At 35.3% G+C, this 60248-nt stretch overlaps 2 protein-coding genes across 2 annotated transcripts; both read left to right on the top strand.

The window, feature by feature from the left end:
• Positions 1–14260: 14260 nt before the first annotated feature.
• On the top strand, positions 14261–15223 carry LOC110109137. The gene has a single exon (XM_020840073.1). It carries the CDS (start codon positions 14261–14263, stop codon positions 15221–15223), a length of 963 nt encoding a protein of 320 aa, XP_020695732.1.
• Positions 15224–17777: 2554 nt separating this feature from the next.
• Positions 17778–55291, top strand: LOC110109141 (single-stranded DNA-binding protein WHY2, mitochondrial). The gene is made up of 8 exons (XM_020840079.2): positions 17778–17932; positions 19157–19263; positions 19360–19457; positions 19533–19625; positions 20456–20550; positions 20641–20714; positions 54128–54216; positions 54765–55291. Exons 1-8 carry the CDS (start codon positions 17904–17906, stop codon positions 54885–54887), a joined length of 708 nt encoding a protein of 235 aa, XP_020695738.1. The 5' UTR covers positions 17778–17903; the 3' UTR covers positions 54888–55291.
• The last annotated feature ends 4957 nt before the right edge of the window (positions 55292–60248 follow it).

Below are 60248 nucleotides of genomic sequence, written 5' to 3' on the forward strand. Positions count from 1 at the left end.
AAAACCTTTAAAAATTTATGAGAAAATTCATTTTCACCCGATTTTCGCTTGCTGAATACCTTGTTTCGTTCTATTTCATTTATCTAACACTAGAAATTTTTTATTTATAAAAATAATGGTATCTAGTTTTAAATATTACTAAAACAGTAAAATAACTACTAATTATTATTTAAATTATTTTTTTATGTATTATATTATATTACCTATTTATTATATTATTTAGCATTATTATTATTATTTTAGACTATTACGCACTGTTTTATTTATTATGATTATCATATTATTTATTAGTATAATACATATATAATATATATATATATATATATATATTATATATATATATATATATATATATATATTATATATAATATTTATACATATATATATATATACTTTTATAGTAATTACTTTAAGTTATTTTTGAAAGTTATTATAATTATTATCTTAATAGTCTATTTGCTATTTAGGATTATTCTTATTATTATATTATTAATTTAATTATTTTGGAGATTATTTTAATTATTTTTCCTATTCCTATAATTATCTTTTAACTACCCTTTAATAATATTAATTAATAAACTTAATGTTGACTATGTGAATATTTTTAATGAATAATCATTATTTTTATCTTATGATTTCAAGAAGTTTCATTATTTTAATTAAGCTTATTTATAATTATGGTTAAATACTAACTATTTCCTTTAAAAACATTTCAAATTTACCTTTATTGATCTTACACTTCCAAGAAAATCCATAACTTCTTCGTTTTAGTGTCGACGCCACAGCAACTTGATTTGAACAGTATGAATTCTGCACTTTAAAGTTAGTTTTGCTCAAAAATGTCGATATGTCTGCGAGTTTATTTAAAAACAGCCAATTGCATTATTTTAAACTAATTTAATGATTGTCTTACAAACTTTGAAATTGCGTAACTTTCTTGTTTTAAGTCGGATTTTTGATATACGCACCTTGTTTTGGTTATATTTTGAATTCTGATAGTTTAAGACTATTTTTAGATTAAAAATCATGTCTGTAATTTTCTGTTATTCCAAAACAGTAAACAGCACTATTTTTAAAATATCTTTTATTATGTTTAAACTTAGGAAATCATATCTTCGCCGTTTTAAATCGGATTTTTGCGTATAACCCCTCGATCTTTCAGACAAATGTAGAATTTTATTTTTGAAAAACTATTTTCAGCCACTGATTTTATGCGTTTTTTGGCAAGATTTTTTGTTTTGGGGCATTATTTGATTATTTATTTATTTATTTACTTATTAATATAATTAATTATTTTCAAGATACAAAACTATTTTCAAATCGTTTTGAGGACATCAATTGTGGTCAATGGGTCTCCCTATATCTATGATATTTATGAATTGACTTACTTAATTACTTTATTTTCCAAAAGGTATTTTAGTAATTTATAAGTATTTTGAAACTCATTTTGAAATACTTATAATTAAATCATTTTTTGGGAGAATCGCTATTTCATAAAATTTTAAACTTGGGCTTCTATATGTGACAAGCAATCATGGGGGGAGAATATTAGTGAGGTGATTCGATCAATACATTCACTAATTCCTCCATTAGGTTTCTTTCCTTTTTATTTTTCGTAAATTGCATGTGTAAGGTCGCACCGAGCACTTAGGCTTAGGCTCTCTAGATCCAGGACATGGTGTGTTTCATTTCATTTTCGTATCCCATTGCATTTATTTACCTTGAGGTTTAGTGGGTAAACTCCATTTAAACCATTATAATGTAGTGACACCTGTAAGGAAGAATATTAAGGACCTGTCTAGCAAACTTAGAAATTTTGTAGGAGCTAGGTTAGATCCCCAGATCAGACATGAAAAATTCAAAACATAAACTTAGTTGCATCTGAAACCTCCCAGATTTTTCTAGGAATTTTTAGAGCCTTTAGACCCCTTAGTTAACTAACCCTGAATAACTGGTAAATAAGGCCTCGAGACCTTGAAAAAAATACAATAAATAATCTTAGTCAGAAAATTACCTATAATACCTCAAATGACCAAGAAGTCTGATCCTGGACTTTAGATAAATAGGTTCTAGTTTGATTCAGGTTACCATAATTTGACCATTAGGTAGAATTACCATTTTGCCCGCTAATAATTCATTAAAAATTATTAAAAATCCTAAATTTTCTCCAACATTTTGGAACACTTTCTATGGTCATTTCCTGACCTTTGGAGTACAGCCAATCAGTTCGGGAGTTGATTTGGATCAAAACAAAAGTCAGCCATTTATTAGGACTTTAGAAATCCTTATTACCCAATCTTTAGAATCATAACTAATTGTAGGAAAATTCCAATTAGGTAACCCCTTTGCAATTAGACTCCAATTAGTTCCTAGTATTTATTAAAAAATTCAGGTTCAGAAATTGGCATTAGTTAGAAAGTCAACTTTTTTGGTCAACGTAGTTATTTAGGGCCCAAAACTTAGAAAATTCATAACTTTGGCATAGGAAACTCCGATCCAGCCTACTACCTGTCTAATACTGTATATAAGGCTAGTATTTTTCTATGTGATAGGAGATCCAAATTTAGCCTTTTTCTCATTAGTAACTTTTTGGACCCTTAGTCTAGTTCCTAGGAGGACCCGGAACTTTCTTAAAATTGGCTAATATAACTTGAACTTTGAAATAACAATACCCTTGCTCTTAAACTGATCAACAAACTAAAAGTAATTAAAATGACCTAATTCATTAATATTTAAATTTCAACAAAATTCTTCTTTTCTGGCCTACAACAGACCTGAACTTTAGACAATTTTAATTAATTACCCTGCTATAGGCCTATCCAAACCACACCAACCATACACAACATCAGATGTTTGGCTATGCACCACTTCTAGATCGTTAGGTTAGGTCTCTAGTGTACTATTCTGCTGATGTGCTGGAGCTTTTCGTGGTTCATTGCATGCTGTTTGAAAAATATCGTATGTGTTTGCTTACCTTTTCTTGCACTCTGTGTGATGAGCGCTAGATGTTACCCTAGTTAGGAGCGTTGATTATATATACTGTTCTCATTACAGGTTGACCAGCTCAAGCTATTAAAAGGGGGACATTATCATGATTTTTAATGAATATTTTATGCAGGTGCTTGCTCAGCTCCCCCTAAAATGAGGCTTTAAATTAATAAATTAGATTGCACGGTGGAGTGCTTGCCCTCATATTAAGAGCATGCGCTTGGCATAGGGTCAATGGTGTGTAGTACTTTCATTTTCTATAAACTGTTGAGATTTTATTTAGGATACATGCAGGGAGGTCTAAAATTTCTTTTAAATGAATGTAATATTTATAAAATTTGTAAGAGTTGTGAAAATGGTATTTGAGTGTGGATATTCTTATCGGACTTGAATCCTAAAGAAGAATCATCCTCATAGGGGATTCTTCTTCCATTGGAGGAGTCGAGGGGATGCTTTAGATATCCAGAGAAAAGCAAATCATCCCCAAAAGGGAGAATTATCTCTTCGTTTGGATATTCAAGCCACGATGATCCAATGAGTCCAAGAGAAGATTTACAAGAGTTCAAGGAGGAAGATCAAGGAGCTCCAAGGAGGAGAGTTCAAGGAGTCCAAGGTGAAAAAGACACTAGAAGACTGAAGACCAATATCCACTCAAAGTCATTTGCGTCGCAGTAGGCTTAGAAACCGGCAGTTGTTGGCATGGTGGCCGGCCACTGTTATTTTTCTGCAAATTCTGGGGTGTTAATAGGGGAATTTGCCTATGTCCATTTAGTTAGATTATTCTGGATTTTATTGATGTGTTTACCTGAATTGCGCAGTAGAAAGCGCTGCTTTTCTTAGGTTTCTTATTCTTGGCATGCTGTGATTTTTGTTTTTTTTGCCTGGATTTTCGTTTAGGCTCTCTAAGGATTATAAAATTTGTTCTACTCATTAACCAAAATTTAATATTTACAGTTTTAAATAACATAGAACTTAACGACCTTAGGGAATTGCGAAAACCGTCCGGGGTCGCATGCATATTACTGCATTTTCTTCCTTGTTATAAGACATCTCCCTGCCTGCGGGTAGAGTCGGATAATCTTGGCCTATATGATGAAGTGCCGGACTAGGAAGACTCAGTCTTTTCTAAAAATTCTTTTTTATAAGCTGTTTTTTAAAATTCTATAGCATTCATGAGCTGACATTCAAACTAGCATGCATTGCATTAGTAACCAATTTAAATAAGATTTAATTGCATTTAAGCTAGGAGCATCTGACCCAGCATAAGTCCGAGGACCACTTAGGGAAATTCTCTAGATGTCGGTCTTATTTCAATAACTGTACTTACCACATCTTTCATTAGATTAACTTGATTCAGGGTTTTGAATGATAGGGGTTTTAGCTGGCTTCCCATCCTAGGAGATAAAGTCCAGCGTTTTGCACTTATTAGCTAGGACAGCGGTCTTGTGTTTCTAGAGCACTAAGGCCAACCCTAGATTATTAGACTTCGAGGACTTACATTCGGTCTCTGCTATGGGCCTAAAATAGTTACGGTAGGTCCCTCTTTTCGAGGATCCCTACTAGTCCTATTATCTGCACAGTAGGATGACGACCTCTCCATCTTTTCTCTCACTTATGTGATGGAGCTCGTATGATTTCTTTTCTCCAGTTTCTCTTTGTAGTACGGCAGAGCCCTCGAGTCTGCGTTTGAGCCACCATGCTGATTTCAGCCTTCGGACCTTTCCTTTTTGCGATCAGGAATTTCTGTTCTACCTGTGCCAATTCTACTTTTTTGAAGGATAAGTGATCTCCTAATCCGACGAGTTTTCTCAGGTCCGACCATGCGGAGTATTAACCACGCGGCTTGCGCGGGGCGTGGGCACAAACTCAGGCTCCCACTACTATACTAAACCCCATTCGACAATCGTTCTCGGGTGCCGGCGGAACGTGATTTGGATATGTATTACTACCATCGAGGTCGCCGTTGGCAAACAGCTCATATCCTCAATGTCTGCTCGTATGCATTATCCAATCCTGTCCCTTCCAATTCGACCGTCTCGCGCGGTGCTCGTTTCGGAGGTCCACACTACATTTCCCCACATTTGCTTTCTCCCCACGTCTGCTTTCTCACGACAATTTGCAAACTAGCGTTGGTCGCCAGGCGATTGTTCTCATCTTCATCACCATCTTATTATTTCACCGGCCTGGCATTCTGCTTCCACAGTGTTTTTTATCTAGGATTATGCTTCAATGTTCCTCATTTTCGTAGGTTAAGCCATGCTCGTTAGCAGTAAGACTGATCCGCAAATGGAGAAAGTAGCTCAAAGTCTATACTGTTATGAGCAGTTCCGTTGGAGTAAAACCATGTTTTGTTTTTTAAGATTTAGATATCTAAATATTCTAAATAATTTATATTAACACGTAATAAATCGCGATCTTCTAGGGCAAATCAGTATTCAACATCATTCAATCAGAGAATGTGTTATTATCATTCAAAAAATTATTTTAGTTTAGTAATAAAGAAGTTGTTTTTTCTTGTTTGGTTCATTGAAGTGTTATTAAGGATGAAGATCCAAAAAATTTACTATTTCTTAGAAGGATGATATCAACAACAGCGTGATAGATATTTTGTTTACAACTTTAATGAAAATTTGAATAATTTAATTGATATATGGACCTTAGCACCACATGAAATATAAGTATTTTTATTTTTCGGTTAGTAACACGAACTCTAGGAGGAGCTTTAAAGAGAAATTTAAGGGTGGAAAAGCTGTGTGACCTATGATATTCCTAGAGTGTGTGAATGCTTGCGACGATGAGGACATTTCTTGGTTACTAACTTTCCTTATACTATTTTTGAAGACTAAAAAGATGCAGCTAAGTGGAGAATGAGTGTATTATCATTGTATTTTTTAAAAACTTAAATGTGCTATGCACAAGATTGTCGCCGGAATTATAGAGTATAACATTAATGTTCATACTTTAAAACTATGGGAGCGAGTTATGAGCATAAGTTGCGATGTGATTACTAATGCTTTCTCAAACTCAATTTTGGATTATGCGGATAGGCGACTCTGGACATTCATTTATTCAAGAGGTTTGATGGAGAATTAGAGAAAATAAGGAGGATTACATATGATATTTAATTGATTTAGAAAAAAGGCATATGCTAAGTTCCAATGAAAGTCTATGGAGTTCTTAAAAAGAAGGAGTTTAATAATGCTTATATTCAAATCATTAAACGATATGTTTGAGGAGCTATTACTGTGTTCAAACCAAGTGGTCTTGACAGGTATTTCCCTATTTCGTTGGGTTACATTAAGGATCAGCCTTAAGCCCATCTTTTTGCTTTAGTCGATGGATGTTCTCAACTAGACATTTGCAAGAGGATGTACCTTGGTGTAATGCTTTTTGTGATATATCTCTTCTTGGTTATAAGACCGTAAAGAGGGAATTTGAAAGTAAACATAGAATATGGAGAGTCACATTAGAGACTAAAAGTTTTCGCTGAGTAATCTAAACAGAATATTATGGAGTGTAATTTTTAGTAGTAATAGCCTATGGGAGGGGATTGTGACTTTGACAATCAAAGCATATAAGAGTGTACGTTTTTAGAATCTTGGATCTATTGTTCAGTGATTGGTGAATAGTAATGGGATCATATATCAACAAGAATTCAAGTTGGCATGTTGAAGTGGATGTTGAAATAGATGGTTGCATTATTTGAAATGGATATATTTGAAGGAAACTCATACATTTACCGAAAGTAGTAGTTGATGTGTTCCAAGACGACCTTACGTGATGAGTCATTAATGATTGATTTAAACACTTCATAAATTTTTAAGATAAACATTTTTATCATTCGTATTGTAGGCTTATGGTGACAATATTGGAATAATCTATATAAAGAGAAGAAGATTTTATTTTATTGTATTTAAGTATGAGGAATCTGGGTTCAAACTAATGACCAATATAGAAAGAAGGTTGTGGTGGCAACAATGACTGTGAAAGTTGAGGAAGGAACAACTCACTATTTTGGCATTGGAGGAGAGTTCTGATATGTCCTTGCCTTAGGGACATCCATTATATATATTTTACTTATGAACTCACCTAAGGAATATGTGAGAAAATAATTCCTACTACCTTATTTTAAATATATAATTAATTTAATTTTAAAAAATATGACTATATTTTAATTTTAAAAAATTATCATTTTAAGTTTAAAATAATTATATATTTATATATATATATATATATATATATATATATATATATATATATACCTAATATATATATATATATATATATAATATATATATATATTATAATATATTATATAAATATATATATAAGAAAGAGGGTTATTTTTTATATTTTATAAAATAAAGAAAAGAAAGATAAAGAGAGGAGTGGACATCAATTTTTAAATTGTTTTACTTTTTTAAATAAAATATGTTTTCTATTTAAATATTGAATAGTTGCTATATTTATATTTTGAAATGTTCTCTTCAATTAAATCCGTATGTCAATATATAGGGCCGCTCCGAAGGCGGACTAATATCCTTCTATTTGAGTTATTAAAGATGAATATTTTTCATAATCAGGTATAGTATAGTTGGATATATTAATCATCCTAAAGGATGATTCGTATATTTACCTTATCAACCATAATTAGACACTGGATCTGTATCTAATTAACTTTTTCCTTAATAAAAAATATAGTGATATTTATTTCGCTGTGTCACATACCATCTATTCTTGATTATGGTATGTATTTTTAAAAAATTAGACTAAAGCAGGGATTTTTAATTATACTATATTTTATTTTTCCTCACACGATTCGCTTTATTTATATTTTAATGTTTCTTCAGTTAAATCTAATAGTCGGAACATGGTATACCGCCCCAAGGAACAGCCTAATGTCCTTACTTGTGTTTTAAGATGAAAAGAAGAACGCATTATCTTCTCTCATTATAATTGGCATAGCATAGGGAATAGTACAAATCGTCAAGATCCGAAAGAACAGACACTTGGATAATATTATATCACTATGGCGACCTGTGTAGAATATGAATTTAGATATATTTCTATTTTTCATATATAGAAGATATTTTGACCTGATTCTGTGAAAGCAATTCAATAGTCTATACGTATCCTTTGAATTATAGAATAAATCTTAAGAGTCATAAGTAAATGTACTGAATCACCGGTCACTAATCTTCCACCTACCTGTAAGAAAGGAAAACTAAGATAAAGGTTTAGAATTATCGGGGATCTAGACATCCATATAGGGCAAAAGCCCCTATAGTTAAATTTCATCTCCTAAGAGCAAAAGAGACTACTCTCAATTTAAATGAAGACTAATTAATTTCAAAAATTATATACAAATTTAATTAAATATTTGGACTAATTTAAATTTCCAAGATCAGGCTTTAAATTATAGACTCTAACACTGAATTTTGGAAGAATTAGAATTGATTAGAAGGAATGTGAAGAGAAAAGTGTATACGATCTAGACTTACCACCTGCCTAGAGTGGGCTGCCAGCTAACAATTCTAATCACAACAATTTGCAGATGATGCAAGATTTTAAGATGGCTCTATCCTAGGAATCAAGGAATTACTAAAAAATCTAAAACAAATGTAATGGAATATGCTTACAAAAAAACCAAAAATCTACTCATATGCGAATGATGTATGAAACAATTGTATAGAAAAGAGCTGATTTTATTAATATAAAATTTATAGAGTAAATCCCAGGATCTGCAGGAAAGTAAAGGTGGCCAGGCCCCACCGACAACAAACTTGGGTTCTAAGCCTATAAGAGAGTAGAATTAAATACAACTGCTTATGTTCTTCCGACTCCAAGTCTTCTATGGAATTCCAAAAAGGAACGTCCTCCTGATAGAGGATATTACTTTTTGGAGCCCCACTTGTATGTATAAGCAGTTATCTTTAATTCTTTTACAGACTCAAGACGCTTTACAGACTCAATCTATATACAATAATTCTAAGAAAATAAAGCTTTACATTTCTTTACAAGTACATCGAATCCTAAGAACATTCTACTTTACAGGTAAGTAAAAGAAGGAAATAATAGAACAATTATGTAGTTATGCATGCGATGAATGCGTTGTGTACAATTATAAATGCAGGAAAGTAAAGACAGAAAAGTAAAGTACATGGCCCTCACTTTATTCACTCTGCTCTCTAGTGTATATACAGGAAAATAAAAATGCATGCTATGCAGTACAGAAAAGTAAGCAATCACACATAGGTGCCCTCTAGGCAAGAGACCCGCAAATAAACCACAACAAACCACCGGCCTAGCCTAGGCTAAAGTTGGTATTCCTAGCAAGCATCTAAGTGTGCGAAAGAGGTCGTGTGGCTTGGATAGGTCCTATAGGAATTATTGTTCAAATTGCATGTATTATTAGAGTTTATTTATTAAAGGTCAAATGGGAATTTAATTGAAGTTTAAGTAGAGTGTATTTGAATTTTTCCAATTTTAGATGTTGAAGTTATTTGATTTAGTTATAAATAACTTATAGATTGATAATTCCCTAAGTGCAGGAAACTATCAATTTATAAGTCCTAGGACTTTCAAAATGCACACTTGTCTTATAAAGAAGATAAGTGTTCATTTTGAGAGTCCCTGAAGTTTTATTAGAAAGAGGAAAAAGGGACCTTATAAATGCAATACTACGTGCCCTCCCGAAGGAATGTAGCCCGTCGTATAAGGTTTGTGTATTATTATATTTATTTGAAGATCTCCAAATCCAAATGTATTAGTGCCTTCCTGAAAGAAGTCATGCACAATACATAGGAGATCTTTTGGTTATTTAAGTATATTAAAGACCCCTTTAAATCAAAATGCCTAAAGCCCTCCCGCAGGAAACAAACTTTAGGCATATAGGTCTTAATCCATTTAATTTAAATCAATAATCAAATTTGATTGATTAAAATAAATCTTAATAAATCAAATTCTTGTATTAATTTAATTTAAATGGATTAAAATCTAATTTAATTCTTAATGAATTTTATTTTAATATTCAGAAATTTTCTAATTAATACTTATTGAATATTTAATAAATAAATGATTTAAAATTAGAAAATATTATAAAAATTTTATTTAAATTGAAAATATTATTCTCTGAATTTTATTGATTTAATAAGGATTTTGATGAATTTTAAGATTTATTTATTATTTAGTTAACCATTTATAGAAAAATATGTTATTTAAAGAATTATTAATGAATTAATATTTAAAATTTTATTTTAGTTTCACATTATAATTCTCCAATTTTTATTTAGTTTTGTTGAATTTTCATAGATTTTTTAGAGTTTATTTAGTATATTTAATTAATCATTGAAAGAATTTAGTTAATTAGTGATTTATTAAAGAACTTGATATTAGAAAATTATTTAAAAAAATTAAAATTAATGCATTTCTGGTTTGAATTGATTTTAAATGAGTTTATTTTATATTTTTAATACTTATTGGAATTTATATGAGTTTTAATGTATTTATTCAATTAATGCTTGATAAAGGGTGATTAAGGTCTAATTTAAGTTTAAAGAGATTTTAGTCTTTGTTTTGACTTTGAATGGTTGTAAATTTGTTTAAGGTTGATTAGAGTTGATTGAAGTTGATTTAGATCTTTAGGAATTTTATTTGATTTATTTAGGTTTGTTAATGCAAAAGAAGAAGATCCTTAAAGAAGGATCACCTAAATCTACTAGTTGTTATAAGGTCGATTAATGTCCAATCAATGTGTGTTAGATCAAAGGGTATATGACACAAGTTTTCTATGTTTGAGTTTCATCCCAAAAGGGATGTATAAAGTATATCCTAGATTGATCTAAGTTGGCTAAGACATTGTCCTTAATTGTTGTCCTTAATGTCACTAGGTTATAGGGTAGCAAATCAATGTTCTCCTAACCCTTGGACACTAATTACAACCACATCAACACAAAACATGAACAGTAAAAGTGCCCAAACATTCTATGGAATGAATATAGTGAATTATCATAGTTTTAGGTCATGTAATGACCTATAAGCTTAAACAATTTACTATAGAGGAATAGATACATCAAATTAGAATAAGATGATCTTGGGACATATACATATATGCATATGTGTATCAATATCCCTAAATCAAGAGTTAATCTAATTTGATATAGTAATCATGTATGATTAATTAGTTACTTAAACTAGATTAAGCATGATATTGAAGGTAAATTTTAGCTAAGCCATACATGATTAAGGTCTAAACCTATTCTCAGTGAAAAGAAGGCTTTACACTTATTCCATAGAACCCTAATATGCTAGGAATTGATTTAATTTGGATTACATTTGAATTTACAAAAGTTTAGGTCAAATCATGACCAAGACTTTTGTAAATTCAAGTACCACATATATATGCATCAAATGGACTTGAGGAAATTACAGTGGATCAAAAATAGGCCCTATTACACCTCTGCCAAAATTTAGCTCAAAATAAAATATATAATTTTATTTAAAAATAAATTAAGGTTTTTTGAATTATTGGAATTATTAATAAAATGTTACTCAAAATAATTTTTAATTATTTTTTAAAAAACTCAAGAACATCAAAAATGGATTAGAAATGAAATTCCTATGCATTTTTGAAGTTCTGGGAAGTTTCTGAAAATATTTTGAGGGTTTTAATCATCTGGTCAGCTCGCGGCGCTGACCTGACACGCGTCGGCAGCGGGCGCGACTGCGTGGACGGCGGCGGTCAAGTGGGACCGTCTACTTAACCAGCGCGACAGTGATATCAACCGCCCGATCGATCACAAGGGAGATCTGACGGCTGCGATCGAAACTGCAGTTGATCTCAACACAGAAGAAACCAATGGCCAGGATCATGCCCGCGGTTTGAAATGAATAGATCGGATGAAGTCGGATGAGATCCGTCTATCCGTTCATTTTAAAAGGTTGAACTAAACCTTTAAAACGACAAGATCACACCCGTCTGTTTCAAATAGGATGAATGGATGATGATGATTTCGTCTTCCTTAATCAGTTGAACCCGCAAACCCTAGGGCATTTTTTTGTCTCATTTTAGCAAAATACTGAACTAAATAATATTAAACTTTAAACAGAGGTAGAATTAGATCTAAGGAAGAATAGTGGATGGTGTTTATAGCCATTGATGCAATATTTAGTGAATTATTTAGGAACCTATATAAACTCCTAGGGTTTGAGATTTACCGTGTTATAATGAATGGATTTGAGTGATTCAAAGTTCTTTGAATTCAGGGATTGTTGAAGCTCAACTTCCTTGAAGAAATCGAGCTCGGAGGAGGCCTCTACACGGAGTTGATGAGATTTGGACGGAAGTGACCTCGGATCCTTGCTCCTCTCATCGCCGGTGAGCTCCAAACAATGGGAAAAGGTTGGAATAGAGTTTAGGAGAACTCCAGGAAGCAGAACAAAATGTTAGAGCTCTCTGAGAGTGAATGGAATGGGAGATCGCTTAGAATCAATGAATCCGTCCCCTATACCCCATTCCAACTGCTAGAGTTCACTTGGACGGCTGAGATGCCTCAGTTAGGATGCTGGGATGCTGGACACCTAAATCAAGTTGTTAGGAGGAGAGGAATCAATGGATAAATCCAAGGACATCTATGTGGAAAGGTATTTTTGTCTCACATGAGCTCAAGGGTTTTATTCAAACCATTTGATTCTGATCTGAAGGCTGAGAATCACTCTAGGAAGCTTCTAGAGAATATTCAAACAGTTAGATGGGTTTGGATTAAAGGATGATTAGGTTTAAATGGGGTTTTGACCCCATGACCATTCCAAAGCATGATTTGATAATTTGACTGGTCCCCATGCCATGTGGCAGCTGAGGTGGCATGGGGGAGGGTTTTGGAATTAAATAAAATTGTTGGAATGGATTGATGGGGAGTGGGCTAGCTTGGGTCAAGCCATTTGGGCATTTAAGCCTCTTTGAAGGAATTTGTTGACTATGTTGACCAGTCAATTGGTCAACAATAGGTGAGGTGGCATATGGGAATGCCATGAGTGCTGTAATGGTTGTGTTTGGATGGGTTTGATAATCAAGATTTGAGTTTTGAAGGCATGAGAGGGAATTTGAGCCATTTTGACCAAGTCTGCAAATGTTGACTTGGTCAGAGTGACCATGACTTGACTCATAGTACACTTGGAGATGTTCAAAGCATTGATAGGAATGGTTTGAGAACTTGGTATGAGTTTGATAGGCTGAATGGGTTGAAATAACTCATTCAAAGCCTTAAAGAGGTTATTGGGTCAACTGGATTGACTGGATCAACCAGGTTGACCCAGGGAGTGGGTCTGGACTGGACATATTTGAAATTGTATTAGGAGTCTAGTGGATGTGATTTCAAGGTTCAAATAGGTCATTTGGATCAAATACACCTATTTGGGCCTTTAATGGACCATTGAGTCAATCCTGGTTGACTTGGTCAACCAAGTGGGTCTAGAGTTTGATGATAGGTTCAACAGATTTGAAATGTTATTTTGAGTCTCTTGGATGTAGTCCCAGGGTCTAGGGAGATCAAATCAGTCAAAAATCCTATTTTGGCCCTAAAGGGTCTGTTTGGTTAATCCTGTTGACTTGGTCAACCAGATTGACCCAGGGGTTGGGAATGGATCCAACATGTTTGGTTTGATATTTAAAACTTGTTGGAGGAGGTTGCATTCAATTTGGAGGTCGTTTGGGTTTGAAATCAATGTTTGAGCTATGGGTATCCTGGTCATTCTGATCTCAGGTCCACTAGAGGAAGAAATGAGTCCAAAAAAATGTAATTTATTGTTCAGCATGTCAGGATTAATGATTTGGAAGTGATTGGCAACTTCGGAGGAAGCTCCAGGGTCAGGATCCACTGGGTGAAAGATCCAGTGGCATAGGCCGTAAATATTTGAAGGTTTTACAGCCTTTGGATTTTAATTGAGTTTCTGGGGTTAGGGACCTCAGAATGGGCTCGACTTTGGAGGATTACCTCTAGAGACATGTCCCTTCAGTATGAAACTGACAGACCCTGAATCAGAGGTCATTTGATAGAGTTTTGAAGTGTTTGAAAATTCACTGGAAAAGACTTTCAGGAATTGGACCTTTAACCTTGAGTTTGAGTCTGAATTCTTGGACTTAATTGGGGTTTGGATTTAAATGATTAAGTTTGAGTTACCTAAATCAATTATGATCATTTGGGATGATCATAAGTATTTAAGTGGGATTGAATTTGAATTGATTTTAAGATCCCATTAGAGACCTCATACAAAAATGAGGTCAACAGAATATAACAATCTAAATTATGACGTTGAGGCATCTGAGTTCATAAAAGTGTCTATTGATAATTTGCGTGCTGAGATAGTTATTACAGTACAGGAAGTAGAAGGACATAAATCAATTTCCAATCTTAGGGAGTTTGTTAGTTCTGAACAGATAATTGAATGTTCTTTTGACTATAATGATTCGAGTGTTCCAACTTTATGTTCTAAAGATATAGCTATTGGTACCTATTTTCCTAATGTAATAAGTTTCAAGCATGCTTTGCAATCAGTTGCCATCAAGGAGAATTTTGGGGTTATGATTAAGGCTTGTGATAAGAAAAGTGTTATTACTACATATTCTTATGAAGGTTGCCAATGGAGAATTCGAGCTTCTCTATGTGAAGATGCTCAAACTTTTGATGTTAGAAGACTTGATGGAGTTCACACTTATCCAGGGATCAACTATGCTAGGAATAGACTAGCCACATCAGCATGGGTTGCCAATGAGATTCAAGAGATGGTCAAAAGGAATCCATACATTCCTTCAAAAGATATCAATAACTATTTAGAGAAAGTGTATGGTCTTTCATTACCTTATATGAAGCTATGGAGGTCGATGGAGCAAGCTCGTGATAGTATATTTGGCTCTATTGATGATAATTATAAATGGGTTCTAACACTACATGTTGAATTGATTGGTAGAAATCATGGTTCACATATCACATATATGTATGACCAATGTGATAATTCATTTAAGAGATTTTATGTCAGCTTTAAAGTGTGTATAGATGGATTCATGTATAGTTGCAGACCTCTTATCAGTTCGGATGCATGCTACCTCAAATCCAAGCACTTGGGAATGCTTTTATTAGCAATCTCACTTGATGGTAATAACGGTTTATTTCCTTTAGGCTTTTTCTTTGTTGAAACTGAATCTAAGCAAACATGGTTATGGTTCCTTCATAACTTGTGAGAAAGTATTGGTACACACATAGAACCTCTTGCATTCATTTCAGATTTGGAGAAGGGCTTGGGTGTGGCCATTAAAGAAGTATACCTTGGAGCTGAGCATAGAATTTGTATTCGCCATTTGTGGAAGAATATGAAAAAAAAATTCATTGTTTTTCATTGTAAAGATAGACATAAATTACAAGGTTTGGTTTGGGCAACATCTAATGCGTACACAGCCACAAAAGTAGAATGACAAGCTTGCTGAATTAAGTGTACTATATCCGACTATCTATTCATACCTTATCTCATTACCTTACAAGTGGTCACGAGAAGTCAGTTTATGTTTGTGATATACCACGCTACTAATACCAATAACATTGCTAAATCATTCAATGCTTGAATAATGGATGTTAGAAATAAACCTGTTGTTGACTTAATTGACATGATTCGTGGTAAACTCATGGAGCAAAGGGCTACATGTAAGATGACAAGTTTGACTTGGCAACGTGAAATAGTTCCTCATGCTAAAGAATACATAAGAGACATTACTACAAGAAAAGAACATCTAATAGTTTGCCAATATAATATTTTCAAGGCTGAGGTGGAATCCCTTCATTCAAGACATATAGTTGATGTTGAGAGCAGAGATTGCACATGTAAGGTATGGTAATTAACAGGACTTCCTTACATTCATGCCATTGCTTTCATTGGGATGAAGGAGCATCCACTATGGCATACATATGTTCATGATTACTACAACATTTACCAGTAACTCTAACATTTGAACTATTTCGTTTCAATTTCCACATCACACTTGCTACATTAATTTTAAGTTCTTTAGGTACAGGATGGCGTACGATGGAGCAATTGGCATGCTACCTGGGAAGGATCAATGGCAAGTGGTTCACGATCGCAATCTAATAACTACAGGGCTGAAATTTATGTGACATTATTATAGACAACTTGGAACCTTATGAACTTTAGAAGAAATTTGAACCATATGAACTTTAGAAGAAAATTGTATAAGAAAGCATTTGTGGATGGATGAATAATTGCTATTCTTTGTATAAAAACATTATCAATGTGTATTGTTAACATTAAACAAAACTGAATGGTTTTACTTTAATTGGCTATGGAGAATTCGATATTCTTACTCGGCCTATGTGATTCAATGTGAAAAATCTCAAACAAGATTGAAGATGCACAAAAACAAATACTTCTTTCATTCCACAAAAAATATTGAAGATACAAAATACTAATACAAAAAGCTAGCTCAAGTCACAGCAATGCTTGAATTAGTAACCTTCGACAAATACATAATAAACTACTAATATAACACCTATCATCCTCTAAAACCGTCCATACATGCAACTTGAACACCACAAAATACTAGCCAAATAAAGTCGAACTATAATGTTGATAAGAACAACCGCAATAAAAATTTTAATCATCAGGAGAATCCTGTCAAGCTTCTTAGAAGTCTTTTTGTCGAAGGCATTAAAATTCGTAATGTGTGACATAGCATGACTCTTCCTATTCATCAACCCGTTTAAAGTAATGGCAATCATCATCACTTTGATTAATAAATACACCTATACAATTATCTTCTACTATTTGGTCCTTGGTTGAAGGTAAACATAACACATTAGAGGTAACAATGGCAATATACTTGGTATTGCTGCCGCTTGGCTCTCACAACTGATGAATTTGAAGAACTCATTATAACTTCAAAAAAATTATGTCAACACACTCCACTGAATGCTAACAAGCGAATCAAGTTAAAACAATGAGAAAAAAAGAAAATGTTTTGGTGGCACAACACAGTCCAATGAATCCTATGAAATCAATCCAAGCAAAAAAATAAAAATAAATAAAGTGATTGTGAAGATGTTCGACCTCAATGGCATGAAGGAAAAAAAATTAATTAAACAAACATCAATCCAAGTAAAAAATCTCAACATATCTGCTTAAACTCAAAACAAAAATATTTCTGCATAAGCGGTCCGACCTCAATGGCGTGAAGGGAAAAAATTTAACTAAATAGAAATCCAAGTAAAAGTCTCAACATATCTGCTTAAACTCTAAACAAAACTACTTCTGCATAAGTGGTCCGACCTCAATGGCGTGAAGGGAAAGTTGAAACATGCTTCCATAATCTACATCTCATATCGAAACAAAGTTTTCATTCTTTTACCTTGGATTGTGAAGAGGTTCGAATTCAATGGCGTTATTCCTCTCCTTCTCAACTTCACCCGTTGATGTCCTAAAAACAAAAAATTGGAAGACGTCGTTAGCCTGCGAAGAAGACGTTGTTAGCGTGCGAAGAAGTCATGATGGACTGTGTAGACGGAGTGATAGAAATGAGGTGAAATAGATATTTGAGTGTTAGAAGTGTAATATTAATAAATGAGGTGATAGATATGTAAAATTATAAGTATTTATTGATATGATATGTATGTAAATTTTCCTAAAAAATTTTTTTTGGCAGCACAAAATAAATTCATCCGAAAAATAGGTGAAACAATTCGAGTGTGTAAGTAGAGGTAGGTCTCCACCTCAAATAAAAACTCCTTCGCGACAGAGAATAATCTCTCGAGCTCTTGGGTTAGTGGCGAGAAGAAAAGCTGCATAAGTCGCCGTAGAAGAGTGAGAGGCATCTTCTCCTCCAAAGAGAGCTTCAGCTTTCGACTTACTTCTGCACAATGCTTTCTCGCTTCTTCTCTCTCCGCAGGCATGCCGTTCTAAACCCTAAACCCGAAGCCAAAATCAGTCATAACTCATGAATGCCTTCGTCTAATTAGTGGAAGCCCCTTTTCCCTCATCTTATTTGATGTCCCCACTTTATCGAGCTTCGAATGATTATGGATTTAGTAATTCGAGGTTTCAGGATTTGTTTGAAAGAAAGTAGCTTCTTTCTTGCCAAGGATAGCGGAAAATGGTCCTTTTGTCGCAGCGCCCGTGCCTTCTGGTTGGGGAACTTTTGCTCCTCCGCCTCCAATCGGGATGGACTGCCGGCATTGGTGTTTCCGCGTGTATTGAGATTAAATTCTCTCAAAAGTTAAAAAAAAAAGGGCCGCTACAGGGTTATCTCTTGTTCTATTTCTTCATGGTTTTTTATTTACTTGTAGTGCGTCTACAAGAATACGGATGAGCCATTGGAATTTTTTTACTGGAAGTACAGTGGTGTCCATGGAGGCCAGCAGACAAATTTGTATTTACCTAATTGTTTTAGGTGGCAGTGCATTTATATCCCCCTCATGCGATGAACTGATTGACAAAATTTTTCCCTGAGAATTTCCGTTTGGCTGTGTATCTTTTTTCTACTCAAATTGTTATTTTGGCGGGGCTTTAGAGTTGGCGAGAATCCTAGGCGCTTGATACGTACATTGGCCTCTATTCTTTAACTAACTTTGATGCATTTTTAAATAGACTGATATTTCCTAATGTAGTTTCAGTCCTGGATTAGGAACTTAATATGGCCATCTTCAACCGAAAAACTCATTTTTCACTCCAAAATACAATAATACTCCAAAATGTAATAACTCGTCTCCAACGGAACTTCATTTTCTAACACTCATTTTTCACCCAAAAAATTTAGCGTGGGTGAAGTATTCACTTCTGGAATTATGCTCGATATATGGTGTTCGATTGAAGCTTTTGGCAGAAGGCATTCAAGTGTTTCACGTTCGGTTGAAGATGGTCTAACAGATCTTAACTAACGAAAGCATTTCTAGTGCTTTAGTGTTTCTGCATTAAACTATTGTAATTTACTTTTGCCCACATCTGCCATCCTACTGACTGCCACTTGATGTTGGATTTTCTAATCAGGAATTTCATATTTGCTCCTGTATTTTATTGGCTGAGACACTAATGCTTACATATCTCTATGGATTTTTGGCTTTATTTAGTACCACAATTAAATGATATATCCCTGTTATTGTTTATGTTTATGAAGGCAGGCAGTTTCTTCAAACTTTCTTGCTGAGAAACTTAGTTATGTTAGAGATGCTTCATGGTCATATAATTTGGTTTCTGAACGTGGCATTTCAACTGCTGGTTCAGGTGTGTTGGCCAATGTGTTGATGATAATTTCACTCACTCTTCCTCTATGATTAATTGCTGATCTAACACCTTCATTACATTTTTTTTTTCTTGTAGAGCGTAGTTCGGGTAAGGCATTTGCTGATTTTTCTATTTTTAAAGGAAAAGCTGCACTTTTAATGTCTCCTGTGCCTCCAACATTCACCAAGATGGATGTAAGTTTTATTTTGGTTCTTTACGCGTTGTTTTGGAATGATATATTAAAAAAAAAGGATTTTACTAATCTGCAGTCCGGGCATCAAAGAGTTGATAAAAAGGGTGTTGTCTTGTTGAAGTTCATCCCTGCAATTGGTCAACGGAAGTATGATAGTGAAAGGAAGCAGGTAGTGTTTCTTACCTAAGGATTTTGGGGGTTAGTTCTTAAGCGTTTTCCTTGCTAATTCCAATTTTTACAAACTGTGTTGCCAATTTAGATGCTGAAATACTTAAACCTGGAACCTTTTAAAGATGCCACCTTTCTAAAATTTGAATAAGCTTACTGTTTATTATTTTGAAATGTAGGAAGAGGAATAGAACAAAGGTTGTATGGCTAGAGGTAGGGGTGTCAATATTTGACACAACCCGTATCCAAAACGGGTCGGGTTCGGATCAACAAATCAACCTGTTTCAAGAATCGGGTCGGGTTCGGGTTGACCCAGTAACCCGAAATTGACCAGAAAACCTGTTTTGACCCGGAAACTCGAGATTGACTCGTTTTGACTCGCTGATCTGAAAATTGGAAATTGACTTGCTTTTTGACAAAAAAACTAGCAATTTTTGGTCTGTCCCGGGTCATTCGGGTCGTGCGGGTTGACTCGGACCCGAAACGGGTTTGGTTCGGGTCGGAAAAATCGACCCGTTTGCAAAAACGGGTCGAGTTCGGGTTGACCCAAATAGTGCCGGGTCAGTTTCGGGTTCGACTCGAATCCGACCTGTGACCTGAAATTGATATCCGTAGCTAGAAGTTGCACAAAATAAACTTAGGAATATTAGAAATATCATCTAATTTAGTACTCAATAGGAATGAATGAATGGAGGATTCATATTGCCAACTCAAAAAGTTTGGGTAATGCTATTGATGATGACTATTTTTCAATTGGATCAAAGAATTTTTGTCTGATTTGTTCTGTTTTTATAAGATCAATTTTCATTTATTGATGAACATCTTCTTTAGTTTTTTGCTTTGTCAGCTACTGAAGTTGGATGTTTGATTAGTCTTGGGCCTGATGAGTCTTGTGAGTTCTTTCACGATCCTTCAATGAAATCAAGGTCTGCTTTAAATCAGCCTCTAACATAAAGCTTGGTCTATTTGTTCACTTATCATATTATGATCCGTACTTATTGATGTCTGCTTTTCAGTTTGGAAGGACAGGTGAAGAAGACATTAACAATTTCACCACTTAATGATGGTGGTGGCTATATGTTCAATCTGTGTAAGCTTTCCTTCTTAGATTTACCTCTTTTTGTGTCATTCCACCAAATGAAATAAAACAGTATTAGTTAGATTACTAAATGTATGAATTGCCCTGAAGGCCTTTTTACATCAAGAACCATGAAGATAAAATTAGGGATTTTTTCCCCTTGTGCTGCCCTAAATATATGAATTAACTAGTATACTACCCAAATTCTTAATGTTATTCTGTTAACTCATACAAAAATTCCACTTTAGTTGGCATTAAGTTAAATGTTGTATGGTGAGACCTACAATGCTTTATGACGCAAAATGTTGTCTATTAAAAGAGAAGCATAAAATTAAGTTAAATGTTATAGAGATGATGTTCATTTAGTTGAGTGGCTTTACATTTAGAGACAGAATGCAAAATGATCATATACATGAAAATGTTGGAGTAACTCTAGTAGCAAATAAGATTAGAGAGAGTCACCTTAGATAGTTTGGTCACTTAAAACCCCATTTAGTGGGATAACGACTTGTTCTTGTTGTAGTTGGCATTAATCTAGATAGATAATTTTTGTTTTATTTCTTTAAAAACCCTTGAATTTGCTGTAATTGTAAAAAGGACCCTTCATTTAACTTTGATCGGGTTAGGTACACTCCTTGGGAACAGATCTGTCCTGTAAATAGTATGGGGTTGGGTTTTGTTGTTATCTTACCAGAAACTGTTTTCAAACTCAAGTATTGATTTGGTCTTCTGTTAGTATTCAAATTCAAACTCGGGTCCATGTTCAAGTTTAGTTTCACTAGGTCTCCTATTGATGGTTCCTTAGTGTTTTAGTAGAAGTGAAAAACAATGCTGTGTTTGGTTTCTTATTTATATTTTCATTGCAGTTGAATTGAGGCGCCAATCATTTGAAGATTACCTATACTTCTCATAAACTTCTCAGCAATAGCTTCAATTTCCTGTTAAGGTTTAAACTCAAATGTTGTAGTAGATTAGACATGTTTACTTGTGTATCAACTTCATTCATTCCCAGTACAGTGAAGTGTTCCTCAGAGTATATTTTTTAGCACTCTACTGTTTGTTAGAATTTGTTAGCCGAACCTATTATTGCCTACTTAGCTAATTTGATGCATACTCAATTGAACGTATCATGTCAACCTAAATCTTCTAATTCCTAGGCTAAGAAAATATGAGTTCTTTTCTGCAATCTAATATAAAAGTATCATCATTGCATCATTGTGAAATATTAGGTTAATCGATATCATAATATGGATTGAAACACTAGTGTTAACTATTATTTTTATCATTTATCCATAACACTAGTGGTACCTATTATTTTTATCATTTATATGATACTTATCACGCCTCATGCTGACCTTCTCCTTATCAATCAATAAGGGATGCAACAACGGAATTCAAACAATTCTTTTTTATATTTCATAATGCATGAACTATATATGAAATACAAACTTTTATCAGCTGCAAAGCTGAAGTGGTTCAAAATTTTATTGATAATGTCACTACAGAGTAACTACCAACCCCAAAAACATTCATGATATAAATATCTTACTAACTTCAATGCAACAACTCGCTTACACTTTACAGTGGAAAACATAAATAAAAAATGAACTTGTTTCTATTCGACCTCATTCTTATCCTTACCCTATCCTGTAAGAACAATCAGAGTAAAATCTAGTAAGTTATGATGCTCATAAAGATATACAACTTTAATATAGGATTCATATATACAAAAGACGCAACTAACATGTCAAAGTAATGACTGTATGTAATAAAGCTATGCTTGTTTTATAATACAACATTAATATGTATAAACTACATGAATGAGCTATATATAAAAAATCATGTAACATTAATATGTTCATCTGAATAAATAAGACAAAATGCCAACCACGATAAGATTGAGAAAGTAATATTATGACAGTTATTTTTAACATTAACCCTAAATTTAATCGCATAATTGTTTCATTTAATTGCAAATCTTTCCTTTCAAATTTCATATCATTTCTAGCTTAAGAATGTGTCATATTAAGATGTCTAGGTTCAAGTCATCTTTAGCTATAAACTTCATCATACTGAGTTCACATTGCTTCTTGAGGTCACCTTGCCTCCATAGCCCATAGGCTTCATCATATTGGGGTTGCATTATCTCCATTTGGATTGTATTGTCCCACATGCCTATCACATAACATGACATTTTCTTAGACTTATAAGATGTTGATCACTGCATTTACTTTTAACTTGTAATTAAATATGTTATTCATTATTTTAGATAAACAAGTAATTTTAGTACATGTATAATAAGGAAGACTACAAATAATATATGCTTTTTCTTTTTCAAAATGTTATCAATTAGTGAAACATTTATATAATCACAAGATATTTAATTTTTATCTTGAATTATTAAAATCCATACATGGTTATTTGTATATGGATACTAAGTTATGGGCATACATTCAACAATATGAAGAATTTCGTATGCATTTCATACGTGAACTTTAGTTTGAGTGCGATTGTACATTCAAAAAGATTAAATAGCTCACTTTCTAAATTAAAAGATTGCATAACTTACCTCCATGAGGTGTTGTCTCCTCAATTCGGACACCTCGCAACCTCCTTCATGTGCAAGTCACCTATACCAACCGAAAGTGCTTAATTTGACACATTTGTACAAATGTCTACCCAAATCATATAATTACATATAAGTACTATTAATTCTTCCCCAATAATATCCCTCACAATTTTTTCTCTTTATACATAGTTTGAATCCTCAAAATTTTTCCTTATAATATATTACAAGCTTCCTATATAATAGTTGAATATATTTAAATAATAAATTCATATAAAATAATTATATACATAAAATATCAAATTCCCTTGCTTTTTTTCCTTCTTTAATTTCTTTTTTCTCTTTTTCCTCTCACTAGATTCCCACTTCTGGCTCTACGGCCTGCACTTCCTAACAACCCTACTCGAGCTCCAGTAGGCTAAATGATGTAGAACGGGTAGGAGGTTTTCAGTCCTACTGGTCTTGAAGAGCAACTCGTGAGTTTAAACATCAGCTTTTGACACTTGGGAAATTCTGGACAGCAAGTAGCCAACATGGGATAGCGATTCTGGATAGTTCCGGGCAGCCACGGTCGCTCCCGGAGGGGCTGGACAGCAACAAACTGTTGCGGGAATCTCTGGACAGCAGCTTTGGCAGCAGGGACAACAGTTTTGTCTTGTAAACAACTTGGGACAACCACTTGGAGGACTTGGGAAGGTCCTGGACAGCAGCAGGAGGGTTCTGGCAGCAAAGTTCCTGGTTGTAAAATTTCTGGCCAGCAAACTTAGGGTGCAGGAAACACCAAACCGGGTGAAGAATAGGAGGAATTGGGAGAAGATAATCCTAGCAAAGCTGCTGGGTAGGAGGCGGTCAGGTAAGGCTAGGATTTGGGGATTATTTCCACTTTGACGGGGCTGATTTTGTGGCCAAATTAATGAGGTTTGAATTGTTTCCTAAGTGGAAATTTTGGGATTTAGGAAACAATTTCCTAATCCCACCCTAGAGGAGCCGGTGACAATCAAGCATGGGGAGGATTGATGAGGTGGATTGATAGCTTCTTAATTTGGGTATTGGGAATAGGAAAGGTTTTAATTAAATCCTTTTGAATTTCAAATTCAAATTGAACTTAATTCAAGAACTTTCCTAAAATAGGGTGGGGCGGTGGAGGAGCTAATGGAGAAAAGGGATTGGGTTGGTGGTTAGGTTGAGGTGAGCTTTGGTAGGAGGGGATATGGAGTGGTGGTTGGTGGTGGGGATGGCCGGAAGGAGGGGGATGGTGAAAAGGATGAAGATAACGACGAGGAGCAATATGAAGGAACAAACAAACAAAAAACAAGAGACAAAAATTAAAGATACAACCGCGAGCCCGGACACATCCTGCGGCTGACGGGTATTACGTTGCCCTTCTCCAAGGGACTTCACGCCACGAGCCCGGACCCATCCTGCGGCTGGTGGAAACTCCGACTCCCTCCCATAGGGATTTCACTAACGTTTTTCCCAAAGAACACAAGTGCAAAACACAAATTTTATTATAATTCCATCATAACTAATACATGAGAAGGGGCCTCTATATATAGGCCTCAAAAGAAATTAAAAGACACATTTGCCCTTTGGGCTTACATAAAACAAGAGGGTAAAAAGGGAAATTACACAATTAAATCAAAATACACTTAATAAACTAAAATAAAACAAAGTGATCTCGATCGTCGATCTTCAGCTCCTCGGATAGGCATGGACGGTTGGATGTCCGCATCACTAAAACCCTCCAACCCGAGAGTTGGTAAGGGAAGAAATGGGAGGAATCGGCTTTAGGGAGAATGATATTATCTTAAATAAGGCATTTTTACATGATTGCCCTCTATACCAATACATGCCACATTAATTTATGGTTTCACAAAATTGATTATTTGAGTCAACAATGGCTTTGGATCCTTGATCTAAGATGAGGAATACTGGGCGTAGTACCTTGAATTTATGTTTAACAAAATGTAAGAAACTTATAAAACTACACCTCACCTGAGGTTAAGTTAGCTCGACCTCTGAACTTACAACTCTGTTTGAAAATGGTAGTTAACTAACCCGCCTAAACGCTTTTAAAACTATGATAGCTGGTTTCAATGTATATGAAGGATATATATGCTATTTTGATTTTGATGATTGAGCTTATAACTTGGCTTTTGGGTAAGATATCTGACTATGTGGGTATGATGCAAATGTTAAATCACTGAATATAAATTTATTTGTTATCTAATCTTTAATGTGAGGTCTTTCTACATGAAACATACTGGTCATATATCATTATTTTATTTTGAAAACTTGGTTTATTAGAGCAAGTCGTGCAATTTTTTTATTTTAAAAACTAGTTATACTATGATTGATTTTAAATTGTTTATATGTTAATTGGTATAAAAATTAATTTTGTCCTGAAAGCCTGCTGCATAAGAAGTCTAAGTCACTCCCACTCAAAACAAGTGAATAAACTTTGAAAAATTATGTATTTCTAATGTGCATTTAGTGAACAATCTATCTTGCATGTATATAATTAACCACAAGAAAAATTAAGTATAAAATCCAAATTATTACAATTATGAGTGACAACTGAGTTGTCTGTCTTATACAACTCAATTCTATTTTCTTTTACAGACTTGGTCTGTAGCTCTTCAAGCTTTGGCTTTTAGATGTATATAGGGCTTCACCTAGAGAGTTCTGATAAAAATCAACCACCAAAACAGGGAAAAGTTGCATAAATTCAGAGGAAAACCACAAGTTCGAGCATATTTTGATGAAATTGTAGGAAAATTCCAAAAACAACACTTGAAATTCACTAATAGTTGAAAAAAATAACATGATATAATGAATCTTCAATTCAAGAGGAAGATTCAACTCTCCAAATCTCTAGTTTAAGCTTAAAGTCTTAAACGCAAACACAAGAGATCTCAAACTTCAGCCCAAATTCTAGATAATCCTAACCCTAGCCAAAAAGAAAAATACTTAAAGCAATAATATAATTATTTAATGCTTAATCCCTAAATAGCCCCCACATTTGAATTTCCCCCCCTACACCCATGCTCCCATCAATGTTTGGGCCCCATCCCTATTCCACCCCCTTCCTTGTTTCGCCCCCTATAGGGGCCTGCCTCCTGTAGCAAAGAACCAGCCCAGGAGGGATCGGTTCAGCTTGGGCCGGTCTAACATTACTCCCCTCCCAAAGACTCATATTGTCCTCAAGGGAAAATAATGAAAATTGATGCTTCACCCTCTCATATGGTTCCCAAGTAGTGTCGAAGTTAGGAAGGTCCCTCTATTTAATAAGCACTTTTTTGTTCCCCTCTTTATTTGACCGCACCCCTTTTAACTCTAGTGGTTTTAAGACCACTTCCAATTACTCTGTCAAAGTTACTTTTTATGTGTACTAACTACATGCTCCCCAAGAACTATCCTCAACTGTGACACATGGAAGACTGGGTATATGGTGGCAGATGGGGGAAGTTTCAAACGGTATGCCACTGCTCTAATTTTGTCCAATATCTTGTAGAGGCCAAAGTACCTTAGGGACAATTTCTTGTTTCTTATGTTGACCACTTTCCTCTGTCTATAGGACCGCAGTTTTAAGAACACGTCCTCCACTTCAAACTGGATGTCTCTCTTATGTACATTTGCCTGCTTCTTCATGTTATGATGTGCTTTCAACAGATGTTTCTTTAACTCCTCCAACACCCTATCCCTTTCCTTCAAGTACTGTTCTATTGAGGAAACTATGTGCTTCCTTTCCCAAAGTGCACTAAGTGTGGGGGGTCCCTTCTATACAGAATTTTGAAAGGGGTCGTTTTAGACGCTGAGTGGTATGAGATATTGTACCAATATTTGGCCCATGCTAACCACTTGGTTCACATATGTGGTATTTCAGAAGCAAAGCACCTCAAGTAAGTCTCCAAGTTTCTGTTGACAATCTTTGTTTGTCCGTCCGTCTGCAGGTGGTAAGCAATGCTTCTCTTAAGAACTGTTCCTTGTACCCTGAACAACTCTCTCCAAAATTGGCTGAGAAACACCTTGTCTCGATCAGAAACTATAGACTCAGGAATCCCATGCACTCTAATCACCTCCTTGATGAATGTTGCTTCCACTATCACTGCGGTGTAGGAGTGTCGTAAGGGGATGATATGTGCGGACTTACTCAGCCTGGCCACCACCACCATTATGACTATGAATCCCTCCGATCGTGGTAAGCCATCTATAAAATTCATGGACACTTCCTCCCATACCATGTTTGGAAGTGCTAAGGGTTGAAGTAATCCTTCTGGAGCCATAGCCATGTACTTGTTCCTCTGGCACACCTTGCATCTCGTCACCATCTCCTCCACATTCTTATGCATCCCCTTCCAGTATAACTCAGCAGCTAGTCTCCCGTATGTCTTCTATATCCCATAATGACCTCCAACTGCACTCCCATGAAACTCCTACAGTAGGTGGGGAATATGGATAAAAGTTAGCGGTATCACAAACCTCCCTTGATGTAAGAGCCTCTCCCCCTCAAGTGAGTACCTAGGATGTCTACTTGTATCTTTCATCAAATCCTCCCTAATCTTTCTCAACTCCTTATCCTACATGCTCTCTTCTTTGATAGCCCCCCTACTCTACCATCAGTAGTACATAAATTTCCATCTCCTGGAGCCTTCCAACACATCTTGATAAAGCATCAACCGTCTTATTTTCCAAAACTTGGCATGTACTAAATCTTAAAATCATAGCCTAGCAGTTTGGATAACCTCCTCCGATGCTCCTCAGTCACAATCCTTTGCTCTAATAAGTATTTCAAGCTCTTCTGATCTGTCCTGACAATGAAATGCTGACTCAATAGATAAGGGCGCCACTTTAGAATACCAACACAATGACCATCAATTCCCTCTCATATATCGATTTCAGCCTAGCTATAGCTAATAATACTTGACTGTAGTATGCTATAGGCTTGTGGTTCTGCATGAGTACGACCCCCTACCCATATCTGGATGCATCGGTCTCCACCACCAAAATCTAACTGAAATTTGGGAGAGCTAAAACTGGGATAGTAGTCATGGCTTTCTTCAGTCTCTCAAAAGTCTGTGTCGCTGCCTATCCCCACAAGAAGCTATTATTCTTCAGTTGCTCAGTCAAGGGTCATGTTATGGTACTGTATTGACAAATCTTTAGTAGTAATCAGTCAATCCTAGGAAACCCCTCAACTCCCTCAGATTTCTAGGCAAAGGCCACTTCTGCCATGCCTCAATTTTGGTTTGATCAGCCACGACTCCCTCCTTGGACACCACATGCCCTAACTATTCCACACTAGCATGTGCGAAACTACACTTCTTTAGGTTGGCCCTTAGCTGATGCTCTTGTAGAACTTCTAAAATCACCCTCAAGTGCTTCAGATGCTTCTCTTCAATTTTATTGTACACTGTTTGTCATCAAAGAAAATTAGGGCGAACTTTCAGAGGTACGACTGGAACACCATGTTCATCAAGGGTTGGAAAGTAGCAAGGGCATTAGTCTGCCCAAACGACATCACTAGAAACTTGTAGTGCCCCTCGTGTGTCCTAAAAGTCGCCTTCTAAACATCTGCCTCCTTCATTCTGATTTGATGATGACTTGACTTCAAATCCAACTTGGAGAACACCACAGATTCATGCATTTAATCCAAGAGCTCATCAATCACAGGAATATGGATCTTATCTGGCACTGTTCCCTTGTTCACAGCTGTGTAATCCAAACAAAATATCTAGCTCCCATCCTTTTTCTTGACCAATAATACTGTGCTAGAGAAAGGACTTACACTTGGCCTGATGATCCTCGCCTCCAACATCTCATGGATCAGTTTTTCAATCTCATCATTCTGAATCAAGGGATAGTGGTACGGTCGAATACTAATTGGTGACACCTCTTCCTTTAAGGTAATGGCATGCTCCAGCTCTCTCTATGGAGGTAGGCCTTGCGAGGTTGAAAGACCTCATTGAAATGTTGTATGAGCGGCTGAACTGAAGTAGGAATGCCTTCCACATCCTCCAGTCTGCCCCCTTCCGAGTGCTGCAATTCCACAACAAATCCTCCTTCGACCTCCTATATGGTCCTGATCAGAGATTTGAGAGACAACCCAGCCTTAGACAGCTAAGTGTCACCCTGAATCACCATCTTCCTACCCCCAACAACCAGTTCTATTTGCAGTGCTCCCCAATTGACCTTGGTATCCCCAAGGTCTGTAGACACTTCATCCCCAGGTTGACATCAGTGCTTCCCAACTCCATGGGAGAAAGTCCTCCCTCATCTGGATCCCCTGAATAGTCAACACTACTCCCCTACATACTCCTCTAGCCATCTCCACCTTTCTCGCACCCATCATCACCCCGTAGCCCCTAGTATCCACTAATTTCACCCCTAATAGATCAACAATCTGATTGTAGATAACATTGTGGGTTGCCCCACTATCGATCAACACCACCACCTCTATGTTAGCTATTTTTCCCTTCACTTTTATGGTGTGATTCACTGTGTATCCCACCACTGAATTTAGATAAACTTCCACCATATCCAAATGCAACTTCTCCTCTTCATCCACCACTTGCTCGCTCTCTCCTCCCTTTTCAGTCTTCTTGTAATCACAAACGGTGAGAACCTGTATAGTTCGGTCTTTACGCCTATGCCCTAAGCATGTATTTCTCGTCACATCTGAATCATAGCCTGCTTCTCCTGTAACTCCTTCTCAGTAAGCTTCTTGAAATTTCCCCAAAATCTCCCTCCTATAAACTTCTCCTTTGGTACTTCACGCAAACCTCCCGGAGCAGCTCCTTTGGGAGCTAGAAAAGTGGTAGTCATCCTGTATGATCCCCCCATGCTACTGCCTCTAGCCCCTCTCTCCAGATGCTTTTGGTTCTCGACCAACTGTGCCAACTCCATGGCCTCCCCCCCAAGTTATGAGGCCTCATCACTCTAACAGCTGCTCTGATATCTAGTTTGAGCCCCTTCATGAAATTCCCCTTTAACATGGTCTTAGAAAGCTGATCTAGCCTACTAGCTAGGTACTCAAACCAATCACGATACTCTGCCTTCCTACAGCTAACACGTGTCAAGTCCAGCGGGAACGCGCAGCGCAAACGAACGTGAGCTGCTATACCGAATCCCCCGCTGGCCATCGGGGACCGAGTGGTAAGGCCATGATCTGCAGGGGAACAGATCACTCATTCTTCTATTGGGGACATGAAGATGGAGGGAAAAGATAGATCTAAGCCAAAAATCGGTTTTTGGAGTAAAACTAATTGCTCTTCGACCAATCGCCAATTGTTGAGCTCGCCCCACTGTCCCCTCTTACATAAGGGCGAAGAACTACTCATAGAACCCCTCTCTCCTACTGGTTAAGAAACGTTCTAGTAAGCAGTCCTTGAACTCTCTCCAACTCCAGATGGGTCGCCTCATGTCCCTCTACTGATACCAGGCTAGCCCTTTCCCCTTCAAGCATAATCAAGCTGCTATCAATTTCTCTTCCTCCGTAAGCCCTATTGACCGCAAATTACTGCTCTATCTTATATATCCACCCATGTGCATCCTTGCCCTCAAAGATGGGCATATTCAACTTCGTTACCCTAGGGTCACCCCCGTTTCCCTTGAATCCTCCGTAGCCCCCCGTTCCTCGAAGAGGAGGTGCTCCCTAATTGTCACGCTCTTCCCTTTGGCCCTTATACCCAAAACCTTCTTCAAAATCCCTTCTCCTTTCAAAATCAGCACCCCGGCTATTGTAATCATCCCTTCTCCTTGCAAAATCAAAACCACTTTGTTCATATCCCACACTTCTCTCCTCCCTAGAAAGCGGCTCTAGCGGAGGCATCACATCTTCTCCCTCCAGAATTTCCACTTTCGAATTTTCCCTTCCCCTAAACGGACTAGGGTTTCTACCTCTCCCATGGCCGCCAATGGTTTCCTTTGCTTTCGATGTCTCCGGATTTGGTTTGGCTTCAAGCAATTTCTTCAACATATAGGTGAACTTTCCTTCCATCTTTTCATTGATGGATGCAATCTGATTTTGAAAATTAGAAATCTTATCCTCAAAATCTGATTTGAGTTGCCCAAGTTCTCCCTCCAAAACTTTCATTTTCCTTCCGGCCATTAATTCCTCATAGATTGACGTGCTCTTATATGAATTTGATAGAAAACAACCACCAAAACAGGAAAAACTTGCATAAATTCAAAGAAAAATATTAAGTTCGAGCAGATTTTGATGAAAACTGTAGGGAAATCCCAAAAATAACACTTGAAATTCTCTAGTAATTGAAATGAAACCACCAAATAAAATGAATCTTCAATTTATGAGGAAGATTCAACTCTCCAAATATGTAGCATAAGCTTAGAGCCCCAAAAGCAGACACAAGAGATCTCAAACTTCAACCCAAATTCAAGATAACCCTAACCATATCCTAAAAAGAAAATACTTAAAGCAACAATAAAATTACTTAATTCTTAATCCCTAAACAGCTCCCACATTTGAATTTTACCCCCTAAACCCATGCTCCCATCAATGCTTGGGCCCCACCCCTATTCGTGCCCCTTTCTAGAAAAATATAAAGTTCGAGCAGATTTTGATGAAAATTGTAGCGAAATCCTAAAAATAACACTTGAAATTCACTAATAATTGAAAAGAAACCATCAAATACAATGAATCTTCAATTTATGAGGAAGATTCAACTCTCCAAATATGTAGCCTAAGCTTAGAGCCTCAAAGCAGACCCGAGATCTCAAACTTCAAACCAAATTCAAGATAACCCTAACCCTAGCCTAAAAAGAAAATACTTAAAGCAATAATACAATTACTTAATTCTTAATCCCTAAACAGCTACTACATTTGAATTTTATCCCCTAAACTCATACTCCCATCAATGCTTGGGCCCCACCCATATTCTGGCCCCTTTCCAGTCCCCCCCCCTCTAAAGAACTTTATTTGGTCCGGTGACCGGACCTAGTTCTACGTTCGGTCACCACTGATATAGCGCCACGTAGCAGGCACTAAACCGCGGACTCGACCCGGCGAATAGTGGGTTTGTCGCACGTGCGTATTTTAAATCCATGACGACCCGACAACTAGCCCATCACTGTATGGTAATATTTTAAATATATTCCTACTCGGTAGATTTTCATTTCGCTTTACTAGATTCAAAGACGAAGCGACTTCTGCAACTGTTCCTTTCCTTCGTAGTTCGCAAGCATTTGCCGTGAGTTCGAAGCAAATTTCCGATCGAATACCTCCACAGAGATGATGCCTCAGGTTAGAAATTTCTTCCGAAGTACATTCATTCTTGTTATATAGTTTATCTGGTTAAAAAAATAAAAAAATCGTAGTTTTAGTGTTGGTTTACTTACTAACGTTCTTTTTAGTATAAAAATTTGAATATATACTGTCAGAACGTTTCAAATCAATCAGAGTTTCGTGTTTGGTAGTTTGCAGTAATGCTCAGTACTAATCGGTATTTGGTATTTGGTGCTGCTCGGTACTGCTCGCTACTGCTCGGTACAGTGCGGTATTTAGAGTTAATACTCGGTATTTACAGTAAATATCTTAATATTTTATATATAATATTTTGTTCGTTGCTGCTCGGTACTGCTCTGTAGTGTTCGGTGCTAATCAGTGCTTCTCGGTACTGCATGGTATTCAGAGTTAATACTCAGTATTTAAAATAAATATCTTAATATTTTATATATAATATATTGTTCGTTGCTGCTCGGTACTGTTCGGTGCTGATCGGCGCTTCTCGGTACTACTCGGTACAGTGCGGTATTCAGAGTTAATACTCTGTATTTACAATAAATATCTTAATATTTTATATATAATATATTGTTCGCTGCTTCTCGGAACTGCCCGGTACTGCTCGGTACTGCCCTGTTGCTGCTTGGTACTGCTCGGTACTTGTCGGTATTGCTTGGTTATTCAAAGTCAATTCTCGGTATTAGTTTGGATTTATTGTGAAAATACTGTGTATATGTGATCGCTATCAATCCTCTTTAACATTACTCGGTACTTGAAGTTATAACTCGATATTTACATAAGTTTAATTTTTTATTCTTTATTATGCAGGGATATTGCCCCAAGATTCATTTTAGATGTTGAACTTCAACTTTTAGATAAGTTTGTAATGAAATGTTTGTAAAATTTGGTGAGCCGTTAGTTATAAGACTACTAGAGCTACATATTAATCAGTTCCTATTACTGCCTCGATTCCCTCTGAATTTTCCTATTATTTTTATGTTATTGTCTAAGTGGGACATTCAGTCTGAAAGTTTTGTTGTTAATAGCAAGGCGTTACCTTTCACATCTGATGAAATTGCTTTGATTATTGGCTTGTCCAACAGAGGAATTAAATTTGAGCCAGGTACTGCTACAATGAGTGGCGTGATAGCAAATGATATAAGACATGATATTGAGAAATTGGATGTGTCAACTCCAGTAGAGAATGTGGTGAAAAAAATTCATTTTTTACTTATTGTCCAATATGTTCTTTCCAATTGTCAACTTTCGCGTACAATCTGCAATATTGGACGTTGCAAAGAATGTCCAAAACTTTGGAACATACACTTGGCCCCAATCCATTAGGGATTTCCTCGTGAATAAATTTAATGCAATTGCAAAAAAACAATCAAAAGATTATTCACTAGGATATGTCAATGGATTTGTGATGATTATAATTATGAGTATTTGTTACAGATATGCTTTTGTTTTATTTACTTAACTATTGTAAATGATTTTTTTATCATATTTACATTGACTTGTTTGATTTTTTTTGAAAATATGGTTTTTTGAACATACAAAGTTCCACCCGGTAGTGGATGATGTAGCTCGACTCCGTCTCATTCGGTGGGATAGAAAATTTAATTTTAGAGATAAAGATGTTAAAAATTTGCTAATTGACCTTCAGGATGCTGAGGTAGCAAACATGTGTGTAGTCATTTAAATTTCTAATTTACTTATATATTTTTGATGTTTATAAAATATTTTGTGTAGATTTTCATATATTTACAAGGAATAACAAATGCTAAGAAGACTTTAATTGAAAGTTCTTCCACATATCAAACAGAAGAACATATACAAATTGTACTTATCCCACACACAACCCCAAACATATCTTTTAAGCCCCCAACTAAATCTCCACCAAGTCCAGACAGTCCAATTAGAATGCCAAGCCCAACTGAAACTCCTAGCTAACCGCCAAGCACCAGTAAGACCTCACAAAAAGAGTTAATCCCTGATCCAGATCCAAATCGTCATGTTTTAGAGGAAACAAACTTGAACATCCTTAATCAATGTTTAAAATTGCGTATTCGGGTATTGAGGCGTTTTTCGTTCGTGAGGCGAGGCGTAAGCCTTAAGGCGTTTTGATGCGTAAGCCTCAAAATCAAAAAATTGCGTAAACATAAAATGATAAATTATATATATAATAATGAGTAAATAATATATAAAACATAAAAATGCTACTTACCTCATCTTTGAGGATAAATAAGGGAGACATATCACATAAGAACTCACTAGTCATCAGCACTGTCATCACTCATCAGTCATCACTAAGGGGATCTTCATTTGAATCATCCTTATGATGAACTGCTCTCTCCTCTTCCTCCTCTCCTATAGAGTCCAATATCTCACAATCAACTCCTTCCTCATTATCAGTTATCTTTCTCTTCCCTAAATATTTTTGAACAATATCATAATGAATAATAGTGTAATACATTAATAGAAGTCTAAGAAAAAAAAACTATATTTTTTATATACCTTTTTTGATTTGTTCCTGAGTTGTGGTGGATGTGGATGCTTTAAGACCATCAAATAAATCAGCATTTAAATCTTCATCTTGTAATTCAGATGGCATCACTTCAACTTCATCATCTACAAACCACTCATAATCAGATGTCACATCATCGCAAAGCAAAGGATCTTCATCATCAATTAATCATTTTTTCTTCAAATTTCTATCTCTAAGTCTCCTATTGTTTATAATGTACACCAGTGAGTTCATCCTCAATGTCGACAAGCGATTTCTCCTATTTGTATGCACTTGGTTGTAGGTACTTCAATTTCTTTCACGGCCAGATGAACACATGTCAAGCTCAAAACTTTCACAGCGCTGTAATTCTGGAGTCCCATCACCAAATTGAATCCACCACTCAACTGGAGATTGTTTGTCAATTGTCTCTTTTGCATGTTGTAATCTAAAAAAATCTTCTTTGTTCCTAAAAGATATCAATTGCATGTCAGCATTTGATCTTTTAGTTGCATCACTTATTAGACGATCCATGCAATGATACAATCCCAACTTTATTTCAGGGTTTGTAGACTTGTTTTCTGCATATTGATACTGAGGGTTTAGGTAGTAGCCAACGGCATGCAAGTGTCGGTGAAACTGTAGTTCCCACCTATCATCAATAATATTCCAAATTTCTCTAAAACTTCCCTCACTGCCTCCTAAGTTGGAGGCAATCATCTCTTTGGCTTCATCCATGGCATTGTAGATGAAACCCATTGCAGGCTTCTTCTTAGCATCCACCATCTTTAAAACATGAACTAAAGGTCTAGTGGTTGTAATGGTATATAAGACACTTTGCCAAAATATGTCATTTAAAACAATCTTTCTAATCTCTTTTCCCTCAGCCTTCTTCGCCCAAGCACAACTCAACCATTGTGTAGATGTGAACATAGCCTCTAAAGGTTGCCTAGCATCCAGCATGCTCTCTAAGGTCAAGTAAGCGGTGGCAAATCTTATTGCTGCTGGCCTTAGAATTTCTTTTTTCGAAAATTTTCTCATAAGAGCTAGAACCCAATAGTGGTTGTAAATAAACTTGGTTATTTTTTTGGCTTTAGTGGGTGCATTTTTATGTTGAAGTAGCTCCCAAAGCTTCTCAATAATCAGATCCATGCAATGTGCAGCACATGGAGTCCAGTACAAATGTTTCATCTTCTCCATAAGTTTATTACCTGCAACCTTATAAGAACTTGTATTATCTGTCACAATTTATACAACCAAATGTTCTCCAACCTCATCAATAATACTATCTAATAATCCAAATATGAACTCAACATCTTTGACTTGATCATATGCTTCAATTGACCTTAAAAACACAGTATCATAAGGATTACTAATGAGGATGTTGATCATACTTCTATGTTTGATATCAGACCACCCATCTGACATAATTGTTACTCCTATTTGGGCCTAAGTCTTCTTAATTTCTTCGATGCTTTTATCAGTGCTTTCCAACTCCTTCAAAATTCATGTTCTTAAATCATACATGGTTGGAGGTTTGAACCCTCTCCCAAATGCTCCAACTGAACGAATCATGTTGTAATAAGCAGGTGATGTTGTAACATTAAATGGAATTGCATTTTCGTAGAAGAATCTGCCTATATCCTTACACACTCTTCTCCGTACCTCCCTTGCATTTTTTGGGGCCATCTTCTGTATAGCAAAAGGCCTATCCTCTGATGTGTCAATCATATAATGATCCATAGGCCCTCTAACACTCCTAGATGAAATGAGCTTCATAGAAGAAGATGAATCCCTAATGCTGCGCTCACTCCCATAGTAAGATCCAACATCGACTCTATCCTTAAATTGCTTATGTGTAAGATGTTTTGACGTGGTAAACTTATTCATGTATGACTTTATCTCATCCCTTACAGTATCAGGAACTTTGGAGCATGGAGTAACATTCATGTGAGAACCTGAATGGTGTTCCTTCATCCTAGTCACACCACCTTTCATAACTTTATCACAGTAATTGCATTTCAGATAGACATATGTTTTATCACTACCTCCTACATCCATCTGAGTGTTATATTTCCATGCTGGATCTTTTCTATGACCTGATGCAGCTTTATTCTTATTTCTGATCATCATGATTGAGCAAAAATAGGAAGTGAATGAGTTCTTACTAATCTTTTCTATGACTTGATGCAGGTCAGAGGAGACAGCAGCCTCGGACAGAAGCGGCCGCCGGTCAGACGGAGAAGACAGCAGCCCAACTCGCAGTAGAAGAAACCTCCAAGCAAAAGGCGAAGAGAGCCGCTCTCGTTTAGGGTTTAATATGCGTACTGGATGTGTTCAGTATTATATATTTGTCGAGCCATCGATAAAGTAGAACACTGCATATTCTATGCGTATATCCTGCGTATTTACGGCGTATATACTACGTATGTGCAACGTATACTATGCGTATTTTATAAAACTTCTACTAAAGTATTTGTAAATTAGCAGTTGGATTAGTTGTAACTTAATGCATGATTTTGTATTAATAGTTACTAAAACATATGATTTTCTGGATGTGTTTAGTTTTATATTGTGCATAATCTATGCGTATAATGTGCGTAATATCTGGGTATATGATGTGTGCTCCTTGCGTATGATGTGTGTACTCTCTGCATAAACATTGCGTAATTTGAAAAATGAAAAATCATTAAAAATCCTTTTTCCTTTTAAGAATATCTATGTACAAAATAAAAAACACAAGGAACAAATAACAAATACAATTTTATAAGAGAACCTATGTGCATTACTATATTCTATTAAAAAAATTCAACCAAAATAATTACAAGAGAACCTTTGATTTTTAGACATAATTTTCAAACAAAAGTAATGCAGCCTTTGACAGAAGGAAAGATTTTTTACTTCAGAAATAAGTCTAAAATTTCTGGTAGTTTGCGATTCGTTTGAGGATAAGGATTACTTAGTTTTTTAATTCTTACAATTGAGAAATCTACTTAGTTATCCACATCCTCAAAAGAATCACAAACTAACAGCAGCCTTAGACTTACTTTATGAAGTAAAAAATCTTACCTTTTGTCAATGTTGTATTACTTCTATTTGAAAATCATGAGTTACCCTAAGCCAAGTGTTCATGCATTAAATAGTGAAAATTTGAATGTTGAACAATAGTAAGTAATAAATGCTCATAAAAAATTAACCAACCCTCTTACCCTCCCAACTATATCAGCCACCTGTCATGAAATCATGTCACGGCCCCTAAGTCCTTACAAATTTATCAACTAAAACATGTAATAGAAATTTATAGTAAGATATGCGTGTATTATGCATATTCTATACGTCTTTTGTGCGTACTGTATGCGTGTACTATGCGTATTATATGCATGTTTTGTGCGTGCGTGATGCGTATTCTTTAAAAACATTCAAATAAAATTTATAACATTAAAACCCTTTGTAATTGATCAAATATGCATTTAAAAACAAAGATCTATTATCTTAATTTAAACATTTAATAAAAATTTAAAAATATGGATAACTGCGTCATATATGCGTGTATTATGCAACCGTATGCGTGTTTCGTCCGTGCGTTATGCGTATTCTTTAAAAACATTTAAAAAATATTTATAAAATTATTTTTATCATTAAAAAAAAATAAGAAATTCAAACACTGATCTTTAAACGAAAATTTTAAACACAAATCCTTTCAAACATCATATTCCTTATTTCTCTTTCTTAAATACAGTCCACCAAGAGCTATAAACCCTTTGTACTTATTCCAAATATCATATTCAAGACTAAAAAATTGAATCATAATAATCACATTGAGTCTACTGTATAATAACAAATTTAAGTTCAACGTGTTAAACATATTCCTTATCATTTTAATGTAAGTAACCTAAAAACAAAGATAGATATTAATTAAAACATTTAATAGAATTTAATAAATATGGATAACTGTGTATTGTGTGCGTGTATTATGCGTACTCTATGCGTGCACTGTGCGTATACAATGTATACGATATGCGTGTTTTGTGCGTGCGTAATGCGTATTCTTTAAAAACATTCAAAGAAAAATTATAACATTAAAAAATATTTATAAAATTATTTTTATCATTAAAACAAATAAGAAATTGAAACACTAATCTTTAAATGCAAACTGTCAAACACAACCCTTTCAAACATCAGATTATGCATAGTCTATGCCTATGATCTGCTTACACCATGCGTAATATATGCGTATTATATGCTTACACAATGCGTACGATATGCGTAATATATGCGTATAATCATTAAATAAGTTTTTTTTTAATCAAATCAATGTAAGTAACAGGCGAATATTGAGAAATAAACATTTATATACAAGCACAGGCGAATATTGAGAAATAAACATTTATACACAAGAAAAAGATACACAAGCGAATATCCAAAATATATTCTTCAGAAATAAACATTTATATACAAGCGAATATTCAGATGTTTTATATGCAAGTGTTATTTTACTAATGTTTTATAAAATATTTCATATGCAAATTCTACCCTATACTTTGGCATGTCTTCTTGCCAACTGGTACTATCTTTCCAATCAGTGTTGCATTCAAGACTTATCATTTCCATATATTTACAGACATATATTCCGCAATCTACATAGTTATTCTGTTTTAGCACACCTTTAATGGTAGAAAGCTTCTATTTTCTGATATCACTATTAAAAGCTCCTTTCATGACAGAATATAAGGCTTTAATCTGAAAAATACGGAGAACAATGATTAGATTTGTAAATTTTTTAAAAATTGAAGAGTTTATGACTTCATGTTCATCTAACACATTTTTGGAACAACAAGCCTATGCTCTTTGACGCGGTATGGAAACGAGTCATAAAATTTCCACCTTCTTTCAGCAAACTAACCAGAAGGGTCCAGTGCGAGGATTCAATGATTGGCTGTAATAAAATGTTGTTTGAAGTAATAGAAAGTTCAGTTATATGGTCAATTTACAATTTGGACAATTTTTCTTTTTGTTATTCTTCAATTGCAAGTAGTAAATGTAAGAAATGAAAAAGAAATATTAAAACTTGCATTAAGCCATTAATTATAGTTAAACTGAGTAATTGAATGCTAAGTTACTAACCCAATAGACTGAAGAGATGTATAAAAATTTATGGTAGTTGTCAGGCATAAGGTTACACTTCTCATTTAACAAAAAGGCAAAAATATTTACATGTTCATTGCCTAAATAACTGTTGGTTAATAACTCGTCAATGTCAGCTCTAGAAATAAGAAGGTTACTAACAAACAAGACACTATAGTCCCTGCAAAAAAAATCATTAAGTACGCATTTCATAAGCATACCATACGCACAACATACACGTATTATAAGCATACAATACGCACATAATGCGCATAAGATACGCGTATCATAAGCATACCATACGCATAACTCACATATACCATACGCATACAAATATTTAAACATAAAATAAGTTGCATTTTTTATGTTTGATTGAATTTCTTCAAACATTAATGTGCAAAATTTCTCTTCTCAGAACTCAAACTCAGAAGACCTTTATAATTTTCTATTTCATTTGCATAAACAGGAGACAGGATTTATATGAATGTCATCTACTGATATTGATTGATTTGGATTTGTATATGGAATAAGTTGTATTTCTGCTGGGATTGGCTCATTTAGAGGGATTGGCTCATTTTGGGGGATTGGTTCATTGGTGCTGGGGAGAGGGATATCTGATTTATGTTTCTTATTGGAAGATGAAGAGTAGCTAACAGATCTTTTCTTAGGAAAAATTTTGCTCTGATCAATGTGATTATTGAGCTTGACCTCAATAACTTTAACTCTTTCAATTAGGTCTTCAAACTTTGAGCTCAGCCTACCTTCAAATTCAAGAAAAGTTGTGCATGTTTCTTAGCAGGATTTGATAATTCTTTCTTGGAGAGATTTCAGTGCTTCAGCAGAAAAACTAAAGTGTGGTTGCTGAGAATATTGGTGGGGGTCTTGCAGAGGAGCTTCGTGGGGGTCTTGCTGAGGAGGTGGGGTATGATGAGGAGATTGGGGGGTGGTTTGATGAGGTGAATCAGGGGATGGAGAGCTGTATGATGGATATTTCTTGACATTAATTATATCAATTTCAGCCTGAGAAACTCCCTGGATGACATTATAAATCTGAATTTTCCTTATATTAACAAATAAATTAATGACCACCTCTGTAGTATATACAATATCATCGGTCCATCGTAGAAAACGGGGCTTTTTATCAGCATACATAGGAGCATGAAAAGAAGTATGTTGCAGGAACCAAATCTGTATAAGATGAAAGAAAATTTTAGCAAATGACAAAAAATCTTAGCACTCACATTGAGGCATTGAGCCAATAAAATTTCAAATGAATTTAGCAGTTAACACTTAACACTCATAATTAGTAGAAATACAAAATCGTTGATGTAACATGCTGGCTTCTTATTTGAAATCTTGGATGAGACCTTATTAAACTCTCCAACTAATAATTCCCTAATTGAACCAGTCCAATTTTTTGACAAAAAATCATATGGATTATTTGCTATTCTTTGCAGCAATCGAAAGGTTTTAAAGTTGTTAAGTTGAAAAAATAAATTTGAACATAAATACATGATGAACGTTCTTAATATAGTCTTGAGGGGGTTTGCTTGTTCAACTCCAGCATGTCTGTCTTAATTTCCAATAATGTAACTGAAGTATGTACTAAGGAAAGCAAGGATATTTCTTCTCATTTATTTGGCAGACCAGTAAGAAGGGCCACTTCATCAGCAGTGAAAGAAATGAGTTGACCTTTTAGAACAAAGCATTGCTTTGAAATGTTCCACATTGAGATCAGTTCATAAATAAGAGGGACATTTTGCTAAAACCAGGAAATTCCAAAAATTGTATGATCTTTAAACGTTTCAATATGTCCACGACTTTAGGAGTAATTTGCTGAGCAAAGTTATCACAAATTGTTCGAAACGTAGAAACATAGCATCGATAAGTAATTGGACGAACATATATCTGAAAATTAAAAAAAATAAAAATATTAAAAATAAGTAAATGAGATACGTAAAAAAACGTACAACATACGCACAATATAAGCAACGAGCACGCATAATGTACGCATAACATACACATATTTTATGTACAACATACGCACAAGAATGCACAGTGTAAAAAACATGGCAGCAAATTATACACGCATAAAGTTCGCACATCATAAGCAAAGATCACGCATAGTATAAGCATAACATATGCACAAGAATGCACATTGCAGAAAACATGGCAGCAAATTATACGCACGCATAAAGTACGCCCAACGTAAGCAAAGATCACGTACAGTATATGCATAAAATACGCACAAAATACACATTGAGTACACACACCATACGCATAAATAACTCGGTGCTTAAAATTTAATTAGGGTTTATGTTTCAAATTTCAACATAAATTCATAAACCCTAAATACAGAGTAAACACAATGGCATCAAAGTATCAAACATTTAAAAAGTTTCGAGAAGTAATGCATACGCATAGAGTAAGCATAAAATACGAAGAACTTGAACACCAACGCATAACATAACCATAAAATACGCAGTACGGAACATAAAACATGACATTAAGTTACCTTTCTCTTTGGGGTGACGACATCTGAGAAGGAACTGAGTGAAGAATGCTTGAAATTGCTCCTGAGTGAATGCTCGAAAGTTGGAATGTTTGCTGGAACTTGAAAATCGAAACGTCGCCTCTGCCATTCGACCTTTACCAGGGTTTAAATGTTGATACCACGTCGACATCTCACTAGGCGCGCCACGTTGGCAACTGGAGGTCCGAACTGAAAAAAAAAATTTTAGGTTAATTTTTTTAGAGGCGGCGCCTTAAATATGTGAGGCGAGGCGCGCCTTTGGCACGCCTCAGTAAACTTGAGGCGTAAGCCTCAGAACCTGAACTTATTGCGTGGGCTTCGAGGCTTAAAGAGACCATATTGCGCTGAGGCGCGCCTTTTATTGCGCATTTTTAAACCATGTCCTTAATCAATCCATTTACAAACTTATTACCTAGCAGAACGTACTGGTAATGAAACTTTCTTCAGTCGAACTATCGAATAATATATTTGGAAGAAGGGTTGCGGCATTGGAACAAGTATTCGACATAAAAGATGAAACTAAATTGAAATTTGCTGCTATAGAGAGATTCTTGTCTGATAATTTTCCAGCTTCTTTTAAATCTTTCAGTCCGATCAAATCTTCTTCAAAAACTGTATCTGAGCATAACAATTTGAACGAAGTAGCCAAATCTGTCGACTAAATTGTTGAGGAAATTACAAAAGAAGTAGATTTGAAAGCGATGGATGAGCTTGTTTCCCAATCTCATGCCCAAGTACATGAATCCTTTGAAGATAAGACCTGTGAGCCAATCTGAAGAAGGGGAATTTCCTTCAGCAAATCGGGGAGGGATAGCTCGACGTGTACAGCTGAGGAATGACAGAAAAAGGAAACGGGTTAAAACTCCATTCACAGCAGGTGACAGGAAGAAAAAGAGATCTGAGAGTACTTCTGCTCATTTGGCTGATCCTGATGTTGAAAAAAATAGTAAAAAAGAAACTGCACCCAGAGGAAGAAAGCCTGTCATTCGCGCTTCTACAATATTAAAAATAAAGACTACTACTGCTGCTGCTATTGTTGCTACTGCTGCTCTGGCTGATGTTAATGCTAGGGCTGTCAATATTTGACCCGACCCGAAAACCCGACCTGAACCCGACCAGAAAATTTCGGGTTCGGGTCAACCCGAACCCGAATCGGGTCGGGTTTGGGTTAAGGATTTCGACCAGTTTGTAAAATCGGGTCGGGTTAACCTGGCAACCCGAAATCAACCCGGTTTGACCCGTTTTTAATTATTTTATGAGGGTTTTAATAGATTTTTATGAAATAAGTAAATGATATTTCAAAAATTTATAAACATTATTGCCCAAATTAAATTAATCTTGACCCTAATATATCCGAATGGGGTCGAGTTCGGGTTGACCCGACCCGAAGCGGGTCAGGTTCAGAAAATCGACCCGTTTGCAAAAACGGGTAGGGTTCGGGTCGGGTTAAACAGTGTCGGGTCGATTTCGGGTTGGACCCGAACCCGACCCGTGACCCGGTTTTGACAGCCCTAATTAATGCCTCTGAAGTTGAAAATTTAAAAATGAAAGATACTGATGCTGCTATTCCGGCTGATAGCCCGACTGCTGTAGTTCATGAAGTTGATGAATCAAAAATAATTGAATGACAAGCACCGAAAATGTTAGAGTACCCAAGACGATTATTAATAACTGAAGACATGGATTTTCATCTATAATTTTCTTAAGCAGTTCAAGGATAAGTGAGTTTCGATGAGTACCGAGCAATGTAATTCATTTATGTAGTTAATGTATTGAACATTATCGATAAGTACAATGATCATAAACTTATTGTACCGAGCTGTACCGAATAAAAAATTAACTCGGTATTGTTGCAAATCTATTTTCATGGCTTGTGTTTTGATGATTGACAAACACTACTTGGACTGCTTGTTGCTTCTAACTTTTCTGGAATCGAAGATCGGACGATCAAGAAGAAGCCAAGTTCAAGATTGCGTTGGTGTAGGGTTGAGTCAGTCTGTACTTTTGATTTTCACCTTTTGAGTCTACTTGTAATGGTCAAAGAGACTGATGCTAAGTAACCCTACACACACACTTGAGAGACTTAGAATTTCTATTTTTTCCCACATCGGCCAGGCCGATATTCATATCGTCCTGGACGATCAGCTTAAAACAGAAAGTCTAAATATGGATTCTTAATTAAGCCAACCGTCATTAACATATCGGCCTGGACGATACGTGTATCGGCCAGGACGATAAGCTCAAAATAGAAAGAAGTAGCCGCCTTAGACAGTTAAGGTATACAGTATTTTTAAATTATCGGCCAGGACGATCCCCTTATCGGCCTGGACGAAATTACCAGATTATGCCTTAATTGATCAGGAAATCAAGGGAGTAATTAAGGATGATTGATACGATCATATCGTCCTGGACGATCGCAGGATCGGCCAGGACGATCCATTCAAAATATTTAAGAGCTCTTGTTCAAATGTTTTTCAAGACCTTTGGCTGCTGCCTTGACCTGAGAAGACCTTGAGGAGAGAAAGAGAGAGAGGGAGAGAGAGAGGATCTTGTGAGGGGGAGCTTGTGAGGGGGATTCACAAGGGTTGCTTCAAAGATCGCTCTGCTTGTCTTTCGTCTGGAGTTTCTCGTCCGTGGAAGGGTCGGTAGAGGTAAGGAGTTTGCTTTTGGTTGTGATTCTCTGCCAGCTTCAGGAGGAAGCAAAAGGAGGTAGGTTCTCTGCCTTGTCAGGGTGGCAAAAAGGAGGTTCTTGTAAGGGCTTCTCCGCCTAGCCGTGGGGGCTAAAGGAGAGTCACGTTTTGTAGTGCAATACTTGGAGGGTGCCTCCTAGGAGTGGACGTAGGTCGAGTCGACCGAACCACTATAAATCTTGTGTTCTTATTTTTGCTTCCACACTTTTTAATTCCGCATTAATTTCTTGAGGTGTGATTTGATTTGTGATTTTCTTTCTTTGTGAAAAAAGTTTTTAAATACCAATTCACCCTCCCTCTTGGTTAGCTTGGGACTAAGTTCATAGGGCTTAACATCCCGAACAAACTTTCAGGTATTGATAAGTTTCAAATAATTATTTTATGGTACTTTATAATTGTTTGAGTCTTACCAGTTTTTATTGTCAAGTGCCTAGTACGAATACCATATACCGAGCAATACCGAGTGAAAGATATACTCGGTATTGCTCGATATTAATAAGTATGAACACCAAATACCATGTAGTACCGACCTATCATAAGCTGTAAAAATAAACTCGATATTTCTCGGTATTTATAAGCTGTACTGATTATTACCAATTTTTAGTGATAAGTATATAGTAGGAACACCACGTACCGAGTAGATATTTTCAATACCGACATGTGCCGAGTACATAAATACTCGGTATTGCTCGATATTCATATATATATTATTATTTTCTAATGAAGATCAATTGAATTATGTATGAGTGATACTATTTTCTCCAGTAGAAATACAATTATATGCAGAAGCCAATTAGACGAGCTGTTGATGTCACAAGAGCTTGATAACAATCATATTGATGCTTTTGGAAACTTATTATCCGAAAAGAATGAACTGATCCCAGTACTCAACCAACCTTTTATCTTTATTTCTAATTTCCATTGGGTGAGTTTTCATTTGTAATTCAGAACTTCTGTGCATTTAACAAATTCTCAATTTAAATCCTATTTATTCCAGAGTTATTACTGTTAATGTAATCAGACGGACACAACGAGATTCGTTGCTAATATCATTAGAACTTTCTTTTATGAATGTTAACCTGATCCTTGTTCCCATCATAAACCAAAAGCATTGGACACTCCTGGTCTGCAATCTTAGGAAAAAAACTTGGGAATTTTTGGATTCATTACCCAAAGCCACTCACAAGGCAGTGGCTCCTGAAGTTGTAAGTGCTCGTAAAATTTGTATTTGATTTGAGTCATGATATTGAATATTAAAATTTTAATTTTATTCCCTTTTTAGATATCTCATTTATACGCTAATACACAAAATGCTTTTGACGATGATATACGAACCTGGCCAATCCTAACGATTCCAAACTTGCCAACATAAGACAACAGCGTTGATTGTGGAATGTTTCAATGTTTAAAATTGCGTATTCAGGTATTGAGGCATTTTTCATTCGTGAGGCGAGGCGTAAGCCTCAAGACGTTTTGAGGCGTAAGCCTCAAAATAAAAAGATTACGTAAACATAAAATGATAAATTTGTTATATACTAATGAGTGGATAATATAAAACATTAAAAAGCATAAGATATGAAATGAAATCAAAATATATCTCAATAATAAGACAACATGAAATATAGTTCAACTCAAAATTCTATCTTTTCGAAATCCCAGTATTCTTTTCATTAACATATAATTCCAATTTCTAAAAATAAATAGCAATGACATATCACATAAGAACTCATAGATCATCAACACTGTCATCACTAGAACTTTTATTACGTCCGGTGTAAGGACGTAGAGGAACGTCCGGTTGGAGGCAAAATCCTGTTAAAAAACTTGGCATTTGCTTGGTACAACTAGGTATTATTTGATATTAACGAGGAATACCGCTCTTTGAAGACCAATACCGGGTTATACCGAGCTGTACTGAGAAATACCGAGTTGTACCGAGTTTGTATATCTCGGTATTTCTTGGTTTAGCTCAGTATAACTCGGTATTGGATCTTGAAATGATGGTATTCCTCGTTATTGTTTGGTATTGCTCGGTATTTGCTCGATACAACTCGTTTTTTGGCGTGATTTAGCCTCCGATCGGACGTTCCTCTGCGTCCAGTCGGAGGATGTAATAATTGTTCGTCATCACTAAGGGGCTCTTCATTTGCATCATTATTATGATGAACTTCTCTCTCCCCTTCCTCCTCTCCTATAGAGTCCAATGTCGGACATTTACTTCAAGATTTATGTAAGTTTTAATATATATAGCGTGAGACGTAAGCCTCATGCCAGTGAGGCGAGGCGGGCCTCAACCAAGTTGATGCGCAAGCCTCATAAAAAAAACTCGAGGCGTAAGCATCGAAGCGTTTTTTACTGGAATTGCGCAAAGGCGGGCCTCAAGGAGAGCCTCATATTGTGCAATTTTAAACCATGGAATGTTTAGTTGTAAATATATGAAAACATTGATCCAAGATAATATTATTCAATAGGATATCCATAAGAACTGACAAAGTAATATGCCTATATTCAGCGCTGATTTTGCATATGCCCTTTTATATACTAATATGAAATAAAAATATGAATTTGTATAAGCCATTTCTGTGTTTTTTTGTTGTGATTTTAAAAAAATTACAATGCTTTGATTTATAACGATTTTTAAAAATTGTACCTTATAGTAAAATATTTCTCAATAAAGCAAAAGATGGTCTAATACCTAGTAATACCTGTTAATGTCGAGTTATATCGAGTTATTTAAAATTTTCGGATTTGTTTTTAAAAATCACAAAAAGATGCATACGTCAGGCGAAGTGCAACTTAAAATTGAACCTTATAGCAAAATATTTCTCAATGAAGAAACAAATAGTCTAATACCGAGTATTACCTTCTAATACCGAGTTATACCGAGTAATTTAAAATTTCCAAATTTGTTTTTGAAAATTGCAAAAGATGCATACGTCAGATAAAGTGCAACTTACAATTGAACCTTATAGCAAAATATTTCTCAAAGAAACAAAAAATCTTCTAATACCGAGTTATACCGAATAATTTAAAAATTCCGGATTTATTTTAGAAAAACACAAAAGATGCTTACGTCAGGCGAAGTGCAACTTACAATTGAACCATAATGCAAAAAATTTCTCAATTAAACAAAAAAATGGTTAATACCGAGTTATACCGAGTTTTACTGAACAGTTACATAAAGGACAACTGACTTCCTATTTCTCCTGGTGTAAAATGTATGATTGTAGGAGGATTCCTCTCTGTGGATTTCACTTTTTTGCTCTTCCTCTTCTCCCAATGATCCTTTAATCTAGCATTAGAGATTCCTTTTGGCCGGCACTTCGCAGGATCTTTAATTGTTTTGAGGCTCCCCTCAGGTATGCGTTTATTTTTTTTCCTTTCATAATGTTTTGAACATTTAAAATCATTGCACTCATAGCATCAATCATACATTATTTTGCATCCTCATTATCCCGTGCTTCTGTGCTAATTTGATATGTAAATCGACAAACATAATTTCTAAAAATCATGTTACGGGAACCCTGAATCGATGTGCACATATTATTTCCCATAGGTAGGATCTTCCGTCAAGTATATAAATCTTTCCGAGCTCTAGATGATCATCTTGGAATAAAATATTTTTGAGGAATATTAACAATATACAACTGCCTCATAACTCTCATGCAATGAGAACATAATAAACCCATTTTCTCAAACTTTGCACAGCTGCATTGTATTGTTCCTTCAAAAGAATTAAATATAACAGTCCACTTGTGTGAATCAAAAGTGTGGTCTGTGTTCTTGACGGAAAATGTTGATGAGTTCGGTGAAGAATGATCAATGCATAGTCCACCTAGACCATGTAAGAACTCTTCAAAAAATGAATATAATTTTATGGAATAAAAGTTGACAGCTTGCTTTAATATTTGACTACTTTTCATGTAAGGTTATATTTTCGTTTGACTACATCTAAAATTTTCATCTCGTTCATTCCGACGCCAAGTGTTTATAACTTTTTCCAACCCCAAGAAACATTCGGTGATAGAACTTGTAGCCTTTGAAATGTCATGACAAACATAATTGGTAAACTCACAACGTTGTGTAGATAAAATATCAATGTTAAAACAATTTTTGTTGAATGTTGTAGACCATTTCTCCTTTATTCTGTACAGATCTTTTAACCACTGATGACTCTGGAGGTTCTCTTCTCTGATCATTTCATTCCACAAATTATCAAACTCCTCCGCAGAATCACACTTGCTGAAACAACTATAAAATAGACCTTTTACTTTGTTGTTACTATTAAAACATCATACTTTGGAAGGAGCCTTCTTGTATATATGTCATTGGCACAACCTATGCCGTGTATTAGATAATACAATCTCTATCGTCCTAGTCATTACTTGATCTTGATTAGTGAATATAGTAATTGGATGGTTGTTATCCATAATTTTTAAAAATGTTCGAAATAGCTAGGAAAAAAAATCAATTGTTTCCTCAGATAGAAATGTCACCCCTAATATAATGTTTTGCCAATGATTATTAACTCCAATAATAGGGGCACAAGCTAAATTATATTTGTTAAGATGACAGTTTGTATAAAAAATTACGACATCCCCAAAGCAGTCGTAATCAATTCTCCCCAACCCATCAATCCAAAAAAATTTACCAACCTGTCTTCTTCATCAGTTTGCACATCCAATGCAAATATGTTGTCTGCAGCTGCCCGGTCTTTAAACAATTCGATTAGCGAATTGGTGTCCCCATTCTTAATTTTGACTCTTTTTTCCTTTTGAATGTAGTTGTATGCATCCCTCTTTGTGGATCCTAGATTTCCTACCTCTCCTACCTCATCGGATAGATAAGAAAATGCATTAACTGTTCTTATGCCAGCTTCAGACATTGATTTCAGAATGGAGGTATTTTCATCACTGATGTGCCTAAATGATCTCAGCAAATGTTGATCATCCGGCTTAGCCAATTCGTGATTGTGACTCTCTACCGATTTTTTCACCATCCATATTCCATCTTCACTGACTGTAAATCTAACCATAGCTGAACATCCAGTTCTTGTAGTCGATTTTTGAAATTTGACCTTCTTATTTTTTTATGTCTCCTTCTTGAATCCGGCTTTGGAACAGACAAAATCCTTTAATTTTATTTTCCTTGAATTTGGTCAAAATGAATGATATTCTTTCCGAACAATAAAATCTTGAGAATGCGCTAAAGAACACTGCTCGGTCCTCAAGCTTTGACTTCTAGGTAGGTAATGGGCTTCACTTTTGATAGGCTCATTCTCTTGATCCACCTGTCATTTAACTATACCTCACATGCTTAAATATACAACTCCTAAATCTATCAAATACATATGAAAAAATATAAAAAACTCAAAAACTACAAAACAGGGGAAGAATTAAGAGTATATATATATATATGGATAAATAAGACATGTGATGGAAAAACTGAAATTATTAAAAAAAGGAAAAGGAAGATGTATGCAAATTACAGGAGTTCACCCCAAGGTTTTAAAAGACGAAATCGGGAATCGAGGCCTTTTTTTTCTAAGCGAGGCGAGGCGTAAGCCTCGAGGCGGATCGAGGCGTAAGCCTCAAAAAGATTAAAATAAATTAATCTAAAATTATAAATAATGACTAAAAATAACAAAATATTATATCAACTATGTACCGCTCGGTACCGAGCATGTACCGCTCGGTACCGAGCATGTACCGCTCGGTACCGAGCGGTACTGGAAGCCCATTACCTGCATGAGCAAAGGAAGAAAGTCGAAAGATAAGGAATTTGTTCTTCGCTATGAGCTCCGTCGAATCCTAATGAGGCGTCGCCTCACGCTGCCTCGAGGGGTTATGCCTCGACGCGTACACCTCGTTGAAAAAAATCGCACGCCTTGTCAAATATATTGAGGCTTAAGCCTCAAGGCTTCGGGTTAGCGTCTCGAACTGAGTCGCACCTCTGTTTGGATGCCTCGACGCTTTTTTAATCGTGGGTTCACCCCCATATGGTACTAGCTTGGGAAGCAATGTACCCGTGCACGTTAAAAGGAAATGGAAATGATTGTATTTTCATTGGTACATATTTTAGACGGTACTCTTATACTAAATAGAAAGAAGGAAATAAAAGAATAAATGAATGAATGAATGCTAATTGGAAAAGAAATATGTCGTTTGAAAGATATATAAGAAAGATCTATATTATATGAAGTGAGATGTCTACAAATATGTAATTGAAAAGAATAACGATATGAATATGATGCATGTCTTATTTTATATGCTTAACTATTGCAAATGAAATGATGATTACCCATGGAGTTTACGTAGTAAACTCACTCTATTAAACTAACTAACGATTTAAGGGAAGTCTCCTGATAAGTGAAAATGACTAAAAGAGATGAGTATGTCTACTGAAGATGACGCTCGGATGAAAATAGGTAAATTCTGGTTTATGTAAATAATTAAGATGTGAAGATTGTATTAGTAATTTGTTGAAAATGGATGATAGTAGCTCTTCATTTTTTATTTGGTAATTAGAAAGTAAACTATTTTTTAATTTAAAAGTAATGTTTTTAACTGTCCGGCTGTTCGTTCTCGCCTCGTTAATTTGAGTATTCGGGCCGGGTCGTGACAACCTATCTTAGTGATGGGCCTTTCCATAGCAAATGGTTGAGAAGGGGCATCTTCCACTTATCCTGATCTCTTCCATGAACAATATCACGACCTCTGCCTCTTCTATCACGATCCCTACCACAAGCATGATGTGTCATCATTAATTCATTGAAACCCCTGATTTGATCTTCATCTTTCCTTCTAGCTGCATGTCTATTATTGTTAGCCGCATTTATGCATCTTTTTTTTTCTGACGTCCTTCCTCTTTCCTAGAAGCATGCATTGCTTATTTTAATTCTGATCATTTTACTTAATAAAATTCCCTGTAGCTAAGTCCTTCCTTTGGTTTCTTGTAGATAAAAAAAAAAAGTTTGAAAAGTTATGATTTCACTCACTCATTTGTCCGTAAAATCAATGAGGGAGGTACCTACTCTGGTTGGGTTATCAAATTTGAAGAGAAAAGAAAGAATTAGAGACAGGTCACTTTCTTTTGATTGAAATGTTCAAATGAGATGACGAGGGAGATGGGATGAAAGTTTTCCTCAATGATGAGGATTTGTTTTCTTACTAAATCAGCAGAAATAGGAGTGATACGGATTAGTACAGGTAAAATTTAATAATACTCAAATTACTCTTTGCTTTAATGAAAGAACAAAATCTTATAACCTCTCAGTTTTACTTTATCCTTCCTCTTATGGATTAATTAGTGATTGAATAGATTAATTATATATAATAATGTAGTAATTAACTAAAATAAGTGATTTAGAAATTGATTATGATGCTGATTTAAGGTAATTACAGTCCAATTAAGATTTAATTTTGATTAATTTATTGGAGAATGCTGTGAGGATTTTTTCCAACAAAGAGTTGAATATGTGCGTAGGAGATGATTTCTGTTAACAGCTAGTAAGAAAAAAGGTTAGCCCATGCTAATATGACTAGGAAATGTCATGTATTATTCAGTTCAACAAAAGTTAGCATCAAGTAGATCTCTGAGAAGCATTCATAAAGCCAAGCTACTCAGTCTGGGTTGATCTGCTGGCTTTCTTAGAATTAGCTATAAACGATCTTAGATTAAACTTTATGGGGCATGCAGCTTATATATTTAGATGGGAACATATCCTGAAATTGTGCATTCTTAGAAAGTTACTCGTGCCAATGAAGTTTTCAGTCTTCTCTTTTCATTTACTATGAAACTTACAATAGTATGAAGTGTTAGTATACTACATCTGGGAATGTTGGCTGAAATATTTGAGTGAAATTCTAGCTTTGATGACTAATCAATAAATTGTTTAGAAAAAAATGACTTAAAATTAATACAACAAAAATTCACATACAATAATGTAATCTTAGTTGGTGTTTTATTATCAATCATCAATTTTTATTTTTATAACAAGTGATATCTTGGTGTGATGGATTTCAATATCCTTCTTAAATTATATAGAAGAGTGATGATATAATGGCTAGAGTTTTTTTTTTTATAATTTAAATAACGATTTAATATATAACGGCTAGAGTTAAATTTGAATAGTTAATATGAAAGTGCCGCCATTATATTATGGGAGAAAAGGATATCATTGAGATCAAAAGGTTAATTTTATAATGCTACAATTAGACAAAGTGTTGGGAAGTAAAAGTTAAGTTGGGCATGATGGAAATCTGATTCTTAAATAGATTATAGATGTATGATAAAATTAGGATAAATTAATAAATTACTATATGAGAGAGAATGTTACAGTGACATCTATTATAGATGAGATAATTGAAAATAAATTTGGACTATTTAGAAATATAAAATGAAAGATAGAAATGCTCTATTAGATTGGTAGATAACATTAGTTATGAAGGATTATGATTGAATGTAAATTGTTAAATGATTTGTGAATGGGAATGTATGAAAAATGCTTAATGGGAATGGATGAAAAATGAGGATTTATAAGTAGACCTCAAAAAGCTAAGATGAGGCTAATGGTTGTGATTTGTTTTGATGACTAATTTCCATTGGAATAGCCTTTTTTTTTTCTCTAGCATATAAGGCTAAATTGTTTTTGCTGATTTGTTGTGGATAGCATATTTTTGTCCTCTGTTTAAATGGATTTTTTTTAAAAAGATTTTCCGCAAGCTGCTAAAACATTTCAGCTTTTGCTGTTCTTCGTCATGCAGCTGTCATGAATGCTGTTCAGAAAACAAATGAGCGCTTTACTTTACCTGTGACTAAGGCAGAGTTTTCTGTGATGCGCACGGCTTGCGGTGTAAGTTATTGCAAAATATTTTTCTGCACGTACCTACTCATTTATGTTTCCATTTAGTTAACAGAATCGTCACATAATTCTCTTGCAATGATAAAAAATCTGCAGATTTACTGCAGATAACGAATATTGTAATTTTACATGCACTCTTGCACATTCACTAGAAGCTTTTATTCATATAGTGATACTTTCAAGATAGATGAGGATAATTGTCTTTCGTTAGTTCGTTTGCTGGTAGTTGTTATAAAAGTATCTATTACTTCAGTTACTGTTTTGGTTTTTATAGGGAGCACATTAATGAAATAATCCATTATGATTATAAGTGACATTTTATTTAGGTTTCGTTTGGGACGGCTTTCCTACTGCCTCTTAAAGCAACTTTTTAGTATATAAATTAAAATTTTTGTATTAAAAAGTTATTTTAAGAAGCAGTAAGAAAGCCGTCCCAAACTACAGTGACATATTTGATGAGATGAGAAAAATTTCTGCTTATTATTTGAGAGTACATGTACTAGTTTCATCAATAAACTGATAACGCATCTTTTACGCAGTTTGTACTACCACTCATCATGGGTTGGGACCGAGTCATTGGACCGCACCTGGATCGCACAGGTCATGGTCCACCCGAGCAAAGTGCAATCAAGATGGATCCTGCCTTGGAGTGGGAAAGATGAAAGGTGCACATAGTTTCAGTGTGTACTAAGACTTCGTTTGGGACGGCTTTCTCTATGCTTCTTAAAGCATCTTCTTAGTAAAAAATTTTAATTTAAATTTTTTATACTATGAAGATGCTTTAAGAAGCAGAAAGAAAGTCGTCCCAAACGAAGCCTAAGATGCCTAAAGTTTTTGTTAGTATTATGATTAAATACAATTCAGATAATCAGGTCATTATGCTTTTGCAGTTAACAGAACATCTAAAATTGTATTTATGTTGAAGTTCAAACGACTGTTCAGTTGAAATTACCCGTTTGCGTAAATGTTTGTTGCTTCACTTTAGCTAGCTTTGGAGGTTAGAATCAGCATAAAATGAGTGGAGTAGGTTAAATACATAATTTTTAAAATCATTTCTGACTATGTAGCTGCTATTCCTCTCTAATATTTTATGTGTAATTTTCTTTTCTTCAACCTGCTTTAGAGTCTGTTTGGCACAACTCTGTAGGTGCTTTGCTTTTCAGATTGATAAATACAGTTTCGTTTGGCCACTATTTTCTTATAACTTTCTCATTGATTTTTAAATGTTTCGATGATGAAAAGCTACTTTTTGGAATCTAATTAGTTTAGTTATTTTTTCCACAACTTTATAATTATTTTTATAAAATATTACAGCCATCCCAAATAGTCCCTTAGGCATGAACTTTTATTTGGTCCGGTGTAAGGATGCAGAGGAACATTCGGTCGTAGGCAAAATTCTGCCTATACCGAGGTGTACCGAGTTTTTTTACACCTCGGTATAGGCGGGATTTTGCCTACGACCGAATGTTCCTCTGCATCCGGTCGGAGGACGTAATAATTGTTCCTTAGGCATTGATTAAAAGATAGGGAGAAAATATCATTGAAATCTTTTTTTTTTTTGTTAATTAAAGTAATAGTTAAGTTTTTAGTGAGCATATATGTGAAAAGGCTAGAGTAGGTACAGTGGAAAATAAGATTAGAGAAAGTCGTCTTAGATGGTTTAATTACATAAATTGGTGGCTTTTTGATGACTTGGTTAGGAGAGTAGATGTATTAGATTTGGCTTATGCTAAGAAAGAAATGACCTTTCTTTATTAGATTTAAATGAAAATTGACTCTTAGCAGAACACAATGGAGAAAAATGATTCATGTAGTCGATCCTATATAGTGGGATAAAGGTCTATATAGTGGGATAAAGGTTTGATATTATTGTTGTTGTAAATTAATAGTTAAGTTTTGAAAATGAAAAATTAAATTTGTTATTTTGTATGTTATTATAAAATTATTGATAATTTAATGAAAGTTAGGCTTCAAATAAAAATTATTGAATGCGTTCAAAGAATTTGTAAATAGCTCACATCGAAAAGAGTAAAGTATTTAGTGTTTTTTTACTACAAAAAAGACATTATTATTAAAAATTAGAATGTGACACGTCTTGATTGGCCTTTGGATGGTTTAGTAACAGTAAGGAATAATCTTTCGTTTGTGTTGCTTCTTAACTCCATAATAGGCTTTTATCAATTTGAAAATATTGATTAAAAAATATCCTGAAGTTTTCTAATTTACTTGGGGAATTTTTTACTATGAATTGGTCATAAATAAAAATGATTCTGGAAACACAAAACTGTGCATACCCATAGATATAAATAAATAAATTTTACGAGTAAAAAATTTTATTTTTGAATGTAAGAAGAGTTAATGGAGGTATGTCTTTGTAAAAAGGTTTTTCATTTCAGTGAAACTTTTGCTTTTATTATTTGGTTAAGATCAGCATATCATGAATGGATTGTCTTATACGAATTCTAAATTCCTTGAAACATTTTTTTGGTTACCATTGGCACTACCAAATCAAGAAATTAATGTCAAATTCATCACAAAAAATGCAACTTAGATGTTGTTAAAAGTTTATTGATGTATTTTTATAATTTTCGTTTAATTTGGAAAAGAAATAAAAGGCAACCTATTACAGCAACAATTATTCGGTGTGGACTCCGGAAGTAGCTCAATGTTCAGACTCCAATAAAATATCTCCACGTGTGGCCTGATGGCCCCACTATTTTTATTTAGCAGGTTTTTTCCAGCTTACCGCATGGCCTGATGACCCGACTCGGACCAGGCGCGAAAAGCTACTTTTTATTGAGAAGAAAATCGAGGCATTTTATTTTTTTCAAAATTGACCGAGGTGTTTTAGTATCTCTTGTTTGAAGCAATCTTCATCTTTGTCTAAAGCTCCTTTCATTTGCTCCAGATTTTTGTTCTAAAAATAGCAGCCATGGCTAAGGTCAATTTTTTGTTACTAGGATAAAAAGTTCATTTTCATGAGATATGTTGGTTCTAATTGTTCTGCAAATGTCACGTAAGGGTTTAGGTTTAGGGTTTTTCTATACTTTGTATCAGTGTGTACCAGTATATACCATTGTGTACTTGTGGGTACCGGTGTGTACTGGTGTGCACCGGTGTGTACTGGTGTGCACCGGTGTGTACTGGTGTGCACCGGTGTGTAATGGTGGGTACCGGTGTGTTTTGATGTCCAATATTTACTATTCGAATGAAGAATTTAGCATTTCATTTCAGTGATGTTTTCTTCCATTTATTTTCTCTTGTGTACCTTTCTTGTATGCTTTTGTGAACTTTTGTGTACCCTACATACTTCTGAGCACTTTTTAGTATCGTTGGGTACCGCATCTGGGTACCATTGGGTACTTATGGGTACCACATATGGGTTCCACTGGGTATCCACTTTTGGTGAAGGTTAATGTTTTGGTCTTATCTACTACACCTAATTTTTCAGCGATATGTTCCAAATATAAGTTTCCGTTGTAGAAATTCGACATTTAGAAAAGTATGTGATCACTTGGTTGAAATATTTGGCCATGATTTTGTGGATAGATTGAGACAATTGCGGCTACATCAGTTTTTGTTGATGCCCCACTTCGTTTAGAATGTTTCGCTGGTATATAAGTTGTTGTCATTATGAGATATCAGGAAGTAGTGCTTCATCATCAAGGAGCGGAGGTTAGCATTCAATGCCGATGAAGTTTCTCTGATTGTAGGCCTACCGAACAGAGAAAATCATTTTGACTTGGGAAGTGCCTGAATCACCGAAAAATCTTCAAATGATATAAAGAAGGAGGTGCTCAGTCTGGACGACACAACTCCACTTCTCAAGCTTGTGAAGAAATTCATCATTTACTTATTGTCCAACCTTTTCTTTCCTCTACGTAACTACTGAGCATTAGCCAGTTTCTTAGTGTAGCTCGTAATGTAAATCAATTTTTATCTTACGATTGGCCAGCATCCATTAGGGATTTCTTAGTGGCTGAGTTTGACACAATTACCAAGAAGTTTGCTAAAGGCTAACCACTCAGCTACATAAATGGCTTTGTACATATTATAATTGTGAGTACATCCAACGTTTTAGATGTGAAGTCCATTCCAGGCTTTTATTTTATTGGCTAACAACCTTTTTTGGCTTACAAATATGATTTCTTAAGCATATAACAGTCCACGCACAAGTAAAGTCTAAATTAAGACCTCGTTTTGTTTGTTAGGGCAATGATATAATGTATAGCAAAGCAGAGGCGTCTGAATTATTTGATGGTCTCAAAGATGTACATATATTAATTTCTTTTGAATGAATAACCAAAGAGGAGAAGAGATTATTAGATAGTCCTCCCCCAGCCCCCCCACATGAATCCCCGATCAAACATCCACTTTACCTCACACATTCCTCAAACTACAACTCATAGGGCATCAACTGGGCCTAATAGTTTCTTTACTTTCCAGCTCACCCACTCCCTTCAACCCCCCCAGCCCATTCAGACCTCCCAACCCCCCAAGCTCCCCCAGCCCCTTAAGAACCCTGGATAGAAACAACCTTCTCCCTATGCGGAACCTTATCTTCGTAGCAATGAGTAAGCCCTCAGTAAGATCATGACTCAAAACAAAGTTCTATAGATAAGGTTAGCGTATGTTGAGTCGACATCTGCTCTGCTAGAGCCGTAAGTGGCTGCATTGGGATACCATGTCTTCGAATAGAGAGAGAAGCATTGGAAATATAATGTCATGGAGAAGTTTATGTTTGAGAACTTTCCGGCATTTAAAGCCTATCATATAGGAGAGCAAGCAGATTCTTCTTCAAGGACGATTACATATGAGAAGAAGACGCCTGCTCCTGAGGCTGATGTTGAAGAAGGCCCAGATGGGCATGATGCACTGAAGGACGACAATAAACTTGATGCACCAAAGGATGATGGGCATGATGTTGAGGATGAGGGCTTTACTTCAACTTGCAGTACTGTCATAGCACGTAGGGTGCGACTAAGGGATGACCGGAAGCGTCTAAGGGCTTTCCTCCATCTACATAGGATCACAACTAGTGTAGTTGGGGACATCTATGTTCATCATCGACTCATGGTTCAGGTGTTTGTCTAATTGTACATGTCTTATTATTATTGACATAAATCCACGCTCACTACAACTTCGAGGATATTAGATTAAAATTATTCAATGAATGATAACTGGCCATATTAGCAAGCAATCATAAGAGATAGGAACTTAAGAGCTCATGGTGAGTATGAAAAAGAAAAGAAAGGGCTTGAGTCAGCTAGGAAAAGCTAACAAAAATATCAGAGGAATGTTATACTTTGTCAATAATGATTCAAATATTCCAAAAACAAAGTCCAAAATGTGCATCTTCACCCTTCATTTATAAGGATCCAAGGGCTACAAGGAAGGCTATCCAAATAAAAAATAAAAAATATCTTAATAAATTAGACCCAATAAGAGCTGCTCGGGACACATGTTGTGATATGATAGATGATTTGTGCTGTTCTTCCCCTTTGTCTTAGCTTTCGATTTTGGACAAGCTTCCTTTTCATAGTGTTTGTGGCCGAGTCGAGGAAGGCGAGCCCTTGGGATGAATCAAACTGAACGAGACTATATTAATGAGTCCTTTGGTTTCATTAACAACAACTTATGCACGTCTTGAACCATTTCAATATGAATGTCGTGCCCACTTTTGGAAGAGGAAAATCATCCCTAATACTAGATCGAAGTAAGCCATTGACAACTTGATGATTGGTAATGTTAGCGAGTTGCTCTAGGAGGGCGACTCTCATCGAGGATATGAATTTACAAGGCCTAAGAATTCTACCAGAATTCTTGGAATTTCCCTTGAGAGGATGATCTCCTTGGGTTGCCTACTTGAGTCAAAGTCCTATTGTCACATAATTCTAGTTGAGTAAAACCATTCTTGCTACACAACTCATCTTGGCTTGTTGGTTGAGAGCTTAGTCTTTCAACCACGAGATCTTGGGTTCGAGTCTCTGTGTATGCGTTGTGTGTGTGAGTTTGCCTTAAAT

This window comes from Dendrobium catenatum, unplaced genomic scaffold, assembly GCF_001605985.2.
Source record: "Dendrobium catenatum unplaced genomic scaffold, ASM160598v2 fragScaff_scaffold_716, whole genome shotgun sequence".
In the NCBI taxonomy this organism is placed as follows: Eukaryota; Viridiplantae; Streptophyta; class Magnoliopsida; order Asparagales; family Orchidaceae; genus Dendrobium; species Dendrobium catenatum.

What these genes read in the sequence shown, in the direction of transcription:
- LOC110109137 (XM_020840073.1), top strand. Translation starts at nt 14,261, where the DNA reads ATGAGGTCAACAGAATATAACAATCTAAATTATGACGTTGAGGCATCT.
- LOC110109141 (XM_020840079.2), top strand. Translation starts at nt 17,904, where the DNA reads ATGCTTTCTCGCTTCTTCTCTCTCCGCAG. An exon ending in CGCTTCTTCTCTCTCCGCAG is followed by an intron (nt 17,933 to 19,156) that starts GCATGCCGTTCT and finishes ATGTTTATGAAG; the next exon opens with GCAGGCAGTTTCTTCAAACT. An exon ending in CAACATTCACCAAGATGGAT is followed by an intron (nt 19,458 to 19,532) that starts GTAAGTTTTATT and finishes ACTAATCTGCAG; the next exon opens with TCCGGGCATCAAAGAGTTGA.